Source organism: Ptychodera flava, unplaced genomic scaffold (assembly GCF_041260155.1).
Source record: "Ptychodera flava strain L36383 unplaced genomic scaffold, AS_Pfla_20210202 Scaffold_42__1_contigs__length_1331906_pilon, whole genome shotgun sequence".
Lineage (NCBI taxonomy): Eukaryota > Metazoa > Hemichordata > Enteropneusta > Ptychoderidae > Ptychodera > Ptychodera flava.
In genome coordinates, this window is record NW_027248364.1 from 443340 (window position 1) to 515428 (window position 72089).

Here is a 72089-nt window from a genome sequence, read left to right on the forward strand (position 1 = left end):
CCAGGTGATAGCCACTCAACTGATAGTCTCTTAGTACACTGCTGATTGGAGGTACTCACTTATTAGTTTTCAGATGGAGTACATAACAATCAAAGACGAGGACATGGCCCAAGACGTGGCTGGCTACTATAACATAGGCAAGAGCTTCTCGTACGAGTATGGCCACTATTTGCGCACGGTCCCTTTCTTAGAAAGCACTACCATGACCAATGAGAGTTCAAGAGGGCTGCTAATTCTGTTCACAAACACAGGCACATGGTCTGCTAGATAGCAAGCTGTTCATATATCCACACCTTCAAAGCGTTAGTGTGGTGATCAAACGAAAAGCAAACAAAATCTATGACAGTAAATGATCCGATGGCATTGCTTGAAAAAGGCCGCGGATATTTCGCAGGGGGTTTTGAAGACAAGGACCTTCTTCTTGGTGAAATCGATTACTTGAAGACAGAGGTTCTGCCTGTTCGTGGACTTGAGAAGCTGCAAGGATGAAATGTTTCATGGCAGTGGCCTGAGAGTGATGGACACGAAGGATGGGGTGCAACTGGAAATCTGCTGAAAAACAAAGCCACAGAAGATCACGACAGCAGACTACTAGCACAAGTCTACGTGCCAGCCAACATGCAGGTATCATTGAAACTAAACCTTCCCAGCAGTATTCTCTTTTAAATACAGGCACGTGTAGCTTTCAGCGGGAGAAGAGAGATGGATGGCAGTTTCTGATTAGAGCCACCCTTCAATATGATCATAACGTAGCCCACCTGTTCATGCAAGTCAGAGTACATGAGGAGCCTGTTGACGGGGCCATATTGTCGGAAGTTTGAGTACATCAATTTCTTCTGCCCCACTTACCTGAACAACAAAGCCTATGACAAGAGCTTCCTTTTCAAAGACAGTGATGTCATCATCCTCCCAGTCTCCTGCACAGGCGTATATGAGTGGCTAAGGACGGCCCACAAAACATATGCAGAAATGCAGACGCGGATTGTGTTAGATGATTGCACTGTGTCAAGAGATGTGAAGAAGCGGAGCAACGAGCTAGTCAACTTGGGGTTCACTGCCCTGGCACAACAACCTCAGTGTGTGGGGAATCTTTTGCTGACACAGCAATACACCAGCATCAGCAAGGGGTTTAGGGAGAACATTGGGATGCTCATGCTTTTCTACACTCCGAGCAAGACAGTCAATGAGAGCATCATCAAAGAATACGGGATGAAGCTTGACAAAATAGAAATGAAGTGACTGCTCGGCCAGCTGAAGGAACAGGAACATGGCAAGCTAGTCTTCAGGCTGAGGCACCTTTAAAAGATTGCGTGGGGCTGAGGACCAATGCTCATGGGTGCGGCAACTTCCTTTTTCAATGGAGCCAAACCACATTTTCTTAGGACCCCATGAATAGACGCTTATTGGGTAGCTCTTATACTTGATCAGGAAGAACTTTTTGCCCTGCACATTTTCCGTTTTGAGCACTTTTCAACTCTATAGTCGTTGTCATGTACCGTCAGTAATGGCGCCGCATGAGAGCGACATACAACCACGACGTGTAAAACTTCTTTGGATTTTGCTCTAAACAACGATTACTAGACATCACTTTCCAGACTCAAGGTACTGTGAATATGTGGTTGATAATATTCTCGTATTTAATAGTCCAATTCTTTGGTTTTGAAATGGAACAAAGATGGGAAAGAAAGAAGTGAACATCATGGTGGTTCAGCAGCAGAAGGAACGAGGTACAGGTGAGAGACTCTAATGGTCGAGATTTGAGTTATTGGATCTACTGAAAAACCGAACATACTTATCACCAAAACAAGTAAGGTTATTGAAGGAACTCAAAAATTCAGAAAAGAAGTAAGAGGGGAAGACCTGGTGGAAAGAAGACCAACGAATAAAAAAGGGAATCAACTTAGCAAATCTCCGATTGATAGAAGCAACAAATAACTTGGTCATGAATAATTCCTGCCAAGTGAAAATATCCACCTGGAATGCACACTCAATCAAAAGTAAAGCTGAGCTGCTACGAGATCATTTGTTTGACAATAAAATAGACATCTGCATAATTACGGAAACATTGCTTCAACCAAAAGACCACATCCGGATAGAATGCTGTGATTTGAATAACAACAGCCTAAGCATATTGTCTTCTTTTCGCGGGGATAACAGTAGAGTTGGTGGTTTGAGCTTGGTCACTATGGTCCCACTGGTTTCGGAATCGATAACATCAGCCACGTTAAAATCATTTGAATATCATCACTGGCGGGTGAAAGGTAAAGATCTGGAGTTCAATGTATTAGGCATCTATCGACCACCGTATAGTCAACAGAATAAGTAACGGTCAGTGATTTCATAGATGAATTTCTAACCTTACTAGAGTCTTGGCTTCCAGCAAATGATAATATCATTATTGTGGGAGATTTTAATATCCATATAGACAATAAAGAAGATCCCGTGGGTGTAGTGTCATTGACAGTGTGGAAGTGATTGGACTGAACATCGTGGTGGATTTTGCAACCCACAAAGAGGGTCATCATCTTGACTTGATAATCACTGAAAATGTGAGTCGTACTGATATTCATACAGTTAATGCCGGTCCGTTTCTCTCTGATCGTAGAGTTGTAACAGGTGTTCTTAGTAGAGATCGTGAAGGGGTTATGAAGAAGAAGGTTGAGAGCAGAAAACTTTAAGAAAGTGAATAGAGACGATTTCATTGGCGATGTCCACTACATCAATTTAGCTAAAATAAGGATGCTGACTTTATATCTAAGCAGCTTTATAACCAATTTGTGACAATCGTGAATAAACATGCCCCAAAACGTATAAAAGCTGTTGTCGAGCGGAAACACCACATCTGGTACAAAGGTGACATAAAAGATCAGAAGAAATTACTTAGAAGTAGAGAAAACATCTGGAGAAATATAACGCTTTACGCGACGTACTTGCTGAAAAGGGGTGCAATGTTATGTCTGACATCATTCGTGAACGAATCAGGTACAACGGTAATCTGACGAACTGCTTCAACGGCGATCGTGTGGTTTATTGTGAGTGCCGACCGACTTAACACTCCCTCGTACTGGATTATTAGTATGTGGAATCGCAGTGCGTATATTTCACCCTGGACAAATTGTACCCAGGAGACCTGCGTATCCAAAGACCCGCACTCTCCATATTCGTCACTGGGTATGGAATTGGACACGAACGAGGCGGTTTCACATCAACCATCGACGGCTAGTTCTACCTCTAATGCTGAGGGAAGGAAGACCAACAAAAAACCCGAACATGATGACAATCGCCGCCGCCACGATAACACCATGGAGCCCGGACTAGCCGTATCGAAGCGTCGATCGAGTGATAAACAACGGCAACCGTCTGATAAATTCCATCATATACAAGTCAGCCCCACTACAGAATGATACAGGTCATTAACGAAGCACATCAGCGATTTGTGGCTTCAAATGAAGATGAAACAACGAACACCACCGATCTGGATTCAGTCGATGAAGAAGACTCTACTTCTTCATGCAGTTCTGAAACTCTATGCATAGTCTCTACGCCATCAGTCATCCCATCGACTATGACAGAAATGAACAATGAAAGTGACACTGGTGCCGTCTCTCAGACTGAAAAACAATCTAACTCTAACTTACAAGGTAACAAAATTCCACGTAAAATTTCAAACTTCTTTAAATCAAATCAGAAAGCAAAATCAAGAAACAAACAAAATGACACGAATAATACACCAATCAGGGATGGCGTACAGACCCGACGTAAAACAAAAGTAGTCAATGTATATGGAGACTGTTTTTCATCTCATCAATTTTTTTGCATGAAGATAAGATGTACAGTTTCATGTTAATCTTGTGTTTTGTACAGCGCCCCCTTAAATGTATATAAATAAATCAGGCGTAGATTTCAATCCCAAAACCTTGACATAAATAATATTGAACTGTGTATATATATGACCAACCCAATTGAATCTTTTAGTTCGACTTTTCAGGAATTGCATTTCTGACCGACAATGCTTCCTTCCTAAAAGGATTAGATCCATTATATCTCGTTGGAAACTGGTAACAAAAGTTTTGTTACGGGGTAGGAAAACATGAGAATTGATATTGTGAAACCTACAGAAAGAAACACTGTATATCGCCATGCTAACTCGATTGTACTTATTGGATTAAGCATCTGCATATTCTATTGATCTTCTAGATACAAGGGAAAATGCAAAAAGACAAATTAATAAATGTGTAGGTACCTGTCTCATCTGGCACTTTTTGATGACTGTTCGCTGAAGTGTGCGACCAATATAATTGATAAACAAATGACACCGACCAACAAAATTGATACAAAAATAACACCAATTACCAACACTGCAATAAGAAAATAAAGAAATATGAAAATGTGAAGGAATTTCTTTTTGTTTAAAAGACAAATTGTTTACTAAGGTTTTTATCTGGAATTGAACTTCTTCAATTTCTCAGCACTTAGACAGAAGATGGCCGTTTGTTTTTCACTTGACTATCCACAAAAAACGCTGACGTTGTCGAGGTATTTTATACAAGAGTTTGTCATGCTATTGTCAAACATTGTTGCTAGGTTAGTATATAATGTCTCTTTCTGATAAGACGCATACAACAACTGATTATTGAGACAAATAATGCGCAAACTGCATCTTCAGGAAGATTGATGTTCCTTGTATAATTATGAAAACATCATACCCTTTTCGCATTAAGAGAATGTTTCCATCATACAACACATTCAGGAAAGATGAAGAAAATAATATAATTTGCATAAATTACCCTATGAAGCTGCAAACGGACTATCGATTCGTTCTATCTACTATTCATTCAGGGGTACGGTGTTCGCAGCCTGCTGAATTTTGTTCTTGTATCTGACAAGATGACACGCGTCTTAAGAATAAACGGACAAAAACTTTTCGGAGCAACGTAGTTTATTTTGTTAGTTTGTTAAATATTGTAACACCTACACTCAATTGGCTACGTTTGCAAATATAAAGCGTACCTGTCAATTTGTCCAGTTTATTGTTTACGTCATTCAACACCTTCCGGTCGCAATCAGCTTTCTCTTCAGTCTTCTTCACTGGTTATGGATTTTGGAGCAATGTTTTTAGTCATTTTATACTTGTACAACGTGGAATTTATTTTGAACAGCATTCGAAATAGAACACTTTTAAAAACTAATAGTTTATAGTATAGTCTTGACAACCGTATTAACGCGATTGGAACTGATATGGGATAATTGGATTTTCATATTTTTTAATTTCTCAAAAGTGTTAGGTGCCATATAGTTGAATGTTGCAATAATAAAAATTACTCATAAAAACAAGTGTTAAATGTAAAAACAAAAGCAGATGAGATTACATTTGTAGATTAAATAGGCATTACTTCACCGTCCAATTATCCCAAATTAGTTCCAATCGTGTTTATTGTATATTCTTGTTGCTATCCCTAGTAGAATCGATTGCATCAACTACTATTATTTTTTGAACGGAATAACTCATGTTTAGTCCTGTGACATAAATAATAAATGTGTTCAGCAAATGCATAGTATTGTTCGGCTGTGAATTGGCTTCTCTTTGATGATTCCAAGCTTACCTTCTGTCTTCATGTCTGATATTTGACTGCAATTTTTCTCTATCAACTGCTTTTGTTGATTAACAGCCTCTGCAATCTTCTCCACTGGGTCATGAATTTTGAAGCAATGTTTTAGTCACTTTATACTTGTGAAACGTGGAATTTATTTAGAACAGCATTCGTAATGAAAATACTATTAATAAAAACTGGTAATTTTATATTATAGTCTTGACAAGACTATTGCATATTCTTGTCGACATCCCTAGTAGAATCGATTTGCATCAACTACTGTTATTTTTAGAACGGAATAACTCATTTTTAGTCCTGTGACATAAATAATAAATGTGTTCAGCAAATGCATAGTATTGTTCGGCTGTGAATTGGCTTCTCTTTGCTGATTCCAAGCTTACCTTGTTTCTTTATGTCGGATTCTATGTCGCAATTTTTCTCTATCAACTGCCTTTGTTGATTGACAACCTCTGTAATCTTCTTAACTGGATAAACCATTTTGAAGCAAAGTTTTGTTCAATGATTTTGTATAAATTTTGTGTAAATCGTAGAATGTAATTAGAGCAGCGTACGTTTAAAATTATCTTAATAAGCTGATAATTTTATATCATAGACTTCATGTATTTAATGTATAGTTTTATCAACATCACCAGCAGAATCAACTTTTTATGTGTTGTTATTTTAAGACATAATAACTTGTATTTAATCCTGTTACATTTATGGAAAATATCTTAAGCCAATAAATAGCATCACCGGCTGCAAATAAACTGGTTTATTTGGTGAAAATAAAAATGTCTTCATAGTTACAAACTTGATATTTTCGATTTTATTTAACGTGATCTTTGTTCTGCTGACAAGAATATTGTCGTAAACGATAACTTACATTGGAGAACAAATGGAAAAAACATTGTTTTCTGACAAATTGAGATTTGTTTTGTTAGTTGTTTCAATATTGTAATACTTGCAGTAAATTCACTACCCTTGCAGATCCCAAGCTTACCTGCTTCCTTAGTTGTGGCTTGTTCATCGACAGTCTCTATAATCTTCTTAACTGGATCAAGCATCGTAAAGAAATGTTTTGTTTAGTGACTTCTACTTGTGAATCGTGGAATTCATTTAGAGCACCATATGAAGTGAAGTGATCTCGAAATGTAAATTTGTAATTTTATACTATAGTCTTGACTGGCTGAAGTATGTATCCTCTGTTTATCATTCGAAGTAGAATCAACTAATTCACAAATATTACTTTGTTCAAAAAGAAAAAGTCATATTTAATCGTGTGACATTAATATCTAATATATTTAGCCAACGCATAACATCATCCGGCTGTGATTTGGCTTTCATTACAGACTGCAAGCTTACCTGCTTCCTTTGTTGCGGCTTGTTCATCGCCAACTTTCTCTATCAACTGCTTTAGTTCATTAACAAACTCTGCAATCTTCTCAACTGGATCAAGCACTTTGAAACAAAGTTTCGTTTAATGACTTTTTACTTGTAAATCATGGAATTTAATTAGACCAGCTCAGTTTACATGATAATGTATTGGATGATTTAGATTTTATGGAATATGATCTTCGTTCTGTTTGCATGAATGATATTTTCAACGATAACGTAGATTGAAAAACAGTGAAGGTATTTAAACTGTTTTCGGACTAATTGAGATTGTTCAGTTGGATATTTCAGTATTGTAGTACCTGCAGTAAATAGTCTACCCTTAATCAATTCAATTCAATTCAATTCAATTCAATTCAATTCAATTCAATTCAAGTCAATTCAAGTCAATTCAAGTTAATTCAATTCAATTCAATTAGCTTTATTCATCCCTAACATGGGCAATGAACAATGCAGGTTACAAGCTTACCTGCTTCCCTTGTTTTGACTTGTTTATTACAAACGTCCTCGGTCAACTGCTTTTTATCATCAACAGTCTCTGCAATCTTTTCCTCTGGATCACAAATAAATTTATAGCAATATATGTCTTAAAAGCGTAGTAATAAGCTGATGTATATCTCGATACTCAGTAGAGTAATAAAATATAACTAGATACGCATCTATAAATAGAAAAATAATTTAATAAAAATAGTTCTTTTCTCTGTCTTGCCAAATGTGGAAAAAACATTCCCTTGGTACTTACCTTTCTTGTCCAATTTTGTTCTGACTTTGGCAGTTGATATCTTCTGAGTGTTTTTGTGGCATAGTACAATCGTGTACATACAATTTGGAATTGCGCAGGGATTTTCCTCACATGTTTGGCCGGATGCCGCCAGGTGACATTTGTAACCAGAACGAGCATATTGTGACAGGACTCATGTTATTCTAATTTCATTTACCCCACATTAGCTGTTGACGTTATATAGGTGCTTCAAAACTCTGCTCCAGTTTTTTATTGAAAAACCATGAAAAAACTGCATTTATATTCAACATTATGACGTAAAAACGAATTATAAATCCAGGGAAGCAATTCTCCAAGCGAGTAATATTTCTATTAATATTGATTTACTCTTCAATCAATCATTGATTACTTTTCCTTCCATCTAATTGCTTTAGTCACACTTGACATTAATAGGTACCAGAGTCATCTCATATGACTGCAACTGATGACCTGTGTTGTCAGCCAACTCAAGTTAAATAATAAATCTAAAATTGTTACAAGCAAAGTCGTAATATTTCATTGATATTTAATCAAAAGATGCAGTACCATACTTTATAGGCACTTCTTTCATTGGATAATAATTTATTTGGTGAAGTGCTCGCAATTTTACATCTCTCGGAGTAAAATAATCCGGCTATAAATCAAGATAATGCTCTATTTTCTTGTTTTTCATGACGTTAATTGCTGAAAGATAAAGCTATCATTGTCTTCAATGTACACAAGGAGAAATGTTTACTGTCATTTTGCGTGTTCCAAGTTTGATCGATATTTAATGTTTCTTTTTTCATTTTGCCTTTAGACAGCAAACCATTTCTCACATTGTAACTGCCATACCACTTGCAGGAAGTTATCCATTTTTGTAGTCTATTTTGCATGTCTGCTATTTTGTGGTGTAATCTTTGAATGCCGGGGAAAAACCAAGAGGTAGCGTATTAGCGATGCTGCATGTGACCGGATTTAGCATAAAACTATTTTTGTATTGTTTGTACTATAATATTAATCCATGTTAGTTTTCCGACTAGTCTTTGTGCCCGTCTGAATTTTGACACCAAAATTTAACAAAGTTATATTTAAGCGCATAAAACAGGAAATATGTATTTGTAATAGTGAAATTTTTAACCGTTAAGATAACTATGGTACATCCTAGAGACTGATTTTAAGGGGGGTGGAATCCTACACCTACTGGCGGTAAAAAGGGACTCAAGGGTTCACGATATGGGGTCTGAAATTGGCTCAATAGATAGGCCTACTTACCTCAGAACCGGTCACAAAGTGTTCATATTGAATATAGACTTCAAAAGGCAAGCTGATTTTATTGACAGGAAGACTTTGCTAGTGACAACCGTTGAATCCAATATGTATTACAGTGAGCAACATGCTCAGCAAATAAACATCGACTTTGCCTATACAAAAACAAGAGTGCTACACTTCAAGCATTCAAACGATTTCTGCAGCCCTACACACTAGAAAAAATCAGACAGATGAAAGACACACATTCATAAGAAAGGTGATGTAGGTGCGGCTTTGGGACAAGTAAATTCAACTGATGTACAATCAAAGAAAGATGAGCGTGGTTAAACAAACCATCAGAACATTGAAAACAATAATATGGGAAAAGGGAATATTTAAACCTTAAACCAACAAGGCGATGGATTAAACTTCAAGCGGATTTGGTAGAAAACTACAACAGTGCTGTACAAAGTGCCGTTAAAATAAAACCAACAAAGTGATGCCTCAAAACGACCACTTGAGTTTTCAAGCTGTTTATGAACACGGTCTCATGAGCGCTGAAACCATGGATAAAAAAGTGTAAATGAATAATTAGAGGGCATTCTCGGGAAAGCTATCGGCCAAACTGGACTGCAGTAATGTTTGTAATCTCACCAAAAGCCTACTGGATGCCGCCAGTATAAAACATGAAAAAACCTACAGGATTAACAAATATTGGGTACGTTCTGACAAGATGAATGGCAAAATTTGACTGCAGGACCTTATGTTTTTTATCGAGTTGGAAACATACTTCAGACTCAGAAGGGGTTATCCTCTCCTAGATAAATGAAACACTCATGTAATGACATAGAAATTATATTTTACCAATGCTTAATACTGCTCTTTACGGGAAGCTCTCTACTTAAATAAATTACTTAGATTTGCGTATGTGTAATCAGACTATTTTAAAATGAAATTTTTCGCAATTTGAATTTTCACCGAATATCATCATGTGACAATTGTGATTTTCTCTTTTCAAAACAAAATTTTAAGAGTCTGTGCTTAGATACTTATTGTTATATATTAGACATGAAAAATATTGTTAATATTAAATATTTAACGATTTACGTTTTTAGTTTCAATTTGAGATATGTGTATTCTATGGAGCTATTCACAATCTATGGGTAAGGGGTACTAAATTGATCCCTTGAGGAAGTAGGCTGGTATATAATGCCATACACTTATATTATTAGAAAGCTGGGATGATAACTGTTCTAAAAACATATATGTTTTAGTAATAAGTACGAGTATATATACTTACATGTTTTAAAATGATTTTTTCTGGTAATTGAGTATTTTAACCGAAGAAAATGTGACAATTAAGGTGGTTGGAAAGGCTATTTTTGCACCAATTCTTTTCTCAGAGTTAATGTCAAGTTTCAAGTGTTAGAATCAAGATATCTAGTTCAAATTTTCAGGATACCTCCCTTAGTTAATACTTTCTCCAAAGAATATAAAATTGTATATTGTAGCCATGATTTTAAAATATGACACCAGTCAATATTAAAATTTAATTTTCCATATTTTTTTTACATATTTGAATTTCATAATAGTTGGATAGTATTAATATTACCAAATTAGTTATAAATATGTTGACACTATTTATTGTAAGATTTGCACGGCAGGATTTGTAAATAAAATTTGTTTTTATGATTTTACATGGGTTTATATATCAAAAATTATTAAAAATTCTTTCAAATTTCAAAATGTTATTTTCAAAAAGTACTTCAAATACAGGAAAATTGTGCCGTACAAATCTTATCTGTAACCTTGTTAATAGGCTGTAAAAATTCCATGTCCATATCTCATTTCAAAGTTGGATTAAATTGGTATACAATTATGTAGGAAAACTGTTATTCTGTCAAAAATGTTGAAAACAAGCCATTTTGCACCCCTCTTTTGAAGTCAAAGAGCATTTTTTTTCGTGTAATCTCACTTTTGACACCTCTTTGACACTCAAAGAATCTAAAAATGCATTTACAATAGCAGTCACTCACTCTGAATGCCAGCACCACCTTGTCAAACTTTCCTGAAAAACAGCAAATAATGACTTTCCCTTTTCAAACATTTTATTAAAAGCTAGGGGACCTCTACCATAGTTAATACACTAAGGACTCCCCAACTTCTTCTTATTTGGTCAGTTTTTCAGAAGTTTTAACAGGCTATAACTCTGCAATGCCTTTGTGCCCAAATGTCTAGTTTTTTTATTCCACAGAGAATGTGGACTACTTTTATATTTTAATAGTTTTGTTGAAATTTATAACTGACGCTCTAGCCTTTCCAACCACCTTAAGGTTTCCTTTTAACGAAGCAAACCTAACACATTTATGGATTTTGTTTTTAAATTTCAATGTCATGCTGAAGAAGGAAAAAAAAGAAAAACAATAGTATTTCAACATGCTGGTTACCATTATGTCTGGTTACTAAACTAGCATGTTTTGCTACACTGGTTAGTGTAAATTTAGCGGTTTTATTGATTTTTTATGGACGAAAAAACAAACGCATATTCTGAAAAAGCCGACTTTAAGGGTACTCACACTCACAACAGGAACATAAAGTAACAATACATACAAAGTGACGCTAGATGTATCGCCAAGACAACGAAGGGACGAGACCATTTCCAAATACATCTTCTCAAAATCGTTTTATAAAACAGATATATACAATATATATCTTTGAAAAAGAGAACAGTCTATAACACAATATAAACTATTTAGTGATTTTAAGATCTTGAGCATTTGTTAAAATGTATTTAAAAATCATCAATCTAACAGTGTTTGTGTGAAGACGGGGACAAATTTCATAACTTATTGATCATTGCACAATCATCAATTACATCTCCCTGCAATTTTACATTTTACATTTTTGTCAAGCTTCTACCTTCTTTCACGGCGAATTTGCGTATTATCCGATACAGCTAGTTCATCGTCACAATACTGATCGTCCAAAACGGTTTCTGTCAATCAAAGTATAGAGCCATTATTCCACTGGTCCTTCAAGACGATTTTCAAGTCATCATGTTTGCTCTTTGATCATTTGACAATGAGATGCACAATCTTTAGCCGTTTGAGACACAACTTAAAAGAAAGGGTGAAAAATGGGTTCGAGTTCGGCTTTATAGTTGACAAAATTATCATCACTATTGTGTAATTACGTAATAGTCGCGCCAGCGGCTTACTGACTACGCATGCGCTTATTCATAATATACTATGCGAGTAACCGGAAGTGTACCCTTCTTTCATGGACGCCGCCATGTTTTTTTTGAGTACTCGTAAATAAACAAATACGAAACAAATTACCATTATATAACATGCCTTTTATAAAATATACCTCTTTTATTAGCCAGTAAATGTTATTATGCACCTTGTCGCTGATACAAAATATCGTTAATATAGATAAAGGGAGAAAACTGTCGTGCATATGAACGGGGGCATACGCAAAGAATGCTGGGATTGAATTATAGAAGAGCGCCCCCTGTGTCAATAATTAGATTCAAAAATTGCCAGTTTTTAGACGGAACGCCATAGTTTTCAGCTTGCAAGTGGAAGGTGGGCAGTGCGGTTACCATTGCAATGATAATGATTGCATAATACGTCCCTTGTTTAACGCAATAGGCTGTTATCATTGTAAAAATTGCCAATTTTTGCCAAAATTTTTACACGCTACAGAAAATCTATACCTGCCCTGCTGCAGGGTTTGACGTCGTATACGTACGTGAACTGCATCAGAGGGAAACTGGGCATAGTTGTCATATAAACGTTTATGAAGTAAGAATTACAGTTTATCATGAATCAATACAAATAACATTGCCAATCTTAACCCCTGGCGCGACACCAAGGGCTGAGCCCTATATAATATTAATATAAGGTTATTCACAAAATACCGGGATTTATGTCTGAGTACATCGTGGGGGGACGTATTAGAGAGGTTCGGCTACACGTTTTACGTGAACGTGAACGCGTAGAATCCACGTTGGCGTTGGCGTACACGTTTGCGTGCAAAAGTCCGTTTGGCTACGCATTACGCCAACCATTCTTGTGGCACGCGCAAGAAATGATTGGGCCCGGCTTGAGTCCGCGTAGTCTGTTTCCGCATCACAGGGATAGCTCAATGTTTTGCCCGTATGCCGCGAATCGACGAAGAAATTGCACATAAAAAGTAACGAAAATACATGAATATGTTTGAGGATGTCACTATCATATATCCAACTAACAACTGCATGAATGATTCACAGTTTTTACCATGTTTTGATACCTAAGATGAGAATAAATTTACACGTTTACAAATTACGTGAAAAGAGCTGTCTCCACGTAAATACGCGACGGCTCCGTGTACGTGGAGAACGTACGCACAAGTTGATGACATCATCGCAGAAATTCGTGACTTAACGCGTTCACGTTCACGTAAAACGTGTAGCCCAACCTCTCTATTGTCTGAGACGCGTAGCGTCGAGGACAATACAGAAGCGTACGATGTACGAGAACATAAATTCTGGTATTTTGTGAATAAGCTTAATATGATACACCTTTTAAGTCCAACTTTACCTAAAAAAAGTCGAAATTTAGGCGTTTTTGGATTCTTCTCGCGCACTGAACTGAGCGATCGCGAGCGTCCGCTGAGCGCACAAAACGAAATTTCAACCCGCGCTGCGCAGTGCACGTGGTAGAAATTTTACGTCAGCAGCATATTTTCACTCAAATTCACCGGTTTTGGACTGACCATGATTTACTTTGTGAAGTACTGAATGTTAAGAAGTATATATTTTTTAATGTAAAATATTCTCTTCTTTTTCCTTGTGTTTTTCCTCGTGTTTTGAGGTCAAAGGTCAAATAGCGTCCAATAACACCTAAAGTTATTGTACACCGCGTCAAAGTTTATTGGACTCCGCGTCCTCTGATACCAAACTTACTGTACGACGAAACTCCATAGGTTACAGACGTAGGTGTATGATAATGGCCGATTCTCCGACTATTTAGACTTGTCACATTATATTTCAAACGTGACGAGAAGTGAACGACATCTGTCTTGTCATATTCAGTACTAGAACGTTGTACGTCATCCAACCGTGAATATTATCAACACTAAACTCAACATTATTTCGACTGTCGTCAGGTCCATTGCAGACGATATACATTTGTGTATCGCCTGCGTATATCATATAGTCAAGTGTGTGGTCATCGATGCCTTCAGGTGGTGCTGTATAGAGTGTAATAGAACTAGACCAAGCACAGATCCTTGTGGGACACCATATTTCATGCGTAAATTTTTGGATAATACAGATCTAGCTTTCATAAATTGTTGGCGATTAAAATTGTATTAACGAAAACTAGATAATTTTATGCTAGACATACCAAATCGGAATTGGAGTTTCTGCAACAAGGGTTCATGAGCTATATTATCAGCACGTCGAGAATCACATTTCGTTTGTAGAGCAAGCATAATATGATTGTGAACACTGGAAGTGCCGTTTCGGTGGTGCGATTCTAACAGTAGCACTTTTGAACTTGTGGAAGAGATTGAATTTTGTGGGTTGGTTGTTTAATTGCTGAACAAGGCGCTCATGGACTTTCGATAAGAAAGCAAGGATCGAAATAGGCCTGTATTTCTTCAAAATGATCCGATCAAGATTTGTTTTCTTCAACGATGGACAAATTATGGCTGGCTTGAAATGACTCGGAACAATGTCAGTTGTGAGCGAAGCGTTGAATAGATCAGCCAGGAACGGTGCTAATACATGTATACAATTCTTCACTTTCCAGAAGGTAGAATGTCAAGTTCACAAGAATTCGAATGTGACTGTTCCTAAGGCAACAATGACATCACCAGGTCACACTGGGTCAAATTCTGAGAAGGTATGGGATCGGTATTACATCATTTGTGCAGCATCTAGGTTGTAGTTCTAGCCTGTCGTGAAGTTGTGACACTTTGTTTTCAAAAAAGGCTAAGAATGGCGTTGGATCTCTGACAACAGGATGTCGTTTTGCAATGCGTTGGATTGCGCTGCTTTTGAATAAAGATAGTTCTGCTACAATTGCGAACAACGTTTCGTTATGCGCTTTTATTAATGTTCATAGCACGTAGGTCATAATGTAAAATTGTTACCTTGTTGTCTGGTGGTCGTTGAATAGTCAGCCCAAAATATAAGAGGCTGTGATCAGAGTTTAGTGAGCCATGGGAAAAGGTTATAACATGTAGGTAAGGAGGACCCTATCAGACATGTTTGGTGAAATGTCATGACTTAAAAGTGAATTCAGACCGACTTGACAAGTTGACGGACTGCTCCCTGTTTTTCTTAAAATTATCAATCTTTCGTTGTCGACAGGCAATTTCCTGATCGACTGAAACTGGCAATAGTAACTACATTTCTGAAGAAAGCATCATTGGATCAGTATATTTTAAACAATTATCGACCAGTGTCAAATTTATCATTGAAATCAAAGGTTACAGAGAAAGTCGTCGCAGCCCGATGACAGTCATCTTAATGTCAATAACTTACATGCACCTCGTTAACCTGAGTACAGAAAATATCATAGTACAGAGACCGCTCTACTCCGATTACATAATGATATCGCTCGTGCCATTGGTCAACAGAAAATTGTTTTGCTTGTCATGCTTGATGTGTCGGCGGCCTTCGATACTGTTAGTCATGATCTTTTGTTTCACAAACTTCGTTCAATTGGCATAACTGGAATTGTGCTATCATGGCTTTCTTCGAACATCTCGAACAGATGAGGTACCGTTTGAAGATGAATGTCTGCTTTGGTACGAGGTATAATTCCCTTTCCCGTCTCGGACCTCTTGATGCTGCAATAGACGGCTCTTTCGTGAATTCGGCGCCAGTACTCAAACTCTTGGTGTTCTCGTCGATAGCTAATTGATGAGGGAGCGGCAGGATGTACATACTTTGATTTACAGAATACAGCTCGCATCTGTAAATTTCTCCCAAATTTGTCACTTGAAAGGCTCATGTATCTTTTTATTTTTTTCTAAGTTGGACTACTGTAATGTATTGTTTCTTGGATTTTCTTTTTGTTTATTACGGAAACTACAGCTCGTTCAAAACAACGCGACTCGCCTATTGTCTGGCTGCGGCAAGTATGACCACATATCTCCTGTTTTAAGATCGTTTCAATGGCTCCAAATCGACTGTAAAATTTAATTCAAAGAAGTCTTACTACTGCTTTTAAGGATTTCATGGACTTGCACCTATGCCTATCTATATCATTGATCTTTTAATACCCATGAGTACTACGCGCCCTCTGCGTTCTTCAGATTCGGGCTTGCTTGAGGTTTCGTTCACGAGGTCTTCTTTCATTTGCAAACGGGCCTTCAGCCATGTCGCTCCGCGTTTATGGAACGATTTACTTGCTGATATTAGAATGCGCAATGCCTTTGATTGTTTTAAGAAAAGTCAGGAAACGCATCTTTTCCACAAACCTTTTAATTAATAGTCCTTTTCCAGATGTTTAAATTTTCCGGTGGCTGATTTTAGTGTCGAGAGTTTGTTTATTGTTTTACTTTTGTGAACTGTTTAGAGCATTTTATGTAATTACGGTACAGCCCAAAAGATGATGATGATGATGATGATGATGATGATGATGGTGATGGTGATGATGATTAATTGCTTCAACAACATGTACTTGTCAGTGGAGTTCAACGAGATTTAACAGCATGCTTCAAATTGGAAATCATTTTAATATCAAATTGTTGTTGATGTCGGGTGATGTACTTTGTAATCCTGGTCTATGTCGAGTGTGTTCTGAGAAGATGTTTGCGGTGATTGTACGCTTGAATGTCTTACTTGGGGAATTTATTTCGCATAACGTCTATCGACATTAATATTCACGAATTAGTAAACGCTTGGCAGGAAGAGGTGTTTGAATTGCCGTGATTGTGTATTGAGTGTACACGTGCCGCAAATCAATTCCTTCAGCTTCAGTGAGAATCTCGGCACTTTTCAGTATCCGAATGGTTGCATGTCTGACCATGTGAATATGTTGTGCAGAATATTTTTTCTTTGCATAGAATAGCTAAGATCCGAAAACTACTTGATAGATCTACAAATGAAAAAAGTAATCCATGTATTCGTGAAATCCCAACTAGACTGCTTTAATAGTATTTAGTTTGATATTTCTAAGGGTCAACTTGCTGAACTACAGGTTTTTCAGTATGCTACAGCGAGATTAGTTCCTTGAATTCTTTAATTTTATTGTTTTTATCTAGTGAGGTTTCTTTTTTTAGCTTCATGTGTAGTTGTTATTATATCGTTTTCCCTTTTATTCCGATGTGTACAATGTGCTAAGGCGTGTGTGCTGTGTAACGAGAACAAGTTCTTAAAAATTAATGATGATATAATAATAATAATAATAATAATAATAATAATAATAATAATAATAATAATAATAATAAAGGATTTTATAATTATCATAATAAGAAGAATAATATGTCCGATCTTGTGGTAAAATTTAGCAAAAATGTAATGTTGGCCGGAACAAATGAAAATGATATTACTTTTGATGCCCCACATTTCTATGACAATAAATTTGTGACACAAAATATTAATTTTTATCAAATGCCATTGAAAATGGAAATTGAAAATAGAGTGCAACAAAAAGTTTTGTTGCATGATCGGTTATATTAAACAAAAGCGATCTTTATACTCATGCAGCCTGTTTCCATGGCAACCATTTTGAGGTTCAAAATACCAATTATTGTCAAATACCATTGAAAATGCCTTAGAACGCAACAAAACTTTAAAAAAAACTTTTTTGATTGTTACGCTTAATGTCAAACGTGATCTATGTACACATGGAGCCTGTTTCCATGGCAACCACCTTTTGGTATCAAATTATCAATTTTAGTCAAATCCCGTTGAGAATTGCTTAAATGTCATAAAAAGTTCAAAACTTTTTATGATGGGCTGTAATAAATAAATGTGATCATTATACTCATGTCAACCATTTGGTTGCCAGATATATATATCAAGTTTTCTAAGTCTCCAACTAAAATGGTTTAATCTCTCCATTTGATATCAACACCTGTCCTAAGGCCAGGCTCCACCCTAAAAAATCACGATTTTTCTTCAGTTGGTCAACTTTGAGATTTTCCTTTCATTTTGTACCTTGTTCAGTTTATTTTCATTTATTAGGTGTTTTATAGCCCCAACATCCTCCAATATGGATGAAAAATGGCATTTTTTGATTCTAGGCAGGCTATAAAAAGTTAAAATGTCGACAAATAATTGTTCATGAACTTAAAAAATGCCGTAAATTGAGTTAGCATAGTCGTAGAGCAATAAGTTTTACACAAAAATGCTTGTCTATTAATGTGAATCACTTCGGTTTCTAGGCTGTTTTCTTAATAAGAAACCCTCTCATTGGCCACTTGATTTGCTTACTCCTATCATGACCCTGAAAATCAGCCAATAGGAAAGGACCTCTCATTTTACCATGCAGTTTGCCGCCGCCATGTTTTTCGTTGCTGTACCTCATTGTACACTGTCTCCTGCACCCTGTCACCGCAAGCTTTTGATTATAAACTCAATTCGGCGTACCTGCTTTGACTGTTATTGTTTAATTTCTTCACAGGTCATTATTTTAAATTTGAGGTAATCATTCTGGACATGTAGTGAACACGATAAGACGGATGGCTCTAAGAAAACGAGGTAAAAATTCCAATCGACCCAAGAAGAGAATATTTCACGGCAACAGATTTACTGGATCATTCCAAGAAGAGAACAGCATGACATCAAATCGGGAAACGTTGAGCCATCAAGTCGATTATCTGTCTCCTCATCAGAAAGTAAGTTGGGAAATCCTTAGTGACTGTCAAGATAATGGTTAAGACCCTGATGATGAACTTTCTAGGTACAGATTTATGGACATTGAATTGCTCATCAATTTTGTACAACAGTTTTCCTGCCCCATTTGCAGTGCTGAAAACTTTGGTTGTGGCGATGATATAACATACTTGGATGTTAGAAAGACACTTACTGGCCTCAATTCTAAATTTGACTTTGTCTGCAGACAGTGTAATGAACACAAATCAATGTACTCATCAAATCATCGTTTACCAGCTTCCATGCTTGCAATTGGAAGATATTTTTCAGGGGAAACGATTTTTCGCCAATATGAACATACACAGGCCAAATCCTTTAAAGCTTGGAGTTGCCATCTCAAACAAATAAATCGTCAGACACGTAAAGTTGCTGAGCATAGTATGCAAAGAACTGCAGTTGAAGCAAGGCAACACTATGACATAAACAATAATATTGATGAAAATGATCCAGTAAATATTGCTGTTAGCTGTGATGGGACATGCAACATCGTGGATTTAGCAGCAAGAATGGTGTAGCTACTTTTTTGTCTGTTGCTGGTCCAACTAGCAAAGTCATCGATACTGAAGTGCTGAGCAACTACTGTAATAGCTGTGCAAATCAGAAAGCTAAACTAGATGAGCAAACTTTTCGTGATTGGTATGATAGACACACTGAGTCTGGAGACTGTTGCCAAAACCATACTGGATCTGCTGGTTCGATGGAGCCTACAGGTGTCAAAGCTATTTTTCACCGCTCAGTCAATAGTAGACAAGGAAAGCCATTCTACGTATTCAGGGCCATTATGGAGGTGCAGTACGGGTTAATGCTAGTAATTTAGAAGCTATGTGTAAATCTGTTCGGGGCAATATGGAAACACCGAAACACCGAAACACTGACTGCGGCGAGTGGTATCCATCCCAATCTGGACGTGGTGACCAAAATAAAAATACCCTTCCTAAGTTTGTTTGCAATGCAATTAGGCCAGTTTTTGAGAAAATGTCTGACTATACTTTGCTTAGAAAGTGTGTACATGGAGGAACTCAGAACACAAATGAGTCTTTTCATAATCTCATATGAGATTCGACGGACGTCACAGACTAGAGTTTGCTGTTGCAGATGCAAAAATAGTGTTCAATGAGGGAGAACTTAGGCGATTAACAATTTTTAAAAAATTGGGATGAGACCTGGCTACTACACTGTACAGGGTTTAGAAGCCCTTGATAGAAAGAGGGTCAATAGGGATATATTCCTGGAGCCAGTGACATAATCAATGCATGACGTCTTCGTGCCGCTCATGCAGCAACTTAGCGCGATGACCCAGACTATGGTGCTGGTGAATTTTTGTTGATTTTAATGATATTTTTCACGAGAACCTGCAACTGATGATCTTAGATACTAATTGCAGCTCAAATATATGTAAACTATCTACTGTAAGTGTATATTTGACCTCGTACAATATCTGTTAATTTCAAACACTGAAAAAAGTATAACAAAATTTTGATATCAGTTTTCTCAAAATGACATTTTTCAACAACCATTTGCACATGGTGTGCGCAGTATCTTTGGATATTTTAATGTAATCTTCTTGAAATTTGCAGTGGTTATTCATTATGAACCAGTTTATCAAATGAACTAAGTTCGTTGCACATATTTTCAAAATATGATAGATTGTGCAACATTGTTGCAAATCCCAGATGCAGCACTTTGCAAAATGCTTGATATACAACAATATATACACATATACTGACTCTGTACATGTGTCAAACACGTTAAGTATACACGTACGTATACTAAAAAAATGCATATCAATGCATTGGAATGTTTCATATACAAAGATATACGTTGCAAATGCAATTAATATTGTGTTCCATATACGTTAATATACGTAAATATGCTAAGCGCATATCAAGCATTTGTCAAGGGCAGCTTTTTGTTTAAATGGCTCTAATTCTTGAAAGAATTCATAAACATCAGAACTGATAATTTGATTGATGCACAATAGGCATTTGTACATTTGTGATCAGTTTCAGTAAATTCGGTAGAGCCAGTTTGGAGATATTGTGGTTTTACTGAAAATCAATTATTGTACGGCAGCCATCTTTGTCGCATGACTCATTATGCAAATTAGTTGAGTGAGAAACTGAAAAATGTGTTTATTGTATATTTTGTCGATGTATGTAACGTAACTTCCAAGTTGTAATGTTTACAGATTTCAGTGAATTTCAACAAAATTTGATTTTTTGCAGGTTATTTATAACCTATGCAGGAAAGTGAATTTTCCTGAATATGATGATAGATGTTCATCACTGTGTGCTGAAATTTGCTAGAGTTTGTTAAATAAACATCAAAATACTGAATTAATACCTACAAGTCACAAAACACTTTTTCTGATCGTTTACATCAGAAGTATAACAAGAAAATGGTGTTTGATAGATTGAAGCCATATTATCTCCTAATTTACATATTTTCAGAGGTCAAATGAGAAATTTTGGAGAAATTATATTTACATCATATAGCCAAATATGGTAGTGATCATGAATATTCAATTGAGACAGCGCCCTTACATGATACCAACATTTGAGCCAATCAGATAGCAGCTTTTATGCCCTATACAAACACGAAGGCTTTCAGCAACACAATTTCCCTATACTCAATTATAACGCTTTGAAAGGAACATTTCATTGGCAAAGGGCCGTGGTTGTATGCGGAAAGTGATCTTTTAACCCTTGGCTAAGATCCTGGAAAAACCTCTCCGACAAGCAATGATGTCAACTTGCAAACGACAACACAGAGCTTTACGGGTTTCAAGCAATCTTTCTGGTGATCTTATGCCTTAGCGCACTATCCTTTTGCCAAGTTTAATTATGTGTAATAACATTAAAAAGGTTTAGAAACAGGATGACTCCCCATCTGTCAGGAAAACTAGACAAAACAGATTTGTATAAAAGGAGATTTGGTTTAAATTCTGGCAAATCATGTATGCTTTGTTTTGTGTATGAACTGAAGTTTCATCTTTTACCTCCCACATCATGCTAGAATAGCGATAGTCTGTTTTGCAAAGATTCTGTGTGCTTGTATACAGACCATAATCACTGTTGTAGATGAAAATGGAATTCTAGTCTGGACTTGAATTCAAGTTTTAACAATGAACACTGTTGACCCTACACAAATGGTTGTGTTGATTAGTTAAAAGCTGGACTCTGCAGGAGAAACACATAACAAATCCTCCAAAACATTTTTTTTGAGTCCTCTTTTTAGTCCCACAAATCGTAAATTGCCCTCTCCCAACATACCCTTGATATATTCAAATCTTTCAATATACCCTTAGTTCACAGTGTGTTGGATTGACCCTTTCTGACCCCAATTAGATATTCAGGAGATCGCCCTCTATCTTTCCTAAGACCCTCTGACAAAAAGTCAAAAATCCCTTTGATAAAACAATTAAAAGGTTACAGATTATATTACACCTACGTAATCACATTTTCTTCCGCTGTCTTAAAGCAAGTAGACATGCCATGGTGATCTGACAACTCTACCAAAAGTAGGACTGTAGGCGTAACGATGTAAGTTGATTGGCTTTTATGATTTCCAATCATTTAGAGGACCACTTTCATGTCGTACAGTGCTTAGAGATGATTATTATAATTATTTGTTTTCTTCCATTTATTTTTGAGCTTGATTTACCTCAACTCTCCTGCATAGACAATGAACGACCTTGTATTTTAATCTCTTTGTTTACCTAGTTTTCACTGCTTCTTGAATAAATCTATTCTAAACTAAAGAAACTGATGGTGGATTTTTTGGAGTGGTTGGCACTTACATGATAAAAAAGTAAATGGACTCCGAAACAGTGAAAAATCATTGCAAAGTGAAAAATCGTTGGAAGTGAAAACAAGTGAACCATAGGAGAAAGGCACTGACTCGAGTGCACAGCTGACACTCACCTATTGGCTATACAAAGTAGGCCCATTGTATACATACACAGCCAACTACATCTGACTCAAAGAAACCATAATGGATGAAAAGAAAGTCGAAGGCGCTGAACAACCAGCCCAAGCAGAATCTAAAAATTTAAATTAAGAGGAAAATGCTCAGACTGAAAATGCCCAGAACAACCAAATGAAGGGGCGATTCCCAGGGGGACAACCAGTGCTGAAAGTGGAGCTAAGGCAAAGCTGAAGGGGGCCTTCTACAAGACAATAGAAAAATAGAAAGCGGACGGGTTTATGCTACCCTAAAGATTGAAAAGGCGCTGTCAAGCATTTGGAACAAAACAAGGGAAGTTCTCATCGACCTTAGGGGAAGGCAGGACCCAACAGAAAGCAAAATTGATACAGCAGATCAATTTTTCCAAGGAATGTGACCTAGTCCTAGGCGACCAACGCTTGTATGGGTGACAGCCACATCTTCGATGCACTGAGGAAAGGGACGACGTAGCAATCACGTCAACATAGAATGCATTCATTGAAAGAAGAAATTATCTCTTACCGTTGTGTAAGAAAACGACAACATACCGAACGACAAGAACAAATAGCTACACCAGATATTTGGAAGGCCTTCAAACATCTGGAGCCCAGCATCGATTACATTCCAGAACCGAACAGAATGTTTGAATTCACCTCCTCATCTATTTAAAGAAGAGAAACTTCTCAAAATGTTTTTCTCCCTGTAATTTCCCGTAGGAACACAGGGTAAATTGCTCTCGCTAGCTTGATGACTAACCTAAGAGTAAAGACTGCACGATGTGACATCTTGGATGCTTAATCTCGGAAATGTTAATGTGAAAGTCTGCGTATTGACTCAAGGATGTTTTGATTGAAGTGATTAGATGTGAGATAATGTTGGGACACAACATGAATGCAAATCTTCAGGAAGTCTTTTGTTTTCTCAAGCTTTTACCACCTTCACAGTACACAAAAATGTTCCTGCGTAACATGTGTCAGTCTATTTCCAAAGCATCATCATTATCAGTGAGAAGTGAACTGAAATCACAGACAATTCGTATTTCCGTTTAACAGACCATGTTTGAACGACACTGCAAGTCTCTGCCACTGTATCATGTACATAGAACGACCTGGTCTTGAAATCAATGCGCGTATAAATAGGTCAAGTAGTTAGTCATATGACTAAGTCATATGAAAAATGTCTAGGGTCATCTCAAATGTGACAACCTAAAACATGAAATATGGTTTCTCACCGCTTTTGTTGCCCTAATGAGTGTGGAAATCTCTAAATTTCCATTCAGTGCATCCTCCATGTTACTAGCATTCATCTAACAGACATTCCTGTTCCAAAACTCTTAAAACAGTCCAAAATACAGGACTGGAGTACCTTCCAAAAATAAGGATATGGAAGGCCCCTAAAATCAATAAGTCAAAAAAGGGGTGAACAATGTCCCATATCTATCTAAACGCTGACCCGTTAGGCACCATTTTAACAAATTAGAACCTTGAAGATGTCAAAACATCTCTACCAAATATCAAGGCAGTCTGTGCAGCAGGTTTTGATTTTTTGTTGTTTACAGAAAATTGTCACTGTCTGACGTCACTCAATCCAACCCCAGCACAATAACGTAATGCCGTACAGTCATTATGTTAAAAATAGCTCAAAACATTTCCATACATACGTAGCGAACAGAGTTGAAACATCTCAGCACCACACTAGAGGTAACATGTATCTATGCACGAAAATCCAGCTGACATCGCATTACGCAGCATACCAGCCCCAAAACTAAACTCAACTGTCTGGCTGTCAGGACCCGCATTCTGTGGCAGCGAGACGAGCAAGACAACCATGAAGCAACAGAACACGACTTCATAGTAAGCGACGAAAACCCTGAGGCCCGCACATCAATGAAGAAAGTAGAACAATATACGACCTAGGTGCTCACTGATTTCAATGATTATCATCATCGAGATCCTTGAAGAGGAGTATTACACTTGATAGGCAAAACCAGATAAGGAAAGTCACCTGAAAAGACAGACAAAGCGGAGAAAGAGAAGTCGCCAGAACAAGTGAAAATTGAAATGATGACACCGGCAGAAACCATCATCCTACGCTCAGTTCAGAAAAAGGTGTTTCATAAAGAATGTGAGATACTATCTGCAACAAAGTCAGCAGGCACTGACAACAACAAAGTACAGAAACAGAACCCTATCAGCCGGATGAACCAATTCATTGATGAAAAGGGACTCATCCGCTTTGGAGAAAGACTTCACAAATCGGAACTCGACCTCTGCAGCCGACACCCCATCATCTCCCATAGGACAACCACATTTCACGACTTATCACCGACCATGTACATCGACAAGTACAAAATCAAGGCAGAAAACTCACCGTATCGAACCTCAGAACTGATGGCTATTGGCTCATTGGTGTATATGACAAAGTTATAAGTATACTACACAAATATGCGAGCAAACCTCTCACTCAACTCATGGCCGACCTACCCTCAGACAGAACAGACAAACCCTACCATTCACAAACGTCGGCATGGACGTATTCAGCCCTGCCCCGTGGCTTTTCGCTAAATAAGAGCCCGCACGTCTGAAGCCAAGAGATTGGCAGTGATCTTTGTCTGTCTCTACACTACAGCAGTACACGTAGAAGTAATAGACTCAATGGACACTTCAGCCTTCATCAATGCCCTACACTGCTTCATAGCTATACACGGCAACATCAAGAAGCTCAGATGTGACCAAGGTACAAACTTCATCAGCGCAAGAAAAAGCGAACTTCAGGCAGCGGCCACAGAACTAGATCTAAATTGTTCAAGAAATCGGAGAAGTTTTAGATAAAGGAGGACTGGTGGATATCCTTTACCTGGACTTCTCCAATTGATGAAGTTCCTTATGACAAATAATTGCAAAAGATGTATTCCTTCGGTTTTAACGTATGTTACATAATTTGGTGTCTAATTAATTTGTCAAACCGAAGTCAGAGAGTGGTTGTTGAAGGTGAATGCTCAGACTGGTTGCCTGTTCCTTCAGGAGTTCCCCAGGGATCTATTTTGGGTCCTTTTTATTTTTATTATATGTCAATGATATGCCAGTCTGTGTATCTCCTGAAACTACCTTAGCTCTCTTTGCTGACGACTCCAAGTGTTTTCGTGTGATAAAAAGTTCGCAAGATTGTGAGGCTTTGCAGAGCGATATTCATGCTCTTTATAATTGGAGTGTCAAATGGGGTATGACATTTAATACAGGAAAGTGCAGTGTCCTACATTTTACACGTTGTAAAAATTCATTGAACTTCGATTATATCATGAACAGCAATAGTATAGTATCAGTTAAAAATATTGTGACTTGGGTGTTGATCTCACTTTCGACTTGAATTGGAACACTCATATAGATCGTATTTGTATGAAATCTAATAGATTGCTCGGCATGATAAAGCGCACATGTGGCTACAAATGTGACTCCAAAACACTTAAAACTCTTTACTGTTCACTAATGCGTAGCCATTTGGAATATGGCAGTGTTGTTTGGGCAGCCCAGTCTAAGCGTAACTTAGTTAAAATTGAAAAAATCCAAAGAGCTGCAACAAGGTACATTCTCCATTACCCATCGATGTCAATTATAAACAGAGAATAGTTGCTGTAAACCTTTTACCCCTGTCATTACGAAGGGAAGTTCTTGACCTCATCTTTTTTTATAAATGCACAACTGGGTTGGACTCCATTAGTGTTCATAAGTACGTCACAACTCGTTCATCTAACATCAACACACGTTCTAGTGCTGATCCAAATGCACTTTATATGAACCACTGCAAAACTGTTACTTTCCAATATTTCGTCTTCAACAGAATTGTCACTCTCTGTAACAATTTACCAGTCATAATTAGAACAGCTACTTCACTTTCTGCATTTTGCCAGGCAGTAAAGAAATGCTATTGGGATAAATTTTTAATTGTTTTGATCCAGACAACACTTGTTCATGGATTTCTAGATGTTTGTGCAGTAATTGTAAACCATAGTAACTCTTTTTGCTTTTTGAATTTTGTTTTTATTTCTTTTACTGTCTACCCTTTGATCCTCTTGTGTACATTTTTCTTCCTTTTGCTAATATTTCATCCCATTTGGGGACTGGCTTTGTATAGGTGATTTGCACCTGTTTCAGTCACCCTATCCATTGTAGACATATTTCTTGTGTTCATCTTGGATGAATCAATCAATAAATAATAAAGACCGCATCATGAATTCTTCACAACAAGAGAGTGTGAGTGGATTTTCAACCAACCTTATGCATCCCACTTCAGCGGTATATGAGAATGACAAATTGGTACCATCAGACACGTCAATGACTCCATGCACAATCGTCTAGACAAGCAACAATACACACATGACTTGCTGACAACTCTCATGACAGATTGCAGCGCCACAGGCAAATCCAGATTTATAACAACTGTATTATCAGATGCAAAAGATCCTAAAGCTCTCACCCAAACATGCTACTCACCATGCTACTCACCAGGCTCATTCGCCCAACAAGACCTTTACAGTGAAATACGTTGGTGATGCGTACAGTATTTAGCTGATCAATTCTGGATACGATGAAGAAACGAATATCTACAAAGCCGTAAGCCACGACCAAAATGGAACAAATCAACAATCAACATCAAAGAAGGAGACGTGGTTCTTTTGAGAGAGAAAGAATATGCAAGAAACAGCTGACCCCTCGCTCGGATAATTACACTTTATAAGGACTCTAAGTATGAGTCCTTATGCATTAAATCATAGTCTTTTAGACTTTATTTAGACCTAAACTATTTGTAGGCATTTATTCTATTTGAATTTATGATTAGTAAAATTCCATTAACCGTAGAATTTTTAGACGACGAGTGTGTTAATTGGCCCTTCATGACCCTTACTACATATTCCGAAGATCGACTTTCATCTTTCTTAAGACCCTGTGACACAAAGGTTACAGATTAAATTACACCTGCGCAGACACATTTCCTCTACTGTCTTAAAGCGAGTAGACATGCCACGTGGATCTAACAAACACTCTGGCCAAAAGTAGGACTGTAGGCGCAACGATGTAATATGAGTTAATATCTACAATTGTCAGAATTTCTTGGACCATCATAGGTGCTCTACATATTAACGGCCCATGAGCTCAACTCTGGGAAATTTGTCCAACCTCAAGGTACCTTCAATTTCCTCAGATATACATTACAATCTGCAATTGAACAATATGGTCATTTACTATGCCTGAACAACGTTTGCTTATAGCAGAACAACTGAGAAAGTAAACAGATTTTTATTCATTTTTAATTTCCTGCCATTTTCAATATCCTGTCATTTTTGTCGAGGATGAATTCTTCCCCATCTTTTCAGTGGGTTGCACCGGTTGTATTTGTAATGTATATATGTCACCTCCTTGTTCAACTTCTTTCAGATTATCGTCTCGTGTAAATTACATCTTTGCAATGTTCATGTCAGGTTCTATTCCAAAATTTGTCAAACTTCTTTTGTATACTGGAGAAAAAGCTGACAATTTTGAAGTAAATCACAGGTGACGATGACGTGAAACACAGTCCATATTCTGAATGTAGCGGTTAGGGCGACATTTTTAATTTTTGTGTTTTCTCATCTCCCGACCGACCATAATTTACAGCTCTGAGATGAAAATAAAAAAAAATCTTGTTTATTTTGCGCCTCCTCTGAGGCAATCATCCTAGTAACAGCGCCAGCATCGGCAAATTCTGAGATTTTGCACAACAGTATCCAATCATATTCATCATGGTGGCGTCTACTACTGTCGTCGTGTCAGACCAGCGTCTGTCATTTATAGCTGAAGTCATCGAGGCTGGAGGAAGAGTTTTGTAGGAAAGGTAGTTGGTGTGTGACATGCCAGACACCACAACGTTTGCTGAAGTTCTGCAAATAAAATATGTAAAGTGAATAAAGAGAAATACCAAGACCATGGCATTGCAGTCAAACTGGGAAACAAAGGTCTGAACCATGAGGCTAAGCACATCGTTATAGCTCCAATAACGGCAACCTTGAAATACGTACTTGGCAAAGGCTTTAACTTCGTTAGGTTTATCCAATCAAGAGGAAAGGAAAGAAATAGTAGAGAATGAAAGGACAGAGAGCACAGAACACTGAACTAATAGACAAGAAATTGCAGCGGCCAAGACTGAAAGCACAGAGAGTACATAACACTGAACTGAAAAACAAATAATGTTGCGATTAAAAGGACAGAGAGCACAGAACACTGAACTGGAAGACAAGACACTGTGGGCAAAACGGCCTCTATTTTGTTCACTCAACATGTGACAATTTTTGCCGCACATACGCTGAATGAGCGTAAAGAGAGCCAAATCAAGCTTCCGCGTAATGTTGAAAACTTCGCCGAATTTCCTAGCCGCACAGTTAAATATTCAGGAAAGAGATGCAGATTCCACTTCCTTATATGTTCCTCTGTCCATTATGATATTTTGGCAATAATTTCATGAAGGAATTCTTAAAATACGAAACCGATAATACTCTATGCAAAAATAGGTGACAACACAGCCAACAGCACAAATGATCGTAAATTCGTGATTTCATAAAAATAAGAGAGAAAATCAAAACACTAAAACAAAAGAATTTTAGTTAACCTTCATGAGACGTGTTATCTCAAGTATTGTATGAAATAACAGTGAAGTGAAAATTAAGTCCGGCGGCTTTTTCAGATGTATTTTTCATTTTACGATGTGCCGAATAAGCTCGATTCCCATAGAAAACAATGGCGTTTATGCGCGTCCGATCGACCGAACAGATTGCACACTTCTCGCCGGTTCAAATTTTTCAATTCTGAATCAATGATGATGAAAATTGGCACAGTGATCCTTTGACTTATAAGTAAAAATAATATTGTTTTAGATTTTTGAATTTCTTCGTAAAATTTGTTTTATTGCCATTCTATTTATTCTGATCACTGAAATATATTCTTGCCTTCAATAATATGGCGATCTGACGGGGTTTAAATGTGCAGAACATGCGCCCACAAGGGTCTGAAATTGATGCAAATTAATCAGCAAGTGTCTCCTAATTTGTACAGACCAAATACCTGTCAGGTTGTTGTCTTTTATACAAAATTGGGTAAATATGAACCATGAACATCGCAATCAATTGGTAAAAATAACACGAAACAGAAGCGAACTGGTGTAGAGTCTCCACTGTGAACGTGTAGTGAACGTTGTCGATCGATATTATTTTGTTGGAAATTCATACAATGTTGTGTTGCATACCCCACTGATCTCATGGCGCCAAACTTGTCCAAAGAGCGCCAAAATACGTCTTCGATTCAATTTGAGTGGAATAAAACAACAGATACGTTGATTTTATGATACATAAGTTAATATATACGTCTGTTATGGAAAAATTCATGACGTAACCTGAAATACGAGCGGCAGGCGAGCAGATTTAGATCGATATTTTATTGAAATGAAATTGATACAATGTTCGCTGTTGTCACAAGCAGCCAGCCCTAAGCGTTGTCCAGCTTGGGGCGCTGTACGTCGCTGTACTGAACAATTCAGGGCCCTTTTTGCCCATAGTGAGATATTGCAGTGACTGAACGGACAGAAGATTGAACTGAAATAAATACACGTTTTTGTACTTTAAAATTGTAGAGACTAAAATTAGAGAACGCCGGACCGAAAGACATTAATTTGCAGTGACTAGACGGACAGAACATTGAAATGAAACAAATACACATTTATGTACTTAACGATTGTAGAGACTGAATGGACAGAACATTGAACTGAAATAAATTTAGTTTGTTTTTGGTATTTTTTTAATTCGCCGGCCCTTCTGCAGATGAGAAACAAAAACAAATAAAAGGGTAACCATTAGCCACTATCATGGCCACATAGGTCCACAATCAGTCACTCCACCAGAACAGAGAGCACAGTGAACTATATCCATTATGGAATTCCTTAAATATCATCTGTAAGTCTAGCCTTTTGCGTAGACATTCATTTCTATCAGAACTAAGTTCGTTTTCATAGCAGAACAGTTGTCTGCGAGTGCACGAGAGACCAACCCAGCGCGGGACTGATTTCACGAGCACTGAACTCAAATGCCCATACTTATTCAGCAGATGAGACGCAGCCCGCAGCAAGTGATATGAGAGCGGAGTCAGCATAGGGAGAACACGCGCAACCCGTAGAAACGAAGAGAACGCAGAGTGGCTGTATACGTACTGTACATGTAATGCCGACTTACACATCAAACTAACACAGTCGCATTAAATGGAGATTTTGCTTGTTAACACATGATAAATTTTAATCTGTACAATAATATCCGTACAAAGCCATGGTGTTAAAAAGACAACTTTGAATTCAAAACCCTAAGTCGTATAGGCAGCGCGTATGAAAAATCGTCTGCGTTGCAACTGTAGGACATAGGCCTACTTGCCTGTGTTCAGTTCTTCTGGTATTCGTTTAGAAACGATCTCTCGGAAAATATTTGCGTGAATAATCGCTATTTTAAGTAGAGAATGAACTGCTAAACGGCAAGAAAAAGCATGTCACCATAAAAGAGCATCGATCGCTCGCATAGGTCTGCTATTTCCCGCTAGCGACCGTCTGATTTCAGGGAGCATCCAGCTGCCCGGACAAAAGACCTCGGCAAGCAAAGGGGCATTACAGAGGTTACGGTCGATTATATTGTTATGTAGGTCATTTCCCCCTCACTCATGACCTGAGAGTTATTAGTCTAGAACATTCTCAGGTCACTGTCCTATACGACCTTTCAACCTTGAATTCAATTAGTCGTGTTTGGAATGTTCTGGAAATTTAATTAGTTGTGTAAGAGAGATAATTTAAGAGCAGTAATTAGCATGTCAATAAAAGTTCTAGATTGTTCTTATATTCTCTTATATAACCACTTGAGTATAAATATGGGACCGACACAGCTTGCAGTGAGACATTTGGGATCGTGTCTCTTTCATGTTACTTCAAGTCTTTGGAAACTCCAGCAGTATTAATTTCAAGACTTTTCAAGACCTTCACTGCCACGCTGGATTTATACTGTGGACTTTGTGCAACCTCAAGCCTGCAAGCAAGCCAAAGGACTACATCGGTCTGCTTCACTGTCTGACTTTTGGAGCTTTGCCGTCCCAGCTGAGATAAGTAGCCTGTACACTTTTACAGTTTGTATTCCATCCCTTGACTTAGCGATCAGTTTTATTTATTTTTGTAATAAATTTCGTTTTAAAAGCAAGTTGCAGACTTCATCTTTTGTTTACTTTCTTTCACCTAACAATATATACATTATAGCCGAAAGAAGGGACTATGTGCCCAAGGGTAGTTAATCGTTAGACTTGGTCCAAGTTTGTTAATTTAAAAAAAAAAATCATTTATAATAGTTTCTCCCGCGTTTCTTCTATTTTATACGAATCTATTTGGAATTCGGTAGTCCAGGCCAGGTTTCCCTAATGATTAGACGCGTTACCTTTGACTGTGCGCATAGTGAGTTAATTTCTGCGTGATTCTGGGAGACCCACTGTATAGCGTTCATCCCACTCATCACATTCACCCCACTCACTTCGCTAAAGTTGCAGGTAAAAGTGCAAGTGTGTAAAAAAATTGATTCACTGTTGTTGTTATTGACACTGTATATTGAAGTGTATAAGAAACCAATGAGCGTGTGTTTAAGCTATAATGTACCCCTTCCCGGCTAATAATGGACGAAAAGCAAACTTTGCACGACATAATGTACGAGGCGAAGCCGAGTACATTATGGCGTGCAAAGTTTGCTTGAGTCCATTATGGGCCGGGAGGGGGTGCATTATTGCTATTATTTTATAGATTTTGGCAATGCCAGTGAATTTGTAGTTGTAGAAAACGAATAAAAAAGGAAATTTAAACTGAGTTTGAAGCCAGTGAGCGTCGTCCGGCATTATCGGCCCTGACTCTGTATACTGTATACATTTACACGCACTCCACACTGCACTGCACTGAACACGCACGTTCAACACAAAAATGAGCAGCACTTTCACGGTTCAATTTGGAATTAAAAAAGCGATGTATTTTCGAAGGAAATGAAAAGGAATTGCATCTCTACCGTCTATATCGAACTTGAAACATCACCTTTAAATATCATGCCATTCAAAAAGCCGAGACGGTGAAATGCCTGACATGAAGAAAACGGAATGTTCATGCATCGACATCAGCACGATCATAGCGTGTTGCATGGTATCAGCTTATCAATACGATCATTATTATGTCGCTAGTAGTACAGCATTCATTGCAAACGATATCAACAGAGTTCAACAATGTTATTCAAATGTTTATATTTCATTAATAATTGTTTATAAATTTAATTTTCCGATGGCTTCTTGAGAAGAGCTATTTTATTTCGGCAAACGAGAAAACTTGAGTAAACGGGTGCTTGAAAGATACAGTTGACAAACATACTGGAGGGTCTCTGTCTCGATATCGTAAACAAGGCAAGGTGAAACCACAGACAAGGAGAAAAAACGATGAATGAAAGTTGTCTCCGATTACAGTCAGTGCATCAGAATTAGGTGGCCGAGATGTTAGATCAACGGAGAGTCCACGGTCGTCATGATTGTTGGCAGTAGCTGACCTTGGACCAAGACTTTGAATGGCCTCTGAGTAATTTCCGTGGACAGTATTCCGGTCAAGGTTGATGACAACAAGCTGCCATTATTGGCCCATTTACGGCTGGTTCGAGTAGCGTTTCACGCTTGCATCGTTTACATGGCCACTGACATACATAATGTACCATGTGTCAAATCAGGTATCGTCTAGGAGTTTGAGGCGTACTGAGTTATGTTTCACTTATACAGCAACGAAGCGAACCACATTTTAAACAAACGTAGTAGTGCAACCAGCGTATCGGACGGGACTGCATGCTGAGCACGAGCTAGACAGAGCAGACGACAAGTGCATGCATTTCTCTGCCTAAATGATGAGAAAACTGAACTTATAACCTTTTCTGCCATTACCGGTAATCAGCCTGAGAACGGGGTAAGAGAAATAGGGTTGGTGATACTTTGATTCCTGTTCACTTTCAGACCAAGAGCGTGGGAGCCACTCTTGTCTCAAGCCTCACAATGAAACTTAATGTTGGTCAGATCTGCCATTTAGCCATTTTCCATTTATGTCACATTGCACTTATTCGGAAGTATCTTTCTAAATCTGACACAGAGCAATTAATCCATGCATTTCGTTACATCTCGTATTGATTCATGTAATTCTCTTTTATTAGGAGTTCCCAAATACTTAATTAATCGTATTCAACATATTCAAAATATTGCTGCCAGGATTGTCACTCGTTCTAAACCAACTTCACATATCACTCCTGTACTTAGGCAATTACATGGGTTACCTGTTTCTGAACGCATAATTTTTAAGATTTTAATAGTCATTAACAAATGTATCCTTTTCATTGCTCCAAACTACTTATGTGACATGATTTATTTATATGTTCCAAATCGTAATTTGAGATCTGCTGATCAGATTAAACTCTGCCAAAATAGGTCACGTACTAAGAAATATGGGGATCGTGCTTTCAGTGTTGCGGCCCCCGTTCTTTAAAACAATCTTCCACTTGAGATCCGCTGCTCCCCTACTCTCTCTTCTTTTAAATTAAACCTTAAGGCGCACCTTTTAAATTAGCCTTTAGTTAATTTTTATGTCCTTTTTCAGTGATTTAAGGTTACCACATGAGTTGTTGTGCAAAGTGTTGTTTGGTTGAATTTTTAATTTTTTTTATTACTTATATATTTTTAATAATAATAATAATATTTTTTATTTTCCTATACCGTAAATCCATAAAATGCTCTAAACGGTTCACGAATGTAAAAAAATAAACAAACCTTTGTGATACTAAAAAAACAGACACAGGAAAATGTTTAAAATCTTAAAAAGACAATTAATTAAAAGCTTTGCGGAAAAGATGCGTTTTTAGACGTTTCTAAAAACAATCGATGGTATTGCACATTCTAATATCAGCCGGTAAATCGTTCCATAAACGCGGAGCGACATGGCTGAAGGCCCGTTTGTATATGAATGAAGACCTCGTAAACGGAACCGCAAGCACGCCCGAATCTGAAGAACGCAGAGGGCGCGTATTACTCCTTGGTGTTAAAAGGTCAATGATATAGACAGGTGCAAGACTATGAAGTGCTTTATAAACCAGTAATAAGACTTTGAATTCAATTCTACGCTCGATTGGGAGCCAGTGAAGTGATCTTAAGACAGGAGATATGTGATCATACTTGCGGGAGCCAGACAATAGGCGAGCCGCGCTATTTTGAACTAGCTGTAGTTTCGGTAGTAAGCATAAAGGAAACCGAAGAAACAATAACACGATTGGAACTAATTTGGGAAAATTGGATGAGAATAATTATTAGAAAAATGTTACGAAATCGAAATTTTTACGGCTCAAATTTTACAAAATGATAGAATAGTGTAAAATTTGAAATATTGTTCTCATCGAACAAAACAACGAAAACACAATGATTATTGCATACCTCTTTCATCGGATTCATTTTCATGGAAAAAAGTTCATTTTTGTGTAAATGTACTAAAGAAATGAGACAAAATGCTTAAAATTTCTCTACTTAACGACTTTTGAGTCAGGGCACTTTTGAAATGCCCCTGACTTTTTCGTGAATTTAAGGCTTCATAAACATTAAATTGAGTCAGGGCACATTTTAAATGACCCTGACTGACTTAACTGTAAATCAATCGAAAGTCTTCATTTTGGTCGATAAAAAGTGACAAACTGAGATTATTACTACTGTTTCAGTAATGAAGATACTACAGACAAACTCTCATATTTTCATTCAAATATGAATATTGTTCAAATGTTTTGAACAATATTGCATTAGATACTATCATGCACTGATTCTTACTCATAACAATTCAACAGCATCGTAAATTTTGAATAAAATTTTAAAGATGCTAAGAAAATGTAGTGTAATATTAGACAAATTTCTAAAATTCTTGAGAAATGTTGCCAATCCAATTATCCCAAATTAGTTCCAATCGTGTTCAATATATTGCAATAGTCCAACTTAGAAAAGATGAAAACCTGAATGAGCCTTTCAAGTGACAAACGTGGGAGAAATTTACAGATGTGAGCTATATTCCATAAATGGAAGTATTCACTCCTGCATGTGGATGTCACATGCCGCTCCATCGTCAATTGGCTATCGAGAAGAACACCAAGATTTTTGACAACTGGCGCCGAATTCACGAGGGAGCCGCCTATTGCAACATCCACAGGCCCGAGACGGGAGAGGAATGCCTCGTTCCATAGCAGATGACCTCCGTCTTACTGTCATTCATCTTCAAACGGTGACTCAATATCCAACACTGCACACCCCTGATACAATCAAATATCTGTGCAATGGCGGGGGCAGAGTCATCAACCTCACACGAGATGTAAATACCTCTATCAACCGCATATAATTTATATGAGACACCGCGATCAATGAGCAGTTCAGCTAATGATAATATGTATAATGTAAATAAAATGGGACCGAGTACACTTCCCTTGGGGACCCCCACATTCCAATTTTTCGGTGGCGGACACAGCACCATTAAGAATTACACGTTGATCACGGTTCGAGAGATAGGAAGAAACCATGATAGCACATTTCCAGTAATGCCAATTGAACGAAGTTTGTGTAACAAAAGATCATGACTAACAGTATCGAAGGCTGCCGATAAATCAAGCATGACAAGCAAAACAACTTTCTGTTGACCAATAGCACAAGTGATATCATAATGTAAGCGGAGTAGAGCGGTCTCAATACTATGATATTTTCTATACGCAGATTGACGAGGTACATGTAAATTATTGACATTAAGATGGCTCTGTAATCGGGCCGCAACGACTTTCTCTGTAATCTTTGATATAAATGATAAATTTGACACTCATCGATAGTTGTTTAAAACATCCTGATCCAATGATGCCTTCTTCAGAATTTGAGTGACCATTGCCAGTTTCAGTCGATTAGGAAATTTCCCTGTCGACAACGAAAGATTGATAATTTTGAGAAAAACAGGGAGCAGTGTAGAAATACAGGCTTTGACCGATTTAGTGGGCAATGGATCCATATAACTTGACTTATTTGGGTAGTTCATCACAATGCAATGCACCTCATCAGCCGTAGCAGGTTCAAAGTCGCCCCATTTAATGTCCAGATCAAAGCCATAGCTCTCGGAGGCAGTGATAACGTCAGTGTCAATGGCCGGAAATCCAAGCTGAATTTTCTTGATTTTATCCGAGAAGAATTTGGCAAAAGCCTCAACCTTCTCAGACGGGATTGTATCCGATAAGGGATCAACACGAGTGTGCGACCCTAATAAATTCGATACGGCGCGAAACAGACGTCTCGAATCAGAGGTACTGTACTCAATCATGCCCGTGTAGAAGTTCGTTTTTGCACCATCAATCATAAAATTCACAATATCACGCTGATTCACAAACATCTGACGGTGTACCATAAGTCCAGAATCTCTCCACAATTTGTCATATTGTCTCCGCACTTGCTTCGCAGCTCTGATGTTTTCATTATACCATGGCGTCTCAATTTTATGATTGATAACACGGGTCTTCACTGGGGTATGTTTGTCAACAATGCTCCTCGTGGACGTTGTGTATTCAGACACAAGATGATTAAGGTCAGCAATAGATGTTGTCTCCGATACAAAGCAGCCGATGTCTACTGACAGGTTATAAAGTTTTATATTCCGAATCTGACGATATGATATGTCTTTGCCACTTACTCTGGTTGGTCTTAATAAATTGATGATAAAGAATACTGGATAGTGATCGGGAAAACACGTCTATTGGCCGTTCATTTGTCAACAGGTTAGCATCTATAGAGCGAGCAATGATCACGTCCAGTGTATGGCCTTTGCGATGTTTTGCGCCATTGACCAGCTGGACGAGGTCGAATGAATTAAGTAGATCCGGGAAACGCTTACCCTCTGAGGACGATGGGTCATCCAGGTGATATTCAAATCACCGCATAGAATGAATCGGTTGAACTGGATTTCATGGAGGAAGGATTCGAATTCCTCCATAAACATCGTAAAAGAGCAACCATTCTTTTTGGATGGAGGTGGACGATAGATTGTATGCACCATAACACAATCCGATATGATACGTAACTCAACAGACAAAGCTTCAAAGGATTTAGCAAGTGTAGCTGTTTGATTTCTCCTTGAAATAACAATACTATCCTTGCAAATAATGGCCGTACCTCCACCACGACCTTGCCTCGACTTCTCCTGTATATTATAAGCCGCAGGTAAGATCTCGGCTATGACCGGAGCATCACGGCAATCACCTCTTAGCCAGGTCTCAGTTAGCATCAAAATGTCAAGATTGTGAGAAATAATAAAATCATGAACTAGGGCAGTTTTGCTGTTGATGGAACAAGGATTTAATAAGCATGCTGTAATGTTAACGTTCTTGTGGCTTTGAGAAGGAAATTTGTTGCACAACTGAACGTTACTCAACTTCTGATAACAAACAGTTCTCTGCGGACATCGATTGATAGATGATCTCGATGTCAAATGAACAGGAATGTAACGATTTGTACCAGCAGTTGGACCACGTCTTGTTGAGCGTGATTTACATATGTTTAGAGATTTTAGTTTGTTCCATACGATAGAGTCAAGTCTTCTTTGATGGTAATCAGCATTCACAGCTTTTCTTATGCTAAAGAGTGAAAGTCTTGTGTAAAGTAGGGGACACATTCTTGCCTTGTAAACAATCCAAAAAAGTCGACCAGGTGTATACCCGAACTAGAGCCTTCGATAGGAGTTTGCTTTGGTGCGGTGGTTCGTGGAACGTAAAAAAGCACGGAAAACTGATCCAAATTAAACGAAAACATAACAAAACAGAGCCGAGGACAGTCCTGTACTTTAAAAATCCACCAGAGGAAACTGGATGATACAACGTTAAAACAGACATAAAATTCAAACCGTTCGAAGAGCCGAAGTAAGATGCAGCCTTCAGAGCAAACTCGTTGTTTTTCTTTTAGTTGTGAAGTTTTTTCTCATTTTACTTGCATATTTTACATTTTAAAATAGTAGTGTAATTTTATAGCGTCTTGATCACTTTTATCACAGTGGATATAGACGCTTTATAAATAAATTGTTATTATTATAATTATAATTATAATTATTATTATTATTATATATTATTATTATTATTATTATTATTATTATTATTATTATTATTATTATTCAAGTTTAGGGGCTATAAGTATTATATTCAAATCTAATAACAGTTCATTGAAACTGTGGGAATTCTGAAGAAGAGGTCTTCGAATGCAGCCCATCGTGGCAATCGTGGGCGCGCACAAAACAAGGCACAGCGACTGTGGAGAGTCTATGCCAGTGTATTTGCTGCAAATGTACCTTCACGCATGCGCACTCGTTTGCCACTGTAGTCTGCCAATATGAGCATGCGCAATTGAGTTTACCTGCGCGTGAATGTGTAGTCTGTACACTACGTCTCATGCTATAATCTTGTCGTTGAGCTCTGCATGTTGACAGAAACTGGAATTACTGCAGAGAATACTTTTCAGGACATCACAAGTGAGTCCCTAAGGTAACAAGTAGGACGTTTAGGAAATCCTTTCAGAAAGTTCACGCCGCCTGTGGCCATTTTGTGGAGTATAAGCTTATACGTACCTGGAGCGACGGTATACAGTATTTCTACTGTACATATTGCCAGATAACATGCGATGGAATTTCGCGTTTAACGTCGTTCAATCATTCAGATGGAAGTGTCGGCCTTCTCCAAACTGTGAAAAAATCAGGGTGACAGATTTTGGAATGCTAACTCTTGTATGACAATGACGTAATTTAATGAGAAGACATTTGTATTTGAGCTCGGCAACATTTTTTGATTTGAGAACTCTCATCATGGCTGATTCACTGAAACAGTGAGTTTTCAACAACTTTTTCCTATGTCCATGCATGTAGCACTTGTGCAAAAATAAGCGAGTCCACAGGCCTTTGGCGAATCAATAAATGCGTTTTTCACCAAGCTGAAAGGTTGAAAGATGCGTCCGTCACTTTGGGAAGAGCTAGATAAATGCAGTCAAACCCAGCTGGGCATAGAAATTTGCCATAGTATGACTTTGTTCTGGAGACGACCGGCCGTGCGGTGGAACTTTGCAACAAAGTTTCCATATCTGAACTGACGTACTTTAATGACAGACACAGGAAACGATGTCCTATAAAAACGCATTCTCGATGCATTTTGATAATAATGTATCAATCACAATGACACGGAAATTATGCCTCCTCCCAACAGAAGGGCCATGGTCTATTTTTAGCCCTGCTACAGTATGTCTCAGTGCTGAAAAGGCCATATTGTTGTCATGTTGTCATGGCGACTTTTAAAATTTGCATACAACTGTGAGAATGAAACGGGTTGTTTATAGGTCACAAAACTTTTGAGTCCCACTGTCGTTCATTACACCTGTTTCCTTGGGCATTAAAGGTGTGCAAGTATACACATCAAAAGACTAGAAAATTCACTTCATGGGCAGAACCTTGTAAAATAGCCCTTTCTTGTCTGGTTAACAAAAAGATACCCCTGATCTAAACTATGCATAGGCTACCAGCCAGTGTCACCGGCTACCAACTTCAGAATATGGTTGCCCAAGTATAGGTTGTCATGGCGACTTGTAAAATTTGCATACAAAACTTTTGAGTCCCAGTGTCGTCCATTATACCTGCTTCTTTGGGTATTAAATGTGTGCAAGTATACACATCAAAAGACTAGAAAATTACTTTTTGGGCAGAACCTTGTAAAATAGCCCTTTCTTGTCTGGTTAACAAAAAAGATACCCCTGATCTAAAATATGCATAGGCTACCAGCCAGTGTCACCGGGCTACCACTTCATAATATGGTTGCCCAAGTGGACTACCAGGGGAAAAAGTTAATTTCGAGCCCTGGGCAGTATTAAACATGAAACATTTAACTTGTAATATTTCCCCTTGTCTTGGCCTGCTGGATTTTAAAAAAATGTTTAAAGTTATACATGGACCATGTTCAATAAGCCATTGCTACCATGGAAAGGGGAGATCTAGCTAATCATCAGAATCATAAGGTTTATGGGGTCAGGCCAGGTCACACAAAAAATAATGCACCACTAAATGGCCCTAATTTTACTTTAGTTAAACAATCAGAAATAATTCGCTAATTATTCTTCTTCCTGGAATAAGGCAAAGAAATCGAAATAAATTATTATAAAATGAACATTATTATACGTCGTTAATTATAAATCCATAAAATAAGTAAGTACCATGAATTATTTTTTAAATAAACAAAAAAACTGTGCGCTACTGTTACTGCTGGTGATAAATATAATGGTACATTGGGTGATAAGGAGGATTGGGTTCGAATACTAGTAGAACTAATTTCAGCACATAAAATGAATTTGAAGGCATAAACTTAATTCGATAAATGCATAATAAGTTAGTACTATACTATATAACACTTATTTGGGATGACTGCAAAAAACATTTAAAATTGCGTGAAAAATTATTTCTGGTCTATGTAATATTAATTCTAACACACTAAAATTGACGGAAAACATAATTTTGACCAAAATGGCCCCAATATACGTTATCTTTATTATTCTTTCTAGAATGAAGGTAAAGAATTACAATTATTATTATTATAATTATTGTTATTATAGAACAAATATTAAAAGCTGTTACTTAGAAATCCATAAAATAAATAAAAAACAATGAATTATGTTTTAACATAGACCCTCTCGAGGGTCTATGGTTTTAAATAAAAAAAATGTGGTTACCGAAATGGTTACTATGGCAACATAAAACAAATGAACATGGAGTTCATGCTGTGATAAATACACTTAGGAGAGCATTTGCATAGGAACTGGGATTACTTTTAATGGACTTAGGAAAAAACTGAAATTTTAAAACGCAAATAGGTTACTATGGAAACACAGGGCAGTAACAATGGATGTCTTTCTAACCCGAAATATCCCTTTGATATAACATATTCTGTTGATTCCTGCATTTTAGATGGAATCTTTGAAAAACTGGTAATTTTTACTCCTGAATGGTTGCCATGGAAACATCTCACATTACAATGAGTGTGATTTTTTTTGGTGTGCTAACCAGAAAAACCCTTATTATCAATTTTACATCAATCAATAATTCTTTAATAGGAATTAGGGAAAGTAACATTTTCAATCCCAGAATAGTTACCATGGCAACTCAAAACATTAAATAAGTCTCCCTGCAAGATAATTTTCAAATGAATCAAAGTAACTTTTCATTGGATATTAGAAAAACTGAAATTTTCAACCCCTAAAATGGTTACCATGGAAACATGGGGCAGTGAAATCGATATCATATTTGGTCTTTTCGACCCAAAATACCCTTATGGTGAAATTTTCACGGAAATTGAACCTATTATTATTCGCGTTATTATTTCTATATAATACTTATATTAATTATTATTATTATTATTATTACAAGTTTAGGGGCTATAAGTATTATATAGAAATCTAATAACAGTTCATTGAAGCTGTGTGGCAATTCTGAAAAAGAGGTGTGTGTAATCTGGCAGAGACCCTGCGTGATGCGATTCGCATTCTTCTCTGTTGGAACACGCGCGCGCCCTTCAGAGACGCGACGCGAATCCCAGAGCATGCGCAATTGAGAGTGCGTGCGCGTGACAGAACAACGCCTCCGATCTCGTGCTATCGTGTCATTGACCTTTAAAAATGATGGAATGTTGACAAAAATTGGAATTACTGCAGAGAATACTTTTCAGGATATCACATGTGAGTGTCTAAGGTACCAAGTAGGCCGTTTAGGAAATCCTTTCAGAAAGTTCACGCCGCCTGTGGCCATTTTTTGGAGTAAGCTTATAAGCTTATGTAAGTGCAGCGTATTTTTACAGTACATATTGCCAGAACACATGCGATGGAATTTTGCGTGTCATGTCGTTCAAGCATTCAGATGGAAATGCCGCTCTTCTCCAAACTTTGAAAAACAGGGTGACAGACTTTGGAATGCTATCTCTTGTATAACAATGACGTAATTTATTGAGAAGATATTTGTATTCGAGCATGGCTACAGTTTTTGATTCGAGAACTCTCATCATGGACCGTGATTGATTGCAACAATCGAGAGGGCTAGGGTGAGTGGAACTTCTTCTATGTCCATGTAGCACTTGTGCAAAAATAAGCGAATCCACAGGCCTTTGGCGAATCAATAAATACGTTTTTCACCAAGCTGAAAGGTTGAAAGATCCGTCCGTCACTTTTTGACGAGCTAGATAAATGCAGTAAAACCTAGCTCGGCACACATATTTGCCATAATTTGACTTTGTTCTGGAAATTACGAAGACGACCGGCCGTGCGGTGGAACTTTGCAACAAAGTTTCAATATCTGAACTGACGTACTTGAATGACAGGCACACGAAACGATGGCCAATAAAAACGCATTCTCGTTGCATTTTGATAATAATGTATCAATCACAAAGACACAGAAATTCTGCCTCCTCACGACAAAAGGGCCATGGCCTATTTTTAGCCCTGCTACAGTATGTATTGGTGCTGCCAGGTGGTCATGGCGACTTTTAAAATTTGCATACAAAACGTTTGAGTCCCACTGTTGTCCATTATACCTGCTTCTTTGGGTATTAAATGTGTGCAAGTATACACATTAAAAGACTAGAAAATTCACTTCATGGGCAGAATCTTGTAAAATAGCCTTTTCTTGTCTGGTTAACGAAAAAAGATAACTCTGATCTAAAATATGCATGGGCTACAACCACTGTCACCGGGCTGCCAACTTCAAAAAATGGTAGCCCAAGTGAACTACCAGGGAAAAGTTAATTTCGAGCCCTGGGCAGTAATAAACATGAAACATTTAACTTGTAATATTCCCCCCTTGTCTTGACCTGCTGGGTTTAAAAAATGTCTAAAGGTATACAGGCACCATGTTAAAATTTAGCCGTTGCTGCCACGGAAAGGGGAGATCTAGCTAATTATAGAGTCTATGGAGTCACGCCAGGTCACACACAAAAAATGCACCACTACATGGTCATAATTTTACTTTAGTTAAACAATCAAAATAATTTGTCTTCACTATTCTTTCTGGAATGAGGCAAAGGAATCAAAATAAATTATTATAAAATAAACATTAATACATCATTAATTATAAATCTATAAATAAATAAGTACCAGTGATTTATGTTTTATATAAAAAAAATGCGTTACTGTTACTGTTTGTGATAAATAATGGTACATTGGGTGATTAGGAGAATTTAATTCATAAAATTAATTTGAGATACTAGTACAATTAATTTTAGCACATAAAATTAATTTGAAGGCATAAACTTAATTCGATGAATGCATAGTAAGTTAGTACTATACTATATAACACTTATTTGGGATGAATGCGTGAAACAAAATTTAAAAAGCTAGAAAAATTATTTCTGGTCGATAAAAAATTAATTCTAACACACTAAAATTGACAGAAAACATAATTTTGACCAGAATGGCCCCAATATACATTATCTTTACTATTCATCCTAGAATGAAGGCAAAGAAATTACAATTATTATTATTATAGAACAAATGTTAAAAGTTGTTACTTAGAAATCCATAAAATAAATAAAAAACAGTGAATTATGTTTTAACATAGACCCTTTAGAGGGTCTATAGTTTCAATAAAAAAACTGTGGTTACCAAAATGGTTACAATGGCAACATGGAACAAAAATGAACATGGAGTTCATGCTTTGATAAATACACTTAGGAGAGCAGTTGTATAGTAACTGGGATTACTTTTAATGGAATTTGGAAAAAATTGAAATTTTAAAACGCAAATAGGTTACTATAGAAACACAGGGCAGTAAAAATGGATATCATATTGTCTTTCTACCCAAAATAACCCTTTGGTATAATATTTCTGTTGATTACTGGATTTTTACAGTGGATGTTTGGACTTTCCAACCCAAAATTTCCATATGATATAACACATTCTGTTATTACTCTGGATTTTAGGTGGAATCTTTAAAAATCTGGTAATTTTTTCTCCTGAATGGTTGCCATGGAAACATCTCACATTAAAATCAGTTGGATTTTTTTGGTGTGCTAACCAGAAAAACCCTTATGATCAGTTTTTTTATATCAATCAATAGTTCTTTAATAGGAATTAGGTAAAAAGTAATATTTTCAATCCCAAAATAGTTACCATGGCAACTGGGAACATTAAAATAAGTCTGGTTTTTGTGTTCTCTGACCCGAACTCCCTCACTTGATAATTTTCATATCAATCAAAGTAACTTTTCATGCGATATTAGAAAAAATGACATTTTCAACCCCTAAAACGGTTACCATGGAAACACGGGGCAGTGAAAACGATATCATATTTGGTCTTTTCGACCCAACATACCCATATGGTGAAATTTCACGGAAATTGAACCTATTATTATTCGCGTTAATATATTATATTAATAATAATTATGCGGGAGGACTCACAAAATATGATAAATCATACAGTAAAACATTATTATCAATATTGTGCACCATTATCAAGATTTATAGCTTTGTGTATTACATGGTTTATCCGATACTTTCCCTCCTTTTAAATGCGCAGTCCTTTTTTCGTTTTCAAAAAAACTTGGATTGTTATGCTCACTGTGGGGCTGCAATACTGAATAACGGAATACATTATCAGTAATAAAGTGTGGATATGACGTCACAAAATTCACTGGTATTGACAAAGCTATTACATAATACACAATAAAGAACTAGCAATATCTGTTCGACGTTTGGTATCTGATATAAATGAATTTGATTAGCATGGGGTGTTTACAAGGGTATTTTGTAAGAATCTAATTTTGGAATTTCGCCCAAAATGTTGATCCACTATAAATGGGGTATATGATAAAACTGAATAATTTTTCCGATATAAAACGTGCAATATTTGTGCATATATGGACCTTGAGTAATTTACATTATTGTCACTGGACAAAATGCTTAGCATATTTATGTATATTGATGCATATGGAACACAATATTAATATCTTTGTATATGGAACATTCCAAGACGTTGACATGAGTAGCGTATATCTATGCAGATCATGAGTATACGTAACGCATATCTTTGCACACTAAGTGTACACTGTAGGTTTGCATTTTATTAGTATACGCACGTGTATACTTAACGTATTTGACACATGTACAGTATCAGTATATGTGTATAATATTCTTGAGTGAAATCATGCTGCTCACATACAATTTCTACCACGTGCACAGCACAGCGCGGGTTGAAGTTTCATTCTGTGTACTCAGCAGACGCAATCAATGCATTACCAGTCTGCTCACAATCGATGAGTACAGTTTGCAACAGGCATCCAAAAGAGGCCTATATTTCTACGTTTTTCTATTTGACTAAAAGTTTTATATTGGACTATAAAGATGTATAATAATAAGGTTATTCCCAAAACGCTAGGATTTATGTACATCATATATGTACTTCGTACGCTTCAGTATTGTCCTTGATGCTATGTTTCTTAGACAATACCTCCACTGCAAGATGTAATCAGACATAAATCCCAATATTTGGAAATTACCTTATATTATTGTACTTGATTAGACGAGGGTGGTTAAACGTGCATACCTGTAAACGAAATTTGATTTTGGAATTTCGCCGAAAATGTTGATTCACTTTACATTGTAGTGTATGAGGAAGCTATGAATATTTTTCCTACACAAACTTGCCAATCTGTGCACTAGTAGATCCTAGATTATTGATATTTATGTACTTGATTAGACTAGGATGGTTACAGGTGCATATGTGTCAAAGCAATTTGATTTGGAATTTCACTGAAATGCTGATTCAATATATGTTGTAGTCTATGAGGAAACTATAATAAAGACAGGGGTTATCATCTCCTAACCTGTTATTCAAAGGCGTTTGACCTGAAGCTTCCAGTTATTATTGATGACACTATGCACTATTTTCAATAGTTTGTATTCTGTCAAATTCTTAAAGAAATAAATGTACATATGGTGACATGAGCATTTGACAGTCAAGTATGAGGCCCAATGCATTGTCAATGGGAAAGGTGTTATCAAATAAGTCATCTCCGCAATTGTTATTGAAAGGTTAAGTTGAAACCTTTAGTCATTATGAAAGAGAGTTTCACATATCAGAGGGGTTGGGTAGTATAAATCATGACAACCTAAATCATATGCCTCAAGGTGGCTGCATTGATTACCATGTAAATTGTTTGATATACTGTAAAATTTGTGCCTAAAGGCCGCATCAAAATGGAAGTGGCAGGAAATGACAGTGCAGAATAGTGTTCAGAAAGGAATTTGATATTCACTAAATTTTCAAACAGTATTCGTTAATGCAGCCCTAGTGTACAGTTTTGCCTTTAAGTGTCAATATAAGCATCTCTCTCATAATTTTTTGCACACACTTACCTATGACACATTGACCTATGAGACGCGGATATTAGGCTTGTTACGTATGAGAAAACGAACAAAGCGGTAAACTCAGCAATTTCCTTTTAAAACGAAATTTATTACGAAATATATAAAACCAATCACTTAGTCAAGGGATAAAGTACAACTGTAGAAGTTTGCAGGCTACTTATCTAAGCTGGGAGGGCACGAGCCTCCAGAATCAGAAACCAAGACAAAGTGAACAGTCCTTTGGCTTGCTTGCAGGCTTGAGGGTACACAATTTCCACAGAATAAATCCAGCGATGCTGTGAAGGTCTTGAAAAGTCTTGAAATCAATACTGCTGGAGTTTCCAAGTCTTGAAGTAACATGTCAGAGACACTATCCAAATGTCTGACTGCAAGCTGTGCCATTGTCTATTCATTGACAATCTTTTTCAATTGCAGACTAGTTTCTCGTGGGTTTGTTAAAATGGCACGAAAAATAGCAAACCGGATGATCTATCCCATGAGTATCCTCTTGTCATAAAACAGCAGCAGCAGTCGCACCAAGGCAGCTAATTTGAATGGCATACTGAAACCTTTTGCAGACAAGACTGGGGCACTCTGATGTGTCAAATGCCTGTTGGCATTGCTCTGACCAAACAAACTTTACCTTTTTTTAAGTAAGTTAGTCAAAGGCTCAGTAACTGTTGGGAAATTTGGACAGAATTTTCTGTACTAACCAGCCATACCGAGAAAGCGCATCAGTTGTCATTTACAATTTAGTGTAGGAAAACTTGATTTGGCACTTATTTTTGCATCATAAAGCTTTATCTTACCCTTTCCTATAGTATGTCCAAGGTAAGTCACCCTCTCCCAGCCAAAGTCTGATTTGGCGAGGTTGACAGTCAATAGTGCTTTGCTCAGTCTCTCAAAGAACTTCTGCATGAGTTTGATGTGTTCTTCCTAAGTGTCACTATTCAGGATAACATCATCGACGTATGCTTCATGTCCCCCTTATCCAGATACCACGTCGTTAATAATCCTCTGAATGTTGTGGCCGAGTTCTTCATTCCAAATGGCATTACCTTGTACTGGAACAATCCATCTGCAATAACCAATCTCTGGGATTGGGAATTTGTCTGTCTTTGTAAGTGTTCACTTTCCTGTAGTCCGTGCACATACGATGACCTTTAACTGGTTTTGGCACAAGTATGCGCGGTGAACTCTAGTTACTTTTACTTGGTTCAATAAAGTCATTATCCAGCAGGTATTTGACATCGTCCTGGAGACATATCGCTTTCATTGGATTCATTCTATATGGATGTTGTTTCACAGGCTTACTGTCCCCAAAATCAACGTCATGATAGATGACGTCTGTTTTCATCTGAATATCTTGTAACAACTGTTTATATTCGAACACTGAATGAAAACCCCATTATACTTACTGTATTAGCATCGAATGTTGCCTGTAAATTAGCCGAGGAGTTCATATATAGATGAATACAGTCAAGAATTCATTGCTTGTATTCAGGAGGCCTGTATTTCTGTGGATTCATGTGAATTCATATGTATTAATCTATAACACAGGCAGCTCATTAGTGTGAATTTACCTGTATTATTGCGTTATGATGCAATGCTTGTGGATCAGTTCTTTCACCTGTTGTTGTTGTGAAGGCTGGATGTGTGCCAACTTTATAGATTTTAAGATTCTCCATCACTTCTGAATTCTGGAGTTTGTCCGTGCCAAGCTTTGAATTTAGAGTATTTTCACTCAAGTCAGTTTCAGTATCACTACCTTGATAATGGTTTGAACTGACCGCAATGACAGGTTGTGTTATAGTAGGATTGTTCCTATCTAAATGTGGTTTGAGCATATTTATATGACATAACTGTTTTTGTTTTCGCCTGTCGTGTTGTCATGATGTAACTTTAAATCACTTAATTTCTTATCAATTAGATATGGCCTAAAGTAATGAGCATTGAGTGTTTTTTCCGGGAACCAGAAAAAGAACAAGACCGTCTTGACCAGATTGAAACTTCCGTATTTTTATCACATTTTACTTTCATTGTTTGCTGAGATGACTCAAGGTTTTTTCTGGCTAATTCACACGCATTAGAGAGTTTCGTACGAAATCTCACACATACTGTAAAATATTCAGACAATCATCATCGTCTGATAGGAATTTCTCTTTGAAATCTTGAGTGGGCTACAGACTGTATGTTCAAATACAAGCTTAAATTGGCTAAAACCAAGAGACTCTTGAACTGACTCTCTATTTGCAAAGGGCAGAAAATGAATTATTTCATCCCACTGCTTCTCTATGTCAAAACAGTAGATCGTAATCACATTTTTCAAGGTTTGATGGAATCGCTCGAGAGCACCATGACTTTCTGGGTGATAGGCAGAGGACTTATACTGGTTAATGCCTACTGATCCGTGACTTGTTGACAAATTCAAGACATAAAGTTGAAGCCTTGATCGGACTGGACTCATTTCGGAAGGCCAAATTAAGTGAAAAATCTGACTAAAGTTCTCACTATAATCTTTGCCCTTTTATTTCTCAGTGGTATGGCTTTTTGGAATTGAGTAGATGTACACATTATTGTCAACATTAGTCCGTTGGCTGGAAGGGCCCACCGTGCGCCCCCCCCCCACATCCCTACTAAATGGATATTTTTTGTTCTTAGGAACCCCTGAACAAGAAAAAATATGTTAAGATTGGATATTTTGTGATGAACTACCTATCTGGGTTGCTTTTGATTTGCATGTACCGTGAAAAATGGCGAAAAAAAGGGTAGGGGGTACTATTTCCTCCCCTACATTAAGTAAACTAGCATGAAATAACACAAACCATACATTTTTGAAAATCTCAGATACTGCTCTTTATGAGAAACACCAACTTTAGCAAAATTAATTTGTGTACATAGAGTAGGACGACTTTAAAATGAATTTTTTGACAATTTTGAAATTTTTACCCAAAATACCATGTAACAATTGTGATTTACTTGTTATTAAGCAAAATTTTGACAGATTTTTGTGTTTAAATTATGTATTTCGATAAATAAAACAAGAAAAAAGTGTTAACATTAGATATTTAACTATACACTATTTCTCTGGAGTCAATTTTGAATTGTGTACATCTGTATTGCATGTGCAAAGCTAGGGGAAGGGCTACAACATTCTTCCCTTGATGAAGTAAACTGGCTTGAAATGGCATATACCTTATAGCTTTAGAAAGCTTAGATACTGGTCTTTCTAAAATGCATAAGGTTTTAGTAAAAAAAATCATAGAATTGGAAAATTTAAATATATTTTTCTGGTGATTCAGTATTTTTAACCGGAAGAAAATACGATAACTATTGTTTCCTCCCTATGAAGCAAATCAAACAGATTTATGGATGTTATTTACTAATTGCAATGTGCTGAAGAAGAAAATAAATGTCAAAATTGGGTATGTACCATGCATTATTGTCTCTAGTCACTAAAATAGCAAGTTTTGCTACATTGAAATTAATGCACAGCCTTAAAAAGAAAACTTTAAAACGCGCACACATAGTCATATTGACATTTTTTCCTTAAAGTAAATAGGTTATTGATGACTGTCTATTTTTATAATTTAATAATATTTTTCTAAAAATAATTTTGAAATAATAATATAATAAACTTTTGACAGAAAAATATTGGGATGCTGTAGCTTAACAGTCATATGTTGAAATGTACCGCAAAATCACAGTATTACTGAATCGCATTCGTTTTTGTTGAACCTGTTTTCTTGTTAGTCATCTTCTAAGCTTATTTTGAAAATAACGAGGCAAATGTATCATCAGTAGAATGTTAATTTACTCTTCCTTAAAATGATATATTGCAATATGCAATACCTGCTACAGTTTTCATGAAATAAGACGAAAATTTACCCTAAGTTTTATGTCGCAAATTAAAGTCAAATTCTACCAATTATTTTCCTGTACACTTTACGAAAGGCAATGCTTTGTATAAAATATATTTTATTTGGTACAGGACATGTCAAAAATATGAGTTAAATATTTAACAGACAAAATATTTGGAATGAATGACTGTTACTGGCATGTTTTGAAGGGTACCTTGAAGTCACAGTATTACCGACTCGCATATTTTTTGTAAATGTGTAAGTCTTCTGCTGATCTTACTTTTTATTATAGCTTAGCTTATGGGCAGTCATTGAAAAAAATTAAGTTGGCTTTAAAATGACATATTGTAATATGCAATATCTTCTATAGTTTTCATGAAATATGAGAAACCTTACCCCATACCCCAATTTTTTGTCGCAAATTACTGTCAAAACTAATCTTAATTCTACCAATTATTTACCTAGACATTATACAAAGGGCAATGCTTTGTATCAAATTTGTTTTATTTGATACAGGTACATGTTAGAAACTTGAAATAAACTTTTAACAGAAAAATATCTGGATGCTGTAGCTGTAACAGTCATATTTTGAATGGTACTGCAAAATCACAGTGTTGCCAACTCGCATACATTTTTGTTAAACCTGTCTTCTTGGAAGTCGTCTAGTGAGCTTACTTTTTAACATAAAGTGGCAAGTTGGGAATCATTAGAAACGCAATTTACTCTTCCTTAAAATTATATATTGCAATATGCAATATCTTTTATAGTTTTTATGAAATAGGACCACAACTTACCCAATACCCCAAAGTTTTATATTCCAAATTACCGTCAAAACTAATCTCAAATTCTGACAACTATTTACCGGAACGTAATATAATGGGCAATGATTTGTATTAAATTTAGTATATTTGCTTTAGGTTCATGTTAGAAGCTTGAAACGAACTTTTAACAGAAACAAGTCATCGTTGATGACACAGTCCCCACTTGTTAATGGGTACTTTGATGACATGTCCTCAGAGAGGATAGAGTCCTCTTCTTTAGGTCTGTGATAAAAATACTTTTGAATAAATTCGCTTGATACATGTCTGAGTTGTAGTTCAGGACATGAAAAAATCGTAATAAAATGGCCACATGTCGGCCATATTGGATCGTATCACAAAACAAATCGATGTGCATATGTATGACATAGGTCAATGTCCTTGTACCAAGTTTGAATAAAATCCGTTGAGATATGCCTGAGTTATGGCTCTGTACATGAAAAAATCGTAACAAAATGGCCGCACGGCAGCCATATTGGATCGTATCACATGAAAAATTGACGTGCATATCTATGACATTGGTCAATGTCCTTGTACCAACTTTGAATAAAATCAGTTGAAACATGCCTGAGTAATGGCTCTGTACATGAAAAAATCGTATAAAATGGCCGCCTGGCAACCATATTGAATGTATCACAAAATAAATCGATGTGAATATGTATGACATAGGTCAATGTCCTTGTACAAAGTTTGAATAAAATCATTTGAGATATGCCTGAATTATGGCTCTGTACATGAAAAAATCGTAACAAAATGGCCGCCTGGCGCCATATTGGATCGTATCACAAAACAAATTGATGTGCATATCTACATGTATGACATTGGTCAATGTCCTTGTACCAGCTTTGAATAAAATCAGTTGAAACATGTCTGAGTTATGGCTCTGTACATGAAAAAATCATAATAAAAATGGCCGCCTGGCAGCCATATTGGATCGTATCAAAAACAAATTGACGTGCACCTGTATGACATATGAAGTAATCCTTGTACCAAGTTTGAATGAAATCGCTCCAGGCATCTCTGAGATATCTGCGTGAACGGACGGACGCACGGACGGACGGACGCACGCACGCACGCACACACGCACGGACATGACCAAACCTATAAGTCCCCCCGGACGGTGTCCGTGGGGACTAAAAATATTGTGATGCTGTAGCTGTAACAGCAATATTTGGAAGGGTACCACAAAATCACGGTATTGCCAACTGGCATACATTTTTGTTAAACCTGTCTTATTATAAGTCATCTGCTGAGCTTATTTTTTAAACATAACCCGGTTATTGGGTATAATTTTTCTTCCTTCATATGACATATTGTAATATACAATATCATTCTTTAGTGTTCAGGAAGTAAGACCAAAACTTACCCAACACCCCTAAGTTATATTGCAAATTACTGTCACTACTAATCTCAAATTCTACCAAACTTTTACCCAGACATATTACAAAAGGATGTGATTTGTATGAAATCTGTTTTATTTGCAGCAGAGACATGTAACAAATATTAGATAGACTTTTAACAGACAAAATATTGGGAGTGAATGATTGTTGCTGTCATGTTTTGAAGGGTACTGTAAAGTCTCAGTCTTGCCCACCCGTATGTGTTTTTGTTAAATGTGTCATCTTGTAAGTCATCTGCTGAGCTTACTTTTTACCCTAACCTATCTTATAGGCTATGATTAGAAATAAAAATTATTTTGCCTTAAAGTGACATGCTGTAATATGCAATATCTTCGATAGTGTTCATGAAATAAGACCAAACTTACCCCATGTCCCCAATTCGCAAACTGCAAAGTTTTGGAACAGATGTACTTTGCATAAAACTAAGGGCAGGGATAAGTTTTTTGCTATTTCATTGCAACCTTAGATTAAAATGCACTTTATGATATGCTAAAATAAAGAGTGATAAAACCTTTGTAATAATACCCTACAATTTGTGTTACGGATAAAATAAAGGTTGGCAGGTTAATTTTATGGAGACTTGTTCAATAAAATTTCACGGGTTTTAGCAACATATATCCTGCTATCCTTCAAACCATGATGCTAACAGCTATTAACCCTTTTCCGGCCAGACAGTATCACTTCCCTATCAACCGAGTCAGTAAAAAGCAGTATTGAGCCAAAACATGGTGTATTTCACCCACTGGCTTGGTCTGTTATAGCATCTTTAGTCAATAAAATCAAGTTTACAGTATTTATGTTTTCAACAGCTTTCAAATGTACGGTATTATGTTAAAATACACCATATGGAATATGTTGTGTTTCCTTAAATTTAACCATCTTGACCTCATTGTGAAATGTGGACTTGGCAGGAAAAGGGTTAAATCACAATAATTATCCTGTTAATGGTATCTTTTATAGTTAGAAATGTCTCTGTAGCAAGTAAAATAGGTTTTATACAAAGTTTGTCTTTTTATAGAATTTATCGAAATTAAATGCTAGTTTTGACAATAATTTACAGCATAAAACTTTGGGGTATGGGTAAGATTTGGTTCTATTACATGAACACTATAGAAGATATTGCACATTACACTAAGTCATTCTAAAAGCCAAATAGATTGTCTTTACAATGGCAGCCTATAAGCTATGCTATGATAAAAAGTAAGCTCAGCAGATGACTTACAAGACGACACATTTAAAAAAAACATATGCGAGTCGGTGAGTCGTTAATACTCTGACTTCATGGTACCCTTCAAAACATGCAAGTAACAGTTATTCAATACCAATATTTTGTCTGTTAAAAGTCTAACTAATATTTTTGACATGTCCCTGTAGAAAATAAAATATATTTTATACAAAGCATTACCTTTTGTAATGTGTCTAGGAAAATAATTGGTAGAATTTGAGAGTAGTTTTGACTGTAATTTGCTACATAAACTTTTGAATATGGAATAAGTTTTGTCTTATTCATGAAAACTGTAGAAGATATTGCATATTGCAACATATCGTTTTAAAGAAAAGTAAATTAACTTTCTAATTATACTCCATTTGCCTCGTTATGTTCAAAATAAGCTCAGCAGAAGACTTACAAGAAGACAAGTTTAACAAAAAAGAATGCGAGTCAGTAATACTGTGATTTTGCGGTACCCTTCAAAATATGACTGTTTCTGTTGAAAGTTTATTTCAAGTTTCTAAAATGTACCTGTAGCAAATAACATAACGTTAAAACTCAGCATTGCCTTTTATATTATGTCTAGGCAAATAAATAGTCGAATTTAGATTAGTTTTGACAATATATTTGTGACATGAAACTTTGGGATATGGGGTAAATTATGGCCCTATTTCATGAAAACCGTATAAGATGTTGCATATTGCTATATACAATTTTCGAGAAGAAGAAATCACCTTTCTAATGATACCCGATAACCTAGGTCACTTAAACAGTAAGCTCAGCAGATGACGTACAAGAAGACAGGTTTGACAAAAACCCATGTGGGTCACAAAATCGTGATTTTGTGGTACCCTTCAAAACATGACCGTAACAGCTTTTGAGTCCCTATATTTTGTCTGTTAAAATCCCATTTCTTATTCTAGGGATCCCAAGGCTTCTGAAAATTACAGGTTTGTTATCCTGTGGGGTTGGGGAAGGTGCTCGTAGACGCCCCCTCTAATAGATTGTTAGTAATGCTTGCTGTATAAGTAAGACAAGGAGTAGTGTATAGTTAAATATCTAATGTAAAACTTTTTTCTTGTTTAATATATCTGAATAAATAATTTAAACAAAAAAGCTGTCAAAATTTTGCTAATAAAAACTAAACCACAATTGTTACATGGTATTCTGGGTAAAAAAATTCAAAATTGTCCAAAAAAAAATCATTTTAAAGTAGTCCTATTCTATGTAGACAAATTGATTTTGCTAAACTTGTTGTTTCGCATAAAGAGCAGTATCTGAGCTTTCCAAAAATGTATGATTTGTGTTATTTCATGTTAGTTCACTTAATGTAGGGGAGGATATAGTACTGCCTACCCCTACCCATTTTTTGCCATTTTTCGCGGTACATGCAAATCAAAAACATGCCCTGATAGGTAATGCATCCCAAATATCCAATGTTTACATCTTTTGTCTTGTTCCGGAGGTCCTAAAGAACAAAAAATACCCATGTAGTAGGGATGTGGGGGGGTGAACGGTCGCCCGTCCAGCCCACGGACTACATGTACTCATTTCCTGATCTTGTTTTGGTAGGGGCTCAACGCAGTCTATAAGTATCCTACAAAAATTGTTCTTTGAATGCAGAAATTGGCTGTAAAGGGGCCTTAGGAATGGTCTGATTTGTTTTTTTACCATTCGACATGTATTATAAGTTCTACAGAAATGTGCTACATCCTGCCTGAGATTAGGCCAATAAAAATGACAGATAATTTCATGATAAGCCTTCCTGGCTGCTAAATTACCAGTTTAGGGGGTTTTATGGGCAATGTGCAATATTTCAGCACGAGAGGACTTTGTAACCAAAGTTTGATGTTTTATAACCCAATTTTCATCAACCAAGATATCTGGAGGTCTCCATTTATGCATGAGAATACCAGATTTTGTATAATAGGAAACAGAGCTATCTGAAGTTTCACCTTCATCATCAACCCTATCAAGCAAACACAAAATATCTGGGTCTTTGTGTTGTTCTGCAATGAGATTTGATCTAGAACATGTCTGACCTTGGTCAGCAGAAGTTTTACTGGAAGTTTCAAACCACGAGGGATAACTGAATGATCTGTGCCAAGCACCTGACTAAGAAAGGTCTCATTTACGTCAACATCTTTGACATCGTTTTTGAGAATATTTTGATTCTCAGAAGTTTTCTTTGACATGGCTCGCATAACATCACGTGCAGGATATATCGAGGAATTTCTTGTTCAATTAACTGGACAAAATGCTTGATATGCGCTTAGCATATTTACGTATATTGATGTAAATGGAACACAGAACATTCCAATACGTTGATATGCGTAGCGTATATCTATGCAGATCATGAGTATACGTAATGCAGATCTTTGCACACTAAGTGTACACTGTAGTTTTGCATTTTATTAGTGTACGTACGTGTATACTTAACGTATTTGACACATGTACAGAATCAGTATATGTGTATATATTGTTGTATATCAAGCATTTTGCCCAGTGAATATATTGGCTCTGGATCCCGATCTAAACTTGGTCTATTGGTCACCAGTGCATTTGTAATGACCTTGTTCCCAGCAAGGTCGTTTCGAAGGAGAAGGTGAATCCCTTAGGAAGACAAAAAAGGCCTTATACCTTACGTCATAGGTCCAGAAACAAAGTCCGAAGACAAATAGATATTGTTGCGGAACTTCAGGGTCAGTAACCTGTTACACTGCTCTTGCTCCGCTGGCTCAGAAAATGCAACTTTTTCCTGAATCTTAGGTTCGGAAACCCTGTATTTGCAAGCACAATAAGACCTGTCGCTCCATATCAGGGCGGGACTTAGATCACGTGGGAAAACTTGTAATATCCCGACACCCCCTGACTTTTAGGGACTTCTAGACCTGTTGTCGTGCTGTGAACATCGTGTTCAAAGCTGTGCTCAACTGAACTTTTGCCTAACCGTGTTTCCCTTTTATTTCGGTTTAAACCTGTTCCACGATTTGTGCGAACATCTCGTGTTAGCCTCGGTGAGGTATTATTGTCTTGGTTGTTAAACTAGTCGTGCTATTTCAGGTTTTCATAGTTGTTCAGTGAGCGGGTTGCTCGAGCACGCCAGTCGGCCTTGTGACTTGTGCTACCAGCCAAATCTCGGTGCGCGTTCCGTCGTGCACATGGTCCATATATCAAACTAAGGTCTGTGATGGTCCGCTTCATCGCCATCTAGGCTCGCCATTGCCACGGTTACGCTACCATTAACTAGATGAAACTTTTAGTCCTCTAAAGGTTGGCATTTTGGGCCTAATTTCAGATAATCCGTTACAGTGCTGGCAGCGCTGGGGCGAGACTTTTGGCTGATACTCACACAGATCGAGTACGGCGTGTTCTATTGTTCGATTTTCTATTGCTGTTATTGAAAGGGAAAGTTGATACAAGTTATGTGAATTTCGCAGGTGTTGTTGGAGGATATTTGCTTTTTGTTCTAGCGAGTGCCATACTTTTTTTTCAGTCATGGAAAGCTTCGTCGACAGCGAAGTTGTCTTTTCTAGCGGGCAGTAAGGCATGGTTCAGCAACGAGTTTCGGAGTCAGGCAAAACTCCAGTTTGATTTGGAGATGCCCGTAGTGAACGTGTTGAGGACTATACTGATATACCGCCACTATTGTCTCTATAAGGTGTCGTACAAACTGAAATGCGACGCCCAGAGGAGGTTATTCTATTCTCACGTGAGAATGAGGTGGCCGGTAAACGAAGTCCGTCAAACACTGCTGCTATTTACACAGTTACACATCGACTCCCGCTACACAGAGTCGGCTTTCGTCGCGTGGTAACAATACATGTACTAGAGTTGGCATGTCAGGTTGCCGTCCCTCTATAGGTACAGGACAATAAGACTGCAACATCCTTCGTTGGTTCTACTGTATCTACACCCTTGCTGAAAGGGTCGGGTCCAGGTTTAAGCTTTGGGGGAAGTAGTTTATTTGCAAATAGAGGGTCGAATACACCATCATTTGTGACCTTTAAAACAGGGAAAACAGCTCCTCCCATGGACGAACTTGCTTAAAGGCGCCGGTGTATGACATGAAAAACAACTCAGCCAAAGCTGATAGCTATGAGGGAACGACGGATTTTGTCAATTACAAATTACACTTCGAAATATGTGCGCGCGTAAATGGTTGGAATTCTGATCAGAAATTTAACATTCTTTTGACAAAATTGCGAGGTCGGGCTTTAGAGTTTGCAGCACATTGTGTTAAAGAAGTGAATGATTACAGTGAGTTATGTGATTTGTTACTGAAACTGTTTTCGACATGTGGTTTAGAGGACGAGTTCCATCTCCAAGCTGAGACAATTGTTAGAAAGAAGGATCAGTCTCTGAAAGATTTGGCACATGAAATACGGCAAATCATAATTAAGGCATATCCCAGTGCATCAGGCGATTGTCTTGAACGGTTGTGCATTGATCACTTGTTTCAGGCTGTCGGCGATGATTCTCTGCAAAGAAAAATAAATGAAGCGGGGAGGTTGAAAGGTGCGACATTGGACTCCGTTGTGCACGAAGCCCAGTGTGAAGAGAGTTATCAGAAATTTCGAAAGGCAAAAACACGTCCGTCTGCGGTCAGGTCAGGTGATGTGTCACATTGCGATGAAGGCAAGGTCAATGATACAGGCTTACAGGGACTGCTATTGCATGTGTTGGATAGATTAGAGCGCGTAGAGACTGCAATTCAATCGAGCAGTAGAAATAATGCAAAAGTTCGAGATCCAAAGAAAACTGTATGTTGGTGTTGCGGTAAGGAAGGGCATTGTAAGCAGAATTGCCCTCTGCGCCAGCAGGAGCAAACTGAAGAAAAATAAGCCGTTAAACGACCAAGGATTGCGGGAACCGGCTGTCCCTCAATCCGATTAGAACAGTCAGCAAGTCATCTTGGTGGCGAGGCTGGAATAGACCGAGCTGATAATGTAACGACACAAACTAATAAGAAAACTAATTGTAAAACACATAGGAGGAAAAATAAGCGAGGTAAAAATCACACAAAAGCGCAAGAACAAAACACTGACAATAATGCGGAAATCAAAACTACAGAACATCATGAGGTCACAGGTCAAGGTCATCAGATTACGATTGAGGAAAGTTTGTCAAGTCCACGTGCGGGATTGATTCAACTGCTTTTGATTGATGTAACTATACAGAATGTCACCCAAAAATGCTTAATCGACACGGGATGTACAAATACAATAGTTGCTAAGGAATTTTTCTACCTCATTCCCGAAAAAGAGCGTCCCGACTGATTGATTATGGCAATTACCTTACACAGGCTGACAGGTCAAACGTTTCATTACTCAGTGAAATTCTAGTAAAAATTAAGATCGGTACTAAAGAGAGATTCTGGTGGCAGAGATATTGGGTGGATCTGCTGGCATCATAGGTATGGACGTACTGCGAAAATTGATTGTCAACTTGATTTGCGAAAAGGGAAAGTGACCATCAATTACCAGATACTTGAAACAACACACGAAGATTTGAAACCTTTTTGCTACCGGTTACAGGCTAATTGGCCACAGTCTATTCCAGCCGGGCATGAGGCTATACTGTTAGCTCGAATGCACAAAAAGCCACGAGTTGGGCAAGTGGGTTTTCATTTATACAGAGGTCAAAGGGTGTCTGATAAATGTGATGATTTTGAATCTAAGCAATCTGAGGTCATTGCTATGGTAACACCAAGTTTTGTCGGGGAAACTGGGTTGATGGGTGCCCATTGTCTAAGCAAGCCAGGGAGTAATCTCCATGCAGTTAGAGTAATGAATCTTAGTAGCCAGGACATAGAGGTGAAAAAGGGACAATGTGTTGGTCTATTGAAAATGGATAAAAACACAATTCCAAATGAGCAGATTACCGGTAAAACAGCGCCACTGACCGCAAGAGCAGCCACTGTGTGAGAAAATGCCAGAGCATGTTAAAGATCTGTATGAGCGAAGCATTGTAAATCTTACTTCTGATGAACAAAAGAAACAAGTGTACGATTTGCTTGTTAAGAATTCGGATGTGTTTAGTAAGGATAGCATGGATACGGGAAAGACTGATATTGTAAAACACCATATCCTTACAACTTCTGAAGTTCCCATCAAGTCTCGTCCATATAGGGCACCTCACTGGAAAAAGAAGGAAATAGATAGACAAATTCAGAATTTTGTGGATAAGGGATTGTTAGAAGAATCGGAAAGTGCGTGGTCTAGTCCTTGTCTATTAGTGGGTAAAAAAGGCGGGTCATTTCGACTAGTCTGTGACTATACATGTCTCAATGCTATCACACTTTGCAATGCTCAGCCAATACCCCGAATTCAGGATAATCTTGAAAGTCTGGGAGGGGCAAGGATTTTCAGCTGTTTAGATCTAAATCAGGGATTCTACCAGGTAGAGTTAGAAAAGGACAGTCGGGAAAAATCTGCCATAGTTACACCATCAGGCAGGCTTTTACAATGGACTTCAATGCCCATGGGATTGTGTGGAAGTCCGGGGACATTTGAAAAACTCGTTGAAAAGGTTTTTCATGGATTGCAGTGGGAGATCCTACTGTTATACATCGATGACATCATAGTGTACGGATCTTCTGTTCAGGAGGAATTGGAAAGATTACAGATAGTGTTTGATAGGTTGAGAAAAGCTGGTTTGAAATTAAAGGCCAAAAAGTGCATCCTCTTTGCTGTTAAGGTTGACTTCTGACACATGATTTCCGAAATGGGAGTATCAACAGATCAAAAGAAAATAACATCCATCAAGAGATGGCCTGTGCCTAGCAATGTGTCTGAAGTGCGCAGTTTCTTCGGGCTGGCATCATATTACCGGCGTTTCATCAGAAATTTTGCAAGCATTGCAAAGCCTTTGAACGAGCTTACTCAAAAACATGCAGTATTTGTTTGGACTCCTGAATGTCAGGCTGCATTTGACGAAATAAAGGAATTACTAACATCAGCCCCGGTGCTAGCCTTTCCATCAGAAGGGGGACAGTTTATTTTAGACACAGATGCGAGTGCAATCGGTATTGGGGCCGTGTTATCCCAAGAAATTGAAGGGGTGGAACAACCCATCGCCTACGCTAGTCGTGCTCTAAATAAAGCTGAGAACAACTACTGTGTGACCAGAAAAGAAGTTTTGGCTGTTGTAAATTACGTAAAGTATTTCAAACATTATCTCATTGGCAGGCCATTCACAATCAGAACTGACCACGCTTCACGGGTCTGGTTGTTGAGATTTAAGAATCCTGAAGGACAGTTGGCAAGATGGCTTGAGGTTTTGGGTCAATATAAATTCAAGGTTGTTCATAGACCAGGTAATAAACACCAGAACGCTGATGCGTTGAGTCGCATCCCGGTCATTCAATGCAAACAGTGTGGAAGGGAACACCATAGAGTGAATCAGGCAAGTAGTGACGATAATGTAGGAAGCGAAATAGTGACAGACTTCTGTTGGTCAACAAATCATATGTCAGTCATACAAGCATTTCCGTCTGATGATAATCATGAGAGTGATGATGCCTCAACGGTGGTGCAAAAAAAATTCCGGATGAAATGGCTAACCGGTGTCTTTCCATGGGGGGACGCCCTCAATTTGGGAAAGGAAAGGTGCACCAGAAATCCACAAAACAGCCAGCTGTTGGTGATAGACAGCAGGAGGCTGAGTTCAGTTTAAACAGTGATACAGTGATAAACCATGAACCTCGCTGGTCTCGAGAAGACTTGAGAAAATGTCAATTGGACGATCTCAGTATAGGACCAATATTTCGATTGGTTGAAGGAGGTCATCCGCGACCCTCATGGGAAGACATTTCTCATAAGTCACCTGCGCTGAAAAGTTACTGGTCTCAGTACGACCAGCTCAGAGTTCATGACGGTATTCTGTATAAATTGTGGGAGGCTGATGATGGAAATTAATTTCGCTGGCTAGTTGTTTTACCCAAGTTTATATTGGGTTGGTATTGAAAACCTTCCATGAAAGTCACTTCAGTGGACATGGCGGTATGGGACACACTCTTGCAAAGGTTCGACTCAAATACTATTGGTACGGGATGTCAGTGGACGTCCGTGCTCATGTTCGGGTATGTGACATTTGTGCAAAAGCTAAGTCAGCGACAGGGCAAAAACGTGACCCACTCAAAACATACGTAGTAGGTGCCCCGATGGAGAGAATCGCTATCGACGTAGTTGGCCCTTTCCATATATCTGATAAGGGAAATACCAAGATTTTAGTAGTGGGTGATTATTTCTCAAAATGGATGGAGGCCTACCCCATACCTAATGAGGAAGCAATTACTGTTGCAAAAGCATTGTTAGACAATTTTCTCAGTAGATTTGGCATGCCCTTGGAATGCCATAGTGACCTCGGCCGAAACTTTGTTTCTAACGTTTTTAAGGAGGTATGTGAACTGTTAGGGGTACACAAAACCTGCACAACCCCTCGTCATCCACAGAGTGACGGCCAAGTGGAATGATTTAATCGTACATTGGTCCAATACATTAAATCCTATATGGACCCACAAAAACATCAAACCGACTGGGATGAGCACCTTAGTCTAGCAACATTTGCATATCGCAGTAGCGTCCATCCTGCTACTGGCGAAACTCCTAATATGCTAATGTTTGGCAGGGAATTGTATTACCCATTGGATATGGCGATTACGCCTCTGAAACTACATGACAATGATCAAGGAACTGACTACGTTTCTAACTTGAGAGAGAGAATAGAAATAGCCCACGAGCATGCACGGTCACAGCTTACAAGTACAGCCAGGAGACAGAAAAAGATGTATGACCGTTTTGCGACAAAAAGCTGCCACAATGTAGGGGACTTTGTTTGGCTGAAAGATGAAAGAAGGAAAAAGGGGTATTCACCTAAACTGCAATTGGCTTATGAAGGACCATATTTGGTAATAGGCAAATTGTCTGACTTGGTGTACAGAATTCAGTACAGCCCTAAAAGTAAGCCGAAAATTGTCCACTACGAGAAACTAAAGCGTTATCAGGGAGAGCCTCTGAACGGCTGGTTAGATAAAGTTAAGATTCTACCTATCGATGAACGTGTACAAGTTGGTAAACCCTCTGACCACGATCAAGCAAAACCTGATCTGGGTAACAAAACTATCACCCCATCCTGTGATGCAGATAACACTGTTACTGAGAATAGTGATGCTGTAGAGATGAAGGGTCAGTCTGATATATCTACTGAATCTAATCTGAAACCAGATGTTCCCCTTGATATCAGTTCAGAACCAGAAACAACAGATGTCGACAATGTTGGCAAAGGCCAAATTAAATGTAGTGATGATTCAGTCTGTTTAGAGGAAAATCAGGGAGATGCTGACATTTTAGAAGTAGAACAATGTGACAATGGTGATACAAGGATTGCTGAAGATTTCACTGAGAAAAACAAAATTAAAGATCAACCTAACAGATATCCTACGAGAGCTAGGAAGCAAATTAACCATAATGGCTTTGGAAGACTGTCAAAGGCCGTGAGTCAAGTTTGGAAAGAATTGACAAGTTGATTCGATCACGAAATGATAACATCTAAAGTACGTAGCCAAGGAGAAGGGTAGTCTCTCTTTTCAGGGTCCGGCGCCCCTGCGTAGGTTAGCCAATATTGTGGTGTAGTAAAGGACACGCATGTCATGAATGGATAAGTTCATGTTAGACTACCGGACGTGTAACTTTTTATATAGTTGCACAAAGTGAACGGCAAGGTTCACGGTATTTAGTCACGTTTCGTGGTGACTGTTTGATGAGAGATCATCGTTTATGAGTTTCCTTCCGACTAATGACAGAGAAAACAATGAAAACACAAAAAAGGCAAAAAAAATCACAAAAAAATTATCAAAACAAAGGAAAAAAATAGTATTAAGTGCGATCATTTAAAGTCTTTATTTTCTTCTTCCTCGTTTCCAGAGTCGGTAAGAATTGCTAGATATTGCAATTGACCTGGAGCATCCTTTTCTTGAATACTAGGTGGTATTGAGCAGAGTAAGGAGATCTGCACCTTGTATACCAGAAGGCCTAGCTTCTTTTCTCGCGTGTCTTTGAGTGGTTGTGGGCGGTATAAAATATGGGTACAAAGACCCGTTGGAATACCTGAACCTATCATTGACTCTTTCTTTCACTCTATCATTTCCCTTTGTGATGAGAAGAATTCTTAATTAGATTGTGCAATAGGGTAGTTAACTCCTGGTGGGCGTAACACCTCGTCTCAAAATTGCTACTCCTTTGACAATGCGACAAACAGAACGACAACTTTCCCTTGAACAAGTATGTGGTATCCACAGATAGCTGATTCTGTTATCTTTTACATGACAATTTCCTCTTAGACTTCTTTTATTTGACATGACAGGAGGGCTACATACCCTCGGTTAAGTCGAAGGACGGTTCATTACAGCCATTTTCTGTTGGTTGTTGTTAAGATCGTCGACATTCTGTGTATGAGGACATGCACAGGTCTGGTCGGGGGGAGTTGTTGCGGAACTTAAGGGTCAGTAACCTGTTACACTGCTCTTGCTCCGCTGGCTCAGAAAATGCAACTTTTTCCTGAATCTCAGGTTCGGAAACCCTGTATTTGAGAGCACAATAAGACCTGTCGGCTCCATATCAGGGCGGGACTTAGATCACGTGGGAAAACTTGTAATATCCCGACACCCCCTGACTTTTGCGGACTTCTAGACCTGCTGTCGTGCAGTGAACATCGTGTTCAAAGCTGTGCTGAGCTGAACTTTTGCCTAACCGTTGTTTCCCTTTTATTTCGGTTTAAACCTGTTCCACGATTTGTGCGAACATCTCGTGTTAGCCTCGGTGAGGTATTATTGTCTTGGTTGTTAAACTAGTCGTGCTATTTCAGGTTTTCATAGTTGTTCAGTGAGCGGGTTGCTCGAGCACGCCGGTCTGCCTTGTGACTTGTGCTACCAGCCAAATCTCGGTGCGCGTTCCATCATGTACATGGTCCATATATCGAACTACGGTTTGTGACGGTCCGGTTCATCGCCATCTAGGCTCGCCATTGCCATGGTTACGCTACCATTAACTAGAGGAAACTTTTAGTCCTCTAAAGGTTGGCACTTTGGGCCTATTTTCAGATAATCCGTTACAATATTATAGAGAACAACAGGAATGTAGTCATTACAATCTATTCCCTTAATGAGAACATTAGAACATGAAAATGACTTTTCAGAAAACGGCAGGGTGTCTGCCAACAAAAGAGACCGGGAAGCCCTGGTATCTCTTAAAATTTTGACACGGGTAGCGGAAGACAAATCACTCGAAAGTTATATAAAACATTGTGTTTGAATGGTTCGAAAATAGCCATAATGCTATCTTGAGAAGAATTTAACTTGACCTCATTAATTGGGGTAAAAAGAGTTTAGCCTCAGAACATGTACTGAAAATATTATTAGAATATAATTAAGATGATCAAGAAATAAAGCCGGTAGGCTTAGATCCACTTTGACCATTTGACTTTACGTTTTATTTTCAACTTTAGAAAACCTGACATTTCATGGCCATCTGTTTTACAATCATACGAGATAGTGTGCCAAACTGCTTGACAAAAGGAGATTGAGACATGGTATCTGATGACGTTGGAGTGTAATTCTGTGAACTGTGTTGTCCTTTGATTTTCTACTCTCCTTTGAAAAATTCTTGGATGAAAAGGAGTAGTTAAATTTCCCTGCATTGTTTCTATATGAAAAGGACAGGAATGGTTTGCTGAAAATTAAGATTTATGGGTCAATGAATAATCACCGGCCAAACGTACAGCGACCTCCAATGTATCTGCCTTTTGTTCTTGATAAACGTCTTGATGTCACTCCGAATGCACCTCTTAAATTCCTCAATCAAAACAAGCTGTCGTAATTTTCGTAATTCTGACTGACCTTTTCAGAAGAACACCAACAATCAAACAGTTGTTCCTTTGTTCGAGCGAATTCGACATAAGTTTGATCCTTCGCCTTCTCACAATCCCTACATTTCTGACGGTAGGCTTCAGACACCAACTCAAGGCCCTTGAGAATCAATCCCTTCACAAAATCATTATCTGAAGCCTGCTATACTGACAACTAAATGTAAATTTCTCTGGTTTTGCTCACCAAAGCACTCTACAAAAGCATAGACAAGGACTTGTTAGGCCAAGACCGACTCTGGGCAATTTTCTCAAAATGAAGGAAATATTGGTCAACATCCTTTTCTTGAAAGGGGGTACTAACCTGAAATGCTTAGTGAATCAAAATTGTCGGAAGAAGAGAATTTTCCTGTATATTCAAGTTCTAAACGTTTCATGTGTAACTGTAGTCGATGTTCTTCTAATTCTCTTTCCCTTTCTTTTCCCTATTTATGTTTCTCTCTCTGTCTTTCTTCCTTTCATTACCCTTTACTCTCTTTCTTCCATATCTAATTCTATTTTTAATTTTTCCTTTTCTAATGCAAATTTCTTAAGTTCTATATCTGCCTGCATTTCTAATTCTAATTTTCGGAGCTCAAAGGTAAACTCAGGCTTATAATCATGCAAGATGGATTCCTCAAAGTGGCCTAAAATAACCATTCTATTTAACAATAGTGTACTGTATTTCTTACTTGCGCAAAGATCTTTTAACTTCTAATTTAAGGAAACTGGCCAGTGAAACTGATTTCCTATGGAATCAAATGTGTCCTGCTGATCAACGTCCTCCATAAATTTGTCTGGTTTGAATTCCGCGATGATTAAATTTCGGTGAGCTCATAATATACAGTAGTTTGGAAAAGGCTGGCACAATATTGTCAAACGGCTCAAAATGTTCGTACCCCGGACAAGCCCCCAATTTGTTATGTGTGAGTAAACCAACAAAACTGTGAACTCAGCAATTTTCTTTTGAAACGAAATTTATTGCGAAAATAAATAAAACTAATCACTTAGTCAAAAAATAAAAATGAGAAAGCCACGCAAATTTCCAGTAATGTTTTGTAATGGTGTTATGTTAAAGCAACTGTAAATTTTTGACTGTATGAACCAAGACGCGCTGTCTTCAAAAGGGTGCTTCAATAACTGCAAAAGAGGAAGTCTGTGAGTGCGTGCGTAAAGATAACCGTCCCAAAAATGTTGACCAATGGTTGACCCTGGGTTCGCGAACGTAATTTTCATATCACTTTCGGGTAATATATAGTAGTATATAAATTTTATTGGATCACATAATGCAAATATCGAAAACATCTTTAAAATGTGTAATATCAGTCAAGTTTTGATGATTGTTATGTTGTACGAGCTATCTTCAATCACTTTTGTTTTGCGGTTCCCTGAGCTTCTCCGACTGGACGAGCAGGGCAGTGAAATCTTATGCCCCTACGTGATTTCTCAAACCTCATAAATGGTTGTAGCAAAGAAAATCTACCAATTAAATTCAAGGATTGAACGAGGACGAAGAAAAGTCGTCCAGCGAAGAATTGCTTTCTTAAAATAACACTAATTTCGCTTGTTCCTCAGATATAAAGCAGCAAAATTATCAGGAACGATCAATAATCCTCAATAGTGTTATTGGATCACTAAGTATTAGTTGAGGACGCTACACTTATGCTTTAGCCCATGTCAGTGAAAGCATTAGGACTGTTGTATCACCCGGCCAAGATGTCATCCGCTGAAGAACTCAGAAATTGTTTGAGGCATTTTCCATTTCACAGAGAATGGTAAAACTTACCATTGCTGATCAACCAACAGGACCCATAGGCCTACTTTATTTCACATAAATAGGAGTTTTTATGACAATATCCTCACTATTGCTAGATAGCCCGAGAAGCCATACTTAAAAATATGTTATTGTGTGTTTTAGAATGCGGGAGATGACCAACATTAAATGCATGAAATACACATATGCAAGAAATACAATAATATTACACTTCGATGTTAAAATTAATACTCCAAATGGTAGGGAACTGAAAATAGAATAACTTAAGTCATTTTGTAAAATGCTACTAGTGGTTAATTTGACAACCAGAATGTGGAGAAAATCCCTAGAAAATCACCAATACCTCATAAAGAAAACCCATAATTCTGTTTATGTAAACAATTGTGCTGTGCCCAAAGAGCATTCTTATATAAGAACCGTGTAATTTTATCATTTATGCTAAGGGAGTAAAATTCAAAACAGACTGGCATAGAGATATTGAAAACATTAATAAACGGTATATTTGTGGTTCCCCTTTACACAACTGAAACTTAACAGACTGTTGAGCTATCTTTTCTGATAAGGAGATTTGTCATTATTTTCAGATATTTATATCTCATATGAGTTGTATGCCCCTCTTAAAAGCTATATTTTTGCCTTTACAAGTATTTAAACTAAAATTTGACGCATCTTGGCACTTGTTAACTAGGCTTTAAAAGCGTGGTATTCAACTTTCTGCATGTAGCTTATTAGGCGTCCGAGTGCGAATAGTATTGAGAACTTTTCGAAGTGACAGTATACAATCCCTTCATACACATCGAGTATGGATCGCATTTCCGTAACCATGAAAATGAACTTCAAGGGTTTCAACATCGAAAGCTAAGGTATCATATTGTAGCTTTTTAATGGCGTGAACTGAGAGCGCTAAGTATAAAACATGACTTTGACCACAGACTAGAAAAGATTAATATTGATAGAGTTTTGATGGGATCATCCATAGACAGAAATTCCATTTGATTCAAAGATAATCACATACTTACTACAGTGAATTTTTGCAGCAATTTTAAATGCTTTCTGAGATGAATTAAACAGCATTGTGGAAACATTTGTCTCAACGCTGAAGTAGAACCGTATTTTTTCAATGTAACTTCTTTCATTGCCAATACAGAAATAAAGTTCCGCAATGAGTGTAAATTGCATGTCATATGCTAATTATCTTCCCTTATGGCTTGGGGAATAACTGCCAGACAAGTTTTATAGGCTATAGAGTATGCTTAATGGCGTTATACTGCAGGTCCTACAGGACCATATATTTGAGCAAATGTACTACACATGTTTTTTATATTGTATCTTTATTAGCTGTTATGCTACCGTTTTTTCAGGTTTATTTCTATTTCCTTTATTTTATCCGGTCATTTCATATTTCCATGACACCCTTTCTGGCATTTAGGGGAGTAATCAAATCGAACAATTATTAACATAAGTATAAACGGTCTCTCAAATGTCTTTCTTATTATTTTGACACTTAAAGTCGAAGAAAACTTTGCCTATACCTTTCTCTCCATGGTTCCTCTGTCCAGAGAGTTCCAATTTATGTTCTAATTCTCCCACTTTATCCTGAAGTCCATTGATCAGTGTCTTTTTCTCTTCAAGTTCAGACTGTAATGTCTTCTGCTTTGCACTGTTCTCAATACGTTGACTGACCAATGACTGCTTAGTGCTCTCTAACTTCTGTGTCAGTTCCGTACATATCTTTTCCAAATTAGCCTTCTCTTCCTTCGCCTCGTTCAGTTGAGATTCTAGAATTGCCATTTTGATCTCAAATTTAGATTTGATATCCTTTAAGGCTGACAGAAACAAAAGTGTACAGATTTACACAAATAACAAATGATAAACATTTCATGGCATCAAAATGTTATTTGATTGTATAGAAATGATAATTCAGTGAAAAATATTTACTAAGTTAGATTTTTTTGTGATATATGCCATATGATGCATTCATTGATATTCAAAACAGTACTGTTGATGTCTAGCAGGGTTGGTAGTATTGTGGCAAAATATCACAATGGTATTATGAGATAAGAGAGGACACAAACTCTCCCAAACCGACAATTATTAACACTGATCACCATGTTAATTTTGTGTTATTTTGATTTGAATATCATTTGTTATGCATGGGAAGTTAAGAGATTTCCCAAGTACTTACATTGTCCTTCTTCAGTCTGAAAACCCGAAGTATCAGCTCTTCTGTGACTGTTTTGTTTGATTCCTGATCAGTGTCTTTAGCCTGAAAGTGTTAATGCAAAATTAAAACTTGGTTTATGTGTCTGTTGTTTCATTTGCTTTATGATAGCATCATACTGCCTATGTATGACGCCAGTTAAAGGGATAGTCCACCCAAATATCAACTTGCTTTTAAAAGTTGAAGAAGATTATTTTTGTAACATTTACGATGAAAAGATGAAAAATGTGCTGTTTATTCTCCTAAAATTTAATCTTTTATTAACTGATATGTATGACGCCATTTTCGCGACATGGAAGCGCCACCGATAGGAATTCCTCAGAGAGGCTTAACTTTTGATGACGTAAATTTTCGTGTTTGGTTGAGGAAGTTAGGGGTATCGCTAGGGGGTCTGATCTACCATACGTTTGTATTGAGCTATTGCCCCATGGATACACTTTGGCCTCAACCTTATGACTTTGAACCGGAATTCAGCAATACTGAACTCCAGGATTTCGAACTTGGTGTTTCCGACGAATACACGGACACATCGATAAATTCAGAAGTAAAAGAAGGGCACGTGGCTCCACCAGTTACCAAAGGAAGCTGTAGAAGCCTGGCTCTTTTGGTAGCTCCATTATAAGTTACAACGTTATGGGAGGCCATGTTTGGAGCCGAACTACGGTCCCTCCACCGTGGCTGAACACATCTTCAATATCGCCTGAAACGAACTCTATATAACTGACCCAAATGGTTGTATTTTATGGCAAAACATTTTGATCAGCATTGCAAGCTAGCTGTTATCATTTGAAAACTATGTTGGATTTCAAACGCCCAAAGAGAACCGTATGACGACATTGCTCCTTATGTTTAGCCACTGCAACGCTGGTTTTAAAATACAGATAACTCTTTTTATAACAAAGAATGGTTATCGAAAAATGTCAATTCAAAGTTTAGGTTTTTAGTTACATATAGAAAAAGAATGAACGAATGAGAGGATAATTCCACAGACCGTTCCCCATGGGGAGGGAGGAGAGACAAAGCGAACGACAGAAACAGCTCAGCTGTCAGACTCTAAAGGCGTGTCCCTCATCTAACAAACAGTAATTATCACTGATGGCATCGGTGACATTGGGCCTTAGTTATAGTGACCACTACCTATCTGACTTACAGATTGATATATGGCGGGTGCCACATGTGGGGCAGGATGCGCTTACTATTTTCGAAACACCCTGACATCACTTCTTGGTCTTTTGGCCAGAGGTCCATATATCTTTCTTTCATGAATTTGACTTTGTTTGTACCGTCTATTTACTGTCTGTTCTGTGCTGTTTTGTGTCTATGTTTACAACTATTGTCTTACAATTTTGACCTAGTGTTATTGGATTATGGATTGGTATGATTGCGATTATACATACACACTTTCATATTCTCCTGGACATTAAATTAGACTTCAAACACACTTTCATGTTCTAGGGGTTCTAAATGAATTTTTTATTTATCCTTTCAACGTACAGTCATAAAACACACTAAAATTTTCCTGTTCTCACAACTCACATTGAACTTTAAACGTAAGTTACCGGTAATTAGAAACCGCCATGGAGTTAGGAAGAGATCGCG

At 37.5% G+C, this 72089-nt stretch overlaps 2 protein-coding genes across 2 annotated transcripts; one reads left to right on the plus strand and one right to left on the minus strand.

Moving 5' to 3' along the window:
• Nucleotides 1-3426: 3426 nt before the first annotated feature.
• LOC139128049 (uncharacterized protein PF3D7_1120000-like) lies at nt 3427-18503 on the minus strand. Its single transcript, XM_070693911.1, has 8 exons — nt 18410-18503; nt 7453-7536; nt 6954-7049; nt 6592-6642; nt 5993-6076; nt 5604-5687; nt 5011-5088; nt 3427-3563 (listed from the first exon to the last, which is right to left on the minus strand). The coding sequence occupies exons 1-8, from the start codon at nt 18501-18503 to the stop codon at nt 3427-3429; spliced, it is 708 nt and encodes a 235-aa protein (XP_070550012.1).
• Nucleotides 18504-63106: 44603 nt separating this feature from the next.
• Nucleotides 63107-64123, plus strand: LOC139128050 (uncharacterized). The gene has a single exon (XM_070693912.1). It carries the CDS (start codon nt 63107-63109, stop codon nt 64121-64123), a length of 1017 nt encoding a protein of 338 aa, XP_070550013.1.
• The last annotated feature ends 7966 nt before the right edge of the window (nt 64124-72089 follow it).

Excerpts from the sequence above, each read along its gene's own strand:
- LOC139128050 (XM_070693912.1), top strand. The coding sequence starts at position 63,107 with ATGGACCCACAAAAACATCAAACCGACTGGGATGAGCACCTTAGTCTA.
- LOC139128049 (XM_070693911.1), bottom strand. The coding sequence starts at position 18,503 with ATGAGGTACAGCAACGAAAAACATGGCGGCGGCAAACTGCATGGTAAA. Across the intron at positions 6,077-6,591 it reads AGCCACAACTAAGGAAGCAG|TTAAGAAGATTACAGAGGTT; the intron begins GTAAGCTTGGGA and ends TGGTTTATCCAG. Across the intron at positions 5,688-5,992 it reads ATCCGACATAAAGAAACAAG|TGGAGAAGATTGCAGAGGCT; the intron begins GTAAGCTTGGAA and ends TTCATGACCCAG.